At 37.8% G+C, this 70,775-nt stretch overlaps 5 protein-coding genes across 15 annotated transcripts in view; 3 read left to right on the top strand and 2 right to left on the bottom strand.

Annotated features, from left to right (window-relative positions):
* Positions 1-7,046, bottom strand: part of LOC119782322 (kinesin-like protein KIF23) — a 17,701-nt gene extending 10,655 nt beyond the window's left edge. For 3 of the 5 annotated variants that reach the window (XM_038283248.1, XM_038283250.1, XM_038283252.1), the window contains exons 1-13: positions 6,951-7,046; positions 6,393-6,453; positions 4,306-4,434; positions 3,839-3,944; positions 3,384-3,520; positions 3,196-3,308; positions 2,947-3,117; positions 2,794-2,835; positions 2,265-2,377; positions 2,028-2,149; positions 928-1,030; positions 765-844; positions 532-651 (exon numbers count right to left, since the gene is read on the bottom strand). In XM_038283248.1, coding sequence (XP_038139176.1) covers positions 532-651; positions 765-844; positions 928-1,030; positions 2,028-2,149; positions 2,265-2,377; positions 2,794-2,835; positions 2,947-3,117; positions 3,196-3,308; positions 3,384-3,520; positions 3,839-3,944; positions 4,306-4,434; positions 6,393-6,453; positions 6,951-6,964 — 1,311 coding nt within the window. In that variant the 5' untranslated portion in view covers positions 6,965-7,046. The remainder of the gene's footprint in view (positions 1-531; positions 652-764; positions 845-927; positions 1,031-2,027; positions 2,150-2,264; positions 2,378-2,793; positions 2,836-2,946; positions 3,118-3,195; positions 3,309-3,383; positions 3,521-3,838; positions 3,945-4,305; positions 4,435-6,392; positions 6,454-6,950) is intronic. The other 2 variants (XM_038283249.1, XM_038283251.1) reach the window with 1 other exon arrangement.
* Positions 7,047-14,909: 7,863 nt separating this feature from the next.
* Positions 14,910-22,734, top strand: LOC119782290 (transmembrane 6 superfamily member 1-like). Its single transcript, XM_038283188.1, has 11 exons — positions 14,910-15,301; positions 15,393-15,629; positions 15,736-15,836; positions 15,937-16,034; positions 16,120-16,223; positions 16,306-16,388; positions 16,499-16,617; positions 17,779-17,883; positions 17,958-18,050; positions 18,131-18,250; positions 21,839-22,734. Exons 2-11 carry the CDS (start codon positions 15,538-15,540, stop codon positions 22,028-22,030), a joined length of 1,107 nt encoding a protein of 368 aa, XP_038139116.1. The 5' UTR covers positions 14,910-15,301; positions 15,393-15,537; the 3' UTR covers positions 22,031-22,734.
* Positions 22,735-22,912: 178 nt separating this feature from the next.
* zrsr2 (zinc finger (CCCH type), RNA-binding motif and serine/arginine rich 2) lies at positions 22,913-28,397 on the top strand. Its single transcript, XM_038283238.1, is given in 12 exon segments — positions 22,913-23,205; positions 23,404-23,483; positions 23,568-23,634; positions 23,713-23,821; positions 23,942-24,028; positions 24,473-24,511; positions 24,697-24,818; positions 24,954-25,167; positions 25,271-25,326; positions 26,457-26,566; positions 26,651-27,337; positions 27,340-28,397. Coding segments are annotated over 12 exon segments (1,668 nt in total). The 5' UTR covers positions 22,913-23,164; the 3' UTR covers positions 27,396-28,397.
* Positions 27,596-32,823, bottom strand: ap1s2 (adaptor related protein complex 1 subunit sigma 2). Its single transcript, XM_038283237.1, has 5 exons — positions 32,664-32,823; positions 32,069-32,247; positions 29,704-29,812; positions 29,485-29,622; positions 27,596-28,893 (listed from the first exon to the last, which is right to left on the bottom strand). The coding sequence occupies exons 1-5, from the start codon at positions 32,664-32,666 to the stop codon at positions 28,846-28,848; spliced, it is 477 nt and encodes a 158-aa protein (XP_038139165.1). The 5' UTR covers positions 32,667-32,823; the 3' UTR covers positions 27,596-28,845.
* An 11,612-nt stretch (positions 32,824-44,435) lies between these two features.
* phka2 (phosphorylase kinase, alpha 2 (liver)) lies at positions 44,436-69,721 on the top strand. Of its 7 annotated transcripts, none has more exons than XM_038283226.1 (32): positions 44,436-44,896; positions 51,009-51,167; positions 51,471-51,518; positions 53,655-53,823; positions 53,935-54,017; positions 54,093-54,173; positions 54,294-54,392; positions 54,473-54,619; positions 54,697-54,750; positions 54,841-54,963; positions 55,457-55,552; positions 55,669-55,776; positions 55,895-55,973; positions 57,882-58,016; positions 58,118-58,227; positions 58,355-58,499; positions 59,187-59,265; positions 59,347-59,495; positions 59,582-59,752; positions 60,039-60,157; positions 60,238-60,374; positions 60,475-60,637; positions 61,756-61,835; positions 61,930-62,008; positions 62,087-62,216; positions 62,299-62,400; positions 64,547-64,665; positions 64,867-64,890; positions 65,341-65,394; positions 67,982-68,365; positions 68,456-68,656; positions 68,750-69,721. In XM_038283226.1, the coding sequence occupies exons 1-32, from the start codon at positions 44,819-44,821 to the stop codon at positions 68,921-68,923; spliced, it is 3,879 nt and encodes a 1,292-aa protein (XP_038139154.1). In that variant the 5' UTR covers positions 44,436-44,818; the 3' UTR covers positions 68,924-69,721. The 7 variants fall into 7 exon arrangements, with proteins under 7 accessions (XP_038139154.1, XP_038139158.1, XP_038139159.1 ...); XM_038283230.1 differs by having other exon boundaries at positions 44,819-44,896; positions 68,132-68,365; XM_038283231.1 differs by lacking the exon at positions 64,867-64,890 and having other exon boundaries at positions 44,819-44,896; positions 68,132-68,365.
* The last annotated feature ends 1,054 nt before the right edge of the window (positions 69,722-70,775 follow it).

The raw sequence follows: 70,775 nt of genomic DNA, 5'->3' as shown, positions 1-70,775 counted from the left end.
AGCTAGGGCCTACTAACCTGACAAACAGCCAGATGCATGTCTCGCTCCGCCTAGCTCCTAGCTAGGCGGAGCGAGACATGCATCTGGCTGTTGTTGAGCTCGCTGTCAGAATGACGGCGCGCACTGATACGAACAGAGAGAAAATAGGACCAAGTGATAACGACGTGTGACTTTTTCCACTACAATGTTTTTGGGATGCAAAAATATCGCTCTTTTGAACACATAATGTTTTGGGAAGAGAAACGTTTTATTTCGCTGGATCTAGCAAACCTGCCGGACTACTTTCGGCTTGACCAAAGCTGGACGAGAACTCTGCTCACAGGATGCTGCCAGGGGTAAGTCAGTGTGATTGCATGACACTGGTGATGGGGATGCCATACAGATTCATGTCAAAAATCCCGAACTATCCCTTTAAATCCAATTTATTCATTTGTAAGTTAATACTAAAAGTACAAAATAGTAGTGAGTTTTTCCCCCAATAGACTCAAAGCCATTTATAGGGTTGTGTTGTATACAAATGAAAAAACCTACCAAAGTTTCTTCATAATCTTCAGCCTTGGGGTTAACACACACAATCATCCTGACCTTTCCTTCGCCGTCAAAGTAGTTTTTAAACAGGTGTGTGACTTTAGAGTCCCGGTATGGCACCATCTGAGGACATCAAAGAGCGAATATAAAAGAAAGTAACTTGTAAGAATGAGGGTTGCACTGCAAGGCAGTAAACCAGAGACAGGGGTAGTATGGTTCAATGAGAAGATGCAAACCCTATTTGTTCCGAACATCTGGTTTTCACGCAGAACTTCCATACATGTCCGCAGAGTCATCAAGGACTGGTTAATATTACCTGAAATTCAAATATTTTAAAGAATTGTCATTTTGTTTGCCGGGAGCTGCCATTTCATTGAAGGGAACAAGCGAAAAACTGACCCGCTTCTCGAAGGCGACTCCCCTCTGCTCTGGTTCTGTTGGTGCGCTCACTGCCCGCCAGGTCAACTAGACACAGCTGGCTCACATTCACCTGACTTTTGTCCTGTTTGAACAACATAAAGTTTCAGCTTTCTATAACCGTTAAAGCCCAAAAAGATCTGTCCAACACAGGTCATAATATCCCATTAGGATATATTAGGGCTTCCAAAAAACGTTAAAAACAATCCACTGGACCTTGTTTCCAAGCCTGAAGATCATTTGCTTCCCAACCAGGAAGCTTTTTCAATTTATAATGTCAGAAATAGCATTGAGTTTGAAGCTATATACAGTAGCCAAACAAGCCCTTGTTTTTGTTTAGAAATTAGTTTGTTTTTTTTACAAAATTAAGGGCTTGCTGGGCTAGTGTATAAAACCTCGAACTCAGCACCATTTCTGACATTTTGAATTGGAAAAGCTTTCTGGTTGGGAAGTGAAATGTCTCCGGGCTTGGAAACAAGCTCCAGTGGATTGTTTAACTTTTTTGGAATGACTTTGACCTCGATGACTGAGAATCTTCACTAGCAGATATGCTAGGGCTTATATTTTTTGGTACCGTCTTGTAAACTATTAAAACTGACACTAAAAACACTCTTAATTTATTGAATTTGCCAATTGCTCAACGCAAAAATGAAAGAATCTAATTTAAATCTATTGATTGACGATAAATCAAAATTGTTCCAACTAGAAATTTAACACAATAATTATATAAATGACGACTCCTAATCCTGATAAATATTGATAAATAATTGCTCTGTTTTCGGGTGGTTATGTTTACTAAGAAACTCATGGACGGATTTTGCTGAAATCTTCAGAGAAGGTGCGTATTGTTACTAGCAAATGATTACATTTTGGCGATGATCCAGATCATCATCTTGATCCAAACATTTATTGATTCTGGGATTCTGTGAATACAGTCATTAACTTGAGATGGAAGTCATAATATGTGGGAGGAGATGAGCTACATTTATATAATATGTATAGTATATATAATCTAGATTATAATACATAAAATGTATGTTTTGATATATTGTTAAAATAAAAAAAGACTTTAAGCCAGTCACCTGCAGTATATAGTCGCCATCAGCATCAAGAGGTGCTTGGGCCAGCTTTACCGTGAAGACACTGTGAGAGCGACTGGACTCACGGTTGAGCTGCGTATTTGCGATCCGCCGCTTCTTTTGTCCTGAACAATTATAAAACAGCTAAGATTATTGAAATGATTGTAAAAGGACACCGGAGTGTAAAAAATGAGTAAAAACACACAATCCAATGCAGCGATACAGTAAAACATCAGTGACCTTTCCAGAATACTTCAAAAGCTTCTTCTTTGGACTTGACTTCAAGTTCCGTGCAGCCAGCCACATACATGTTATGATTCTGATCTTCCCGGAGAATCTTTGACTGAGGGGGTCTGAAAGATGGTGGTAAAACAAACAACATGAGTTACACAAACTTAGTGAAATAATACAGCGCTATATAAATAAAATTCACTGCTTCAATAAGCCAAGCTGCGTAAGCTGAACAGCCAACAGTAGAAGCAACGTTAGAGCAACTTCTATCCAGAAATTTTTTCAACCAAAGATGCACAGCAACATTCAAGCCATTCAGCAAAATCTCATCAATAATAGGGGGGAGCGAAGATGAAAGGAGACAACAGCCAGAGACATGTCATTGGGCTAGTTGGGCGACATCCAAGTTAAAGACCAGACATTGGGTTCAAGGGATGGGAGTAATGAAATCTGTAAAATATTTGCTACAACAAAGGATACATCTAAGAAGAAATAGTAAGTGGTTTCTAATGCTAATCTGTACGATTGTGTCACGTACATGAAATCTTTGTTCCGAACAGGTGTGTTTCCATCAAGCCACCTATCGAAATCATGGATTTGTAGTTTTTGTCAAATGGCCCTCACATATGCAACTGATCAAAGAAACAACTCATTTTTCATACTTGCACTAATGTGTACAACTGTGTCTTACTTTGGTCTGATTGGATCAAATGGAGCATCTTCAAGGAGGTCATAGACATAGTTGTTGTAGATCTCTATGTAGGAAACGAATACACTGTAGCAGCAGTCTTCATCCACGCTTTCAGATTTACATGCTTCATCTGGGTTGATCATATCTGCAAACTCTGGATCAGCCTTTTGTCTTAAACAAATAAAACAGACGAACTTTATAACTGATTCTTTAAAATGAGGTGAGCACAGTATATCTGCCCATTTATACCTTGATGATGGGGTTTTGGGCACCGATGCCTGGCTGTCTCGCTTCTGCCTCTCCAGCAGAGCATCAACCTGGTTCTGAATCTCTATTCCATTTTTGTCGTCTGGTTTAAACACCTGAATTGATAAATACATTAAAACAAATCTGTCCCAAACTTTGTCAGCAAATCTAGAAAACACAACTCATCTTACATATCTTTTGGCCTGAAAAGGCCCAATGCTATTGAAGAGCATGTCTAGAGAGCGAGGAAGGAGTCCCCCTTCTCCAGGTGAGCCAGTCATGGTGTACGTTTTACCACTTCCTGTTACGCCGTATGTGAAAAGCAGACCTGGGAACAGTCACACATTTCACAGGAAAGGAGAAGGTGGTTATAATGGCCTCTGAAATTGGAAAACTCATCAAAACAGATAACATTTGCTGTCATCTAATGGTATTTAATGTTCGCACAACTCAAAACTATAGATTACTTTTACTAGATTAGGTAAAAATATTAATAATAAAAATTTTTTGTTTTTTGTTTTTTCTTAAAAGAAAATATCTCTATGACTCGACTTATGCAAACATTTTACAATTGGGAAAAAAAAAAAAAAAAAAACAAGACTAGTGCTTAATTAGCAGATTTATTTTGAAATCCAAGTTAACATACCATTTTTACAGTGAATGAGGTCCTCTATGAGCGGCTTGGCAACATCCTCAAAAAGCTCCGTTTGAGTAGTCTTGATACCAAACACCTTTTTAAAGGAGTACTGCATCTACAAAAGAGAGGTGGAAAAATAATTATTCACCAAAAAAAAAAACCTAAACACAAAAGTATTGCTGCTAATTTTGCTCAGAAACTACATGAAAATGTGCTGTTGCAAAGATAACCGTCATGACAGCAGGTAATCACCATTTGGTCACAATGCATTTTTCAATCATCATCATTTTGGATACGCAAAAGGATGAATGTTGGAACTTGAGGATCCAGGCAGCCATTTCCATGTAATACATCACAACTCAACACAGTAACACAACTGCGATATGATATACAGTCCAGACCCGATTTAGCAGATTTACTGATAATGAGTGTAACAGACAATAACAGATAATATGCCGCATATGCAACCTGCTTACCTCTTTATATTCACCATTGCGGTTGGCTTTCAGCCCATCAGGAGCATGCAGCTGAATGGTGGAGCTGCTAATCATCTCAACGCAGCATTCCTCATCTTCTCCACTTAGTGGACGTATGCGGCAGTAAACCTAGAAAAACAGACATTTAACAAAAACATACATGTTTCTATAAAATTATTCCTAAACGGATAATTCAATAGCAACCATAAGGTGACAATTCTTTTTGCTTTTTTTATTTATTTACCATTTTTACCCCTCTTCATTTTAAAGCAATCTTGTTATCTTACAGCTAAGGTATATGCCTTACAAGACCATAAAATATTATCCAATAGCACACTTAACAGAAAAAAAAAAACTTAGGGCAGATGATGTCATTAGAAAATCAAATGACGGTGATAATATCAGTAAATACTTCAGTGAAAATATCAGTTGAGATCTTAGACAAGCCTCAAGTGCAATTCTGCTATGAGCATCTTCTTTCACTGGACAATGCCCAATGATATAAACATTACAATAGCAGCCATGGGAACTGTGGTTGCAGCTAAACTAACAAATCTAAGCATTTTTTCAGATCCAGATCCTTCCGATATACATTACATAGCCCATACATTTCCTTTTTTTTTTTTTACTTATTGTATATAAAACAGAAGAGTTCTCAGATTACATTTTGATTATGTACCTTATGGGTGCACAATTTTGTTCTTGTAAATATATACCGACTCTATGATATATTCTTTTTATTTTTTTTTCCTTTCCATTACTGGCAAAACATGAATTGAAATTTGGATTTCTGAATACAGTACAAGATACAGTAAATTTGATGTATTTAAAATTACACGTTCACTATAAAAAAGACAAGATAACGATTTTCAGGCTTTATAATTTGATAAAGAGGAAAGTGAATCAAAAATGATAAAGTAGGTGCTAAATTACCTGCCTGTTTAAACTTGGTACGTGTAAACCTCTAGAGCAGGGGTCTTCAACGTTTTCCAAGCCAAGGACCCCAACTGATGGCAAGGTATAGTGCGGATCCCCTAATTATATGTATATATATTGTATGAAATTGTGTTCTATCAAACTGGTCCTATAGTCACTCTCTTACATATGGAGTAATGTAAGCAAAGTAATTTCACCCTGGGATTATTAAAGTATTTCTGATTCTGATTCCTGGTTGATGGGACAGGTGTTGTGAATGAAACGGTGCCCAGATTGAAAGAGCTCCTGTGTGTCGCTGAATGTGAGCATTGATGACTGAAAGACATCTTCTGCCTCCATTTATCTGTTTACTACTGTGTGTTGAATTCAAGTTAATGTGGATTTGAAGACATTTCAATTAGTGGAAAAAAATGCAGGGGAATATAAAAAAAAAAAGGTTTAATCAACCAAAACTTCCACGACCCCCATGTAGTACATCCGTGGAACAGAGGTGTCAAGTAACGAAGTACAAATACTTCCTTACTGTACTTAAGTACACTTTTAAGGCATCTATACTTTACTCTATTACTTATTTTTCTTCCTACTTCTGACATCTGCTCATTACATTTTCACAAAAGTATCTGTACTTTCTCCACTGCAGATCACTGGCTCCATCCACATCTAGTGAAAACTAGTGTAATTTGATGAGTCATATAACACAAACACTCATTGGTTAGCTAAAAGAAATCATCAGAAGCAAGCAGGTGTTCTTCAAACTGCAAACGTGAATTGTCTATGCCATGCTACAATGTAGGATTCAGAAAAAGATCGGACACAGGCGAGAGCGTAACGGGAGATGGAGACCAACAAGACCTCCCTCATCCTTGGCCCTATCTCAAGGAATTTTTTGAAAAAGTCCAAAAATTGAGCTTTCAATTCATATAGTGGCATCTGGCTGTTTTTTTAAAGGTTACTTTATACTTTTATACTGTAGTTTTTAGAGCACATACTTTTTCACTTTTACTTGAGTAAACAGGTCAAGTTGGGTGCTTTTAAACTGCAGTATCTATACTTCTACTTTAGTAAAAAATGTGTGTAGTTTTGACACCCCTGCTCCATGGACCCCCTGCTGAAAACCTCCACTCTAGAGGTTTATAGTAAATGTGACATACCCCAACAGGATCTTTCTCTATGTTGGATGGCTTTTTTGGCCTCCGAGGAGTCTTCCCTTTTCTGCAACAGAGCAACGCAGTTATTATCAAACAATTGATCTGATAATAAGCTACATGATCATTAGGATGTTGATCATCAAAGGCCTAGTAAGAAAATACAGCGGAATTTATGAGTTTTACCGCAGTAAACAAGTAAATGAATGAATGACCGCAAACGGTTTTCTCATTTAGTTAGCTTAGGCGGATCTTATCATCGATAGAGAAAAATCTGTAGATAGATCAACGTGAACAGCTAGCCATAGCTTCTGGTTAAACATTTTTTCAAACATCAAGCCTTAAAGACGAGCCCAGAGATTACAGAGGAGAGTTGACAGATTACCAACCGTAACTGTGGCTAACGTCTTGTAGCTAATTTCTGCTTTACATGAAAACCCTAAAACAGTGTCTGGAAAACAGGCATTTCTTTAACTTATAATGAGCTCCTAAAGTCAATCTAACCGCGGTTACAATTTATTGAGCAAATATTTAATTAAAAAAACAAAATAAGAAGATACTGACCCAGCTCGCTGCATTGTTTGTATAGTCAAACTCCTCTCAGCTGCTCAGAAGCGCCTCTTCTTCGCGATTTGAAATATTCCCTCTTGCAAAACGTATTTCCGGTATTCATGAACCTCGGCCAATCAAACGCAGAGATAGACGAGTTCAATACGGAAGTTCCGCCCCCCTGAAAAAAAAACAACGGTTGACCTGTGTAGTGCGAAAATTTGTATCCCCTCGTCGGGAGCGCGCGTGGAGTAAGGAGAGCTGACCGAGTTCACTCCGCCTATATACCAATGTACTGAACGTGAAATTTGAAAGGTTTAATGTTTATGAAAGATGAGCTTTTCTGCTTTATTCTTTCCTTTCACATGTTATAGGAGAATATCGCCAGTGATACTGATAAAGGGAAAAAAAAACACGAGCGTTTGCTTGAAAGCAGGTCGGTGACAGCAGTGTCTGCTCCTTTCTCTGAAAGCCAAAAACTTGTTCGTTTCTACACGTTCCTTAGAAAAAAACTCTTTTCACTGAGTCTAAATGTTCGCATCCCGTTGAAAACTGTTGTAATAAAAATGAAATAGAAAATGGAGTGTACGTGTAATTATTAAAGACCATATCCAGAAGGAAAATAAAATTTTCCTATGTGAAATTTAGTACTTAAATCTACATTGGAGTTTTATATTAACTTACAATTTCTCTATGTTGTACTATACTTAATAAACTACGGAGGAGGATTGGGGCAACTGAAAAACAAAAGAAAAGTTAACTGATTTTTACATTTTATTTCAGTTTAATATGGGAAAAAGTCAGAATTCTGACTTTTTTCTAAGAATTCTGACTTTTTCTCAGATTTTTTTCCCATATTAAAATGAAATTAAATTCAAAATCAGTCAACTTTTTTATTTTTCAGTGGCCCTAATCCTCATCCACGATAAACAGTCTTTGTTCTAACATCAGGCGTTTTTTTTTTTCATCTCATATTGCCAGAATTGGTATCCCCATCAACTCCACATCCAGCATAGGAATATACCTACACATTCTTAAGATTATGATTTGACACTAAGGACGCGGTCTGGATCCTTTCGAAGTCCGTGAAAATAAGGAGACCGGAAGTGTTTTGGCTGTGATTTCGAACAGGTCTACCCTTCGGCGGGTTACCATTTAATATAAATCACATACTATCATACAAAAATGATATTGCAAAAGATTTATCGGACATGATCAATATTGTCATGAGTATGGGAAAATATCATATACATGTATGTAAATGGAAAAATCAAGAACCTTCAGTTATATGTTTTAAAAATGAACTCAAATTCTTCTATTCATCTTTATCCTTGTTAGCTGACAAATATGGACATATACAAAAGCTAACGACATGTCACGATTTCTTGTGTTTTAACTCAAGTTAACATGATTTGTCTCACTGCCTAAATAAGTATGTCTCTGTTAATTGTTGATTTTGAATTCTACATATGTCATGTATATATCCTTTTGGAGATTGGTTTACTATGATTTATTATAAATGCCTGTTATTTTATTATTTTTTTCTGTTGATTTAATTGTACCCTCTTCCTTTGCCTTGCAAAAGTTAAGTGGAATTTCTCGTCGTTCTTTTCATGTAAAAACGCTAAATGGAGATTCCTACTGAAACATGTAATTAATGTTATAAACAATAAAGTTGAGAAAAAAAAAACCCTTCGGCGGGTTTTACCGCCGTATGCTCTGTTGCTTAGCAACCGTGAAAGTTGACACACAAAGCAGGAAAAGAATGAATACCGAAGTTTTTAAAAGTGTTTGTTTATTTAATTATTTTTATGATAAAGTGAACAAAGACTACATTAACAATAATCTAGAGTGGAATAAAGGTTTCAAGCAGGAACAAATAAAAGCAAATGTAATGATGGAAACCTTAGTCAGTTAAATAACCTGCTGCTGTCATTTTGCACATCTCTGATGTTGCTGCTATTTTCAAATATCCATTACTGTAAAAATGTCCATAGCTGGATATTGGTTATTTATTCTCCAGTTTTATATTGTTAAAACACTTTACAGAATTTTATTGTTTATATTTTAACTCTTCCCTATTATGTTATTCTTATACATTTTTCTAAGGTCCACATTTGTGTGACCATTTTCAATAATCTTTCTGCTGCTGTAAATTTTCCCATTGTGGGACAATAAAGGAATTTTCTATTCTGTAAAAGGGGTAGAAATATATAAGTAAATCTAAACAATGTATGTATAAAAATATATCTGCAAAATCTCTAATATTCAACAACAAAAAATACTTAGTTAAGCATATTGTGCAAAACAGCAATAAAAAATTTTTAACTCCTATCAGATTTATAGTTCCCACTCTGCAGATCTATTAGAATCTGTCCTTAAATTACAGCCAAACCCATTTACACAGTAACAGATAAAAACCTTTGGATAAACCAAACATTACCGCCACATATCTGACTCTATAACCATTAAAACAACTATTTTCATTCATTTCAGATGGAACTATTCACAGACTTGTATAATATTAAACTGAACTTCCAATTTTCGCCACTGTTCGGAGCCAATTAACCTTACCTCTCATCACGGAGCAGCCGGCTTGCTTGGTCTCGCAATGAATCCTGGGTAAGACTTAGACTTAGACTTAGACTTCTTTATTTGTCATTTTGTATGCACAGGGTGCATACAGAACGAAATTGCGTTACATACAGCTTATGAACGTTGCATTGATATTTCAAATGGCACGAGTTATAGAAAAATACAAAAAGTGCAGCAGTGGTCAAAGTGTGAACAGTGCAGAGGATAAGAGACAGTGTGCAAGTTGCAGTGGTTCAGTGCAGAATGGCATTTGTGCAAAAAATGCGTTATTGAAAAATACAATGAGATGAACAATTTAAAGGGCTAAAAGTTAAAAGTTCAGCAGCATTTGATGCCCGATAATGTGCAATAGGTGCAGAGTTCGGATTGTGGATCAAAGGTTCAACAGTCTGATGGCAGTGGGGAAGAAGCTGTTGCACAACCTGGTGGATCTGCAGCGGATGCTGCGGAACCTCTTTCCAGAGGGCAGCAGGGAGAACAGTCCATGGTGGGGGTGTGAGGGGTCTTTGATGTAAACCAAGGATACCGAGGATACATCGGACCCGTCCTTCAAATCGGGCAAAAAGAAGGACGCATTTTAAGGTCGCATAACGAGGACTCTTGGAATCCGACCAGACCTCGGCGCCGCGCTATGACGTAATCGTCCTTCGAATCTGGCCTTCTAAGGACGCGTCCTAGGTTTTCGAACAGAGCACCTGTGTTCAGTCAAGATGTGGGTCTTTGAAGGAGAGATGCTGTCAGCTGGATAAAGTTTGGATAGATTCTAAGAATAGATTGGTTGGAAAAACAACCAAACTAGTTGCTCAAAGCTAATTTGGTTAGAATAAACAATGTAATGATCAAAATTTGAGCAAACCACCGCACAAAGCCAGTGTTAATACGTCACTATTAATGACTATTTTCTCCCAGCTATGCCTACCTGCATACACAGGCTCTCACTTTAGAGGTTTTGATGGTTCAAGACTTCCCTTTGGCTTTTGAAAGTTGTGATTAAACTTAATTATTTTGGCTGATGAGACTAATTTGCATTGTTTTGCCCGAATAAAAATGTAGATTGGATAAATTAGGTTGGTTTAGCTAAAAGATTAGTTGAACACAACTTCCAAGCTGATTAAAACCAAAAAAACGTGGAAAAACTATCATGTTTGAATAAAAATGACTAACACCTTTCATTTTGCTCATCATTGCCCAATCTGCACAAACACTTTCACTGTCTGCTTGAGTTTATTTCACTAAAATGGCAGAAAAACTGTGCACCTTAAATGATTGTTCTAAGAAATTTTACACTTAAAAAAACTTACAAAAGATTTTATAATACACACCAACCATTAACAATTTCAAGGGAATTTAAAAGGGGAAAAAAAGTTGCAAAAAAATCACAGATTTTATTACAAACTGTAGTTCTACTCTCCACCAGTAGGTGGTGACATGTTCACACAAAACATCAGTGTTTGGCTGACAGTTAGGAAGTTCGAAAGTTAAAAAAAGAAAAAAGGAAGTTCAAAAGTTGTGGGCGTTCCACTGTCCGTATATTTTATGGCAGGCCGTATTGACATTTATTAGCTTGACTAAATATGTAATTCAGATGCCTCAAATGCATTTCTGCCTAGTCAAAAGTAACATTCTACGCAGCCCACTGGGTGTCAGGGTAACAAAAAAAAAACACACACACAAAAAAAACGGTGGAAATCCGTGGGCACGGATTGAGAAACTGTTCTCTCTGTGTATTGTTCCTCAATTAATTGTTTTATAGACATAGTTCAGTGCGATGCTTTAATGAGCATGCTTTAGAGCTTGAACTTGCATCGAACTCTGAAGGTTCCGGAGCAACTGCGCAGGCAATGCAAGCAGGACACACAATTTATTGATCCTGTGCACTCAGTATATCAATCCATGCCCAAGGTTTTCCACCGGCTTTCTTTTTTTTTTTTTTTTTACCCTGACACCCGTACGTTTCAGATATCTAAAATAACTTTCCTCCTATCTAAAATATACATTTCAGATAGCTGAAATGTATTTCATACTGCTATTCATAATTACTATTTCAGATATCAAAAATGAATTTAACATTCCAGATATCCAGAAATCCAATTCTTTACATCTAAAATAGATTTCTGCTTGTAGAAATATAACTATAGATATCAGCTATTTATTTTATGACTAGTTAAACTAGCATTCCAGATATCTCATTTTTTATAGTGCCTATATAAAATGTTATTTTAGATACGTTTAAAAGAATAATGAGGCGCCGTTTTAAAATAAATAGTCACATTTCTATTATAGATAGCCCTAAAGGATTCTACCTAGTCAGAATTACAAAACTGCTAGTCAGAATTGTCTTTTACATATCACTAATTACATTTCTACCAATAGAAATAAAATATGAATTACTCCGGAATCAAATTTGTAATAGTAAGAACTACATTTCAGCTATTTCCAAACCATTACTTATTTTAGGTGGCTTTTTTTTTTTTTTACATATATTTGTTTGTATTTCAGATATCTTTAATAGGATTCCTTCTATCTAAAATGAACATTTCAGATATCTGAAATCTAATTCTTCCTAGTATTTCACTTTTCCCTAATTATGTGTATTGGGCCATCACTTTCAGATATCTGAAATGCAATTACTCCTATCCCACTCGGTCAGATAATCAAAAAACACAAGGTATCTTTTCATTGTTATGCAGATGACACCCAGTTGTACATAAAAATGGACTCCACTTCTCCCACAGTTCTGCCATCTGCTTTTCACTGTTGCCTGGAGGAGATAAAGACATGAATGGCTGAAAACTTTCTACAGCTCAACAGCAGCAAAACAGAAGCCATTTTCATTGGCACCCCACACCAAACCAAGTCCTTCTCCCTAAACAGTATCCCTATCTTCGGTCAAAACATCCCTCTGTCCTCATCTGTTACAAACCTTGGTGTCAAATTGGATCCACATCTCACGTTTGACTCCCACATACGTCACCTCTGCAAGGTCTCTTTCCTCCACCTCAGAAACATCGCCAAACTCCGCCCCTCCCTTTCCCAACCCGACGCAGAAAAGTTAATCCATGCCTTTTACCCCGTTTACACTACCCTTAAAAAACTGAGCAGAGACCGGTCCGAGCTCAGTAACTGAGATAACTTGTCGTGTGTGAACGGAAACAACCTGAACTGAACCGAGATAGACATAACCGGACCGCGCTAACTGCAGACCAGTTCCCGAGGTGGGTTCGGCTCGGTTTTTTCCTCGACATGTCGACTTTAAAGTCGCCCTGTCGACTTTAAACTCGCCATTTCGAGAATAAAGTTGAAATGACTGACATGTTCTCAAATTCAGAACTGCGAGCCTGGGTAAGCATAGGGAAAGATGTTACATTATTATTGGTAGGCCACCGCTTCCTGTGATGATTATACAGTTGCAGCACGTCAAAGACTACCTTCACTCTTAAAACGCAGACTGCAGCTTTGGAGCGCGGTTGCTCTTTTCTCCAAACTTTGGAATGTCGAGATTAAAGTCGCCACGATATATCAACTTTATTCTCGAAATGGCGAGTTTAAAGTTGAAATTAGTTCAAGAGAGCCAACCGCTGCACAGGATACATGCACAGAATCCAGAATCAGACATGCCTTGTGTAGATGATTTGGTCAAATTGTACCTTCTGTGATGATTATACAGTTGCAGTACGTCAAAGACTACCTTCACTCTTAAAACGCAGACTGCAGCTGTGGAGCGCGGTTGCTCTTTTCTCCAAACTTTGGAATGTCGAGATTAAAGTCGCCACGATATATCAACTTTATTCTCGAAATGGCGAGTTTAAAGTCGACATGTCGAGTTTAATCTCGTCATGGCAAAAATATTTTTTCTCTTCATGTGTGGCCCTAATACTCCGTCGTAGACTACTGTAATGCCCTCCTCGTCGGGGTCCCTGGCAAAAGTCTACAAAAGCTGCAGCACATCCAGAACTGTGCTGCCCGGGTCCTGACGAGGAGGCGCAAACACGAACACATCACTCCAGTCCTCAGGTCCCTTCATTGGCTGCCCATCCAACACAGAATACATTACAAACTTTGCCTCCTCACTCACCAGTGCATACATGGAACTTTACCTCAAGGAACTCCTCACACCTCACACCGTTTCCAGAACCCTCCGCTCCACCACCTCCACCCACCGACTGCACCAGCCAAGAGTCAAGCTCTGCACAATGGGAGATAGGGCCTTCCAGGCAGTTGCCCCACAACTCTGGAATGGCCTCCCAGAGTCCCTTAGGGTCCCACAGAGTGTGGAGGCGTTCAAGAAAGGCCTCAAGACATTTTTATTTAAAAAAGCCTTTGAACATTAGTTAGTATTTTATCTGTGTGGTTTTATGGTTATTTTACTTTTTTGTTTTTACTATGTATGTTATTTTATTGTAATGTCTCATTTTAACTATGTATACTGTTTTTATTGTACGGTTTTGTTTTAACTATGAATTTTGTAGCACTTTGAGATTTTTTTTTTAAATGTAAAGTGCAATACAAATAAAATGTATTATTATTATTATTTTTATTATTATCTAAAATAAGCATTCTGGATGTCTAAAAATGAATTTCAGAACTCCCTAATCCTCCTATTGTTAATAGTCATAATTTTTATTTCAGATATCAAGAATGAAGAAAACATTGCAGATATCTAAAATGTAATTTCTGACATCTAAGATATATTTTTTCTAGTACAAATATCTTTACAGATATCTACGACTACATTTGTACCAGGGACAATTTAGTTGTGGATATCCATAAATCCCATTCTTCCTATCTAAATTAGAATTGAGTGCTTTTATGTAGCTGATTATTGATGCAACGTAATAGTCATTTATACTAGCAGTAACTCTATTATGGAGAACTGAAATTAGAATTCATCTGAACACATTTTTAGATGGGAAGAATGTTTAACTTAGAAAGGAAGAATTTTATTTTAGATATCTGGAAGTAAAAGCCCAATACACCTGAATGGGGAATGTGACGTCATTTGTACTAGTATTAAATTTCAGCCATCTGAAATGAATATTTTAGATAGAAAAACGTTATTTTAGATATCTGAAATGTTAATTTTGACTAGAAAGAAATGCAATCGAGACATCTGAAATATATATTCAGTGAAGTTAATAAACGACAAAAGGACCACTTAAATTATTAAAGATTTCTAGATATTTAAAAGTTTATCCTTACTAGTACAATTCTATGTTTGGTAGACTGAAATGTAATGTTTATTTTTTTTAGGATATCTTTATGCACATTTCTGGCTAGTAGGAATGCAGTTTTGACTAGGAAGAATCTTATTTTGAAGATCAACAAATGGAACAATAGAGAGGACTGCGCTTCTAATAAATGTCGTATCGGCCTGCCATAGCCGTTCCTGCTGCGCCTCTTACCACAGGTCATGTAGAAACACGGACATTACTTCATTTGCCTGTTATGTTTTACTTTTATTTCCATTATTTGTTTTTTCAAGCAAACAAAGCATGAATTCCAAAATCTTCGAGAGCTAGAGAAAAACTGGAAAAGAACACAATCATAACGGATTACAGAAGGGTGACCACCGGTTTAAGGCGCATATTTGTTCTTCTTTTTGGGGTGTCCCAGGGAATGTTTTTTTTTCCCAACTTTTCTGCACTGCTTCCAGTAGAATGTCTTTTATTCTTGTTTTAGTAGGGATTGCATGAAATTAATACCCTGCGCACAAGCAGAGCTGTCAAACCTGCGTATCGGCTTGCTTTGTTGTAAAGTCGCAGTTAAATGGCGTGAGTTGTTTTTTTTTTTAGCTTGATTTGTGAGCGTACATTCGCATATTCGGGCTGTTTCTCCATTAGAACCCTTTATTTATCCCGACAGGGCAGGATAATCCTGTCTATCGCTGTGCAGCAAGTCCTCGCGCGGCCACTTCTTCCTGAAAGCGCGCGCCTTACAGACTAAGCATGGAATCTTCTGCTGATTTCTGTTAAATTCTTCAATCCAACAAGACCCCAAACACACAACAATGAGCGCTACTGCAGGGACTGGAGTCTTTATGCTCTCCCTTATATCTATCCCCTTCTGCTATTTATTAAATTCTCTCATATACAACAACAGGTAAGTGAAGGCAGCTATAGCTCTCTTTAAGTAGATATTAATTGGTTTATGTTTTTATTTTAAATGTTTTGTTTCAAACTTTAAAGATAAAACTTTTTACATTCAGTACAGAGGCGTTCTTCTTCGCTTTGTGGACAGCAGCCCTCATTCTGACCATTGCAATTCGTTTTATGCTCAAGAAGGCTCCTGTTGATCCACTCTTCTATGGTATAATTTGTTAATTTTTTTTTATTTTAGACTTTTTTTTTTTTTATATATTCACCAGTTTGTTATTCTTGACTGACAAAAAAAAAAAAAATCATTGCAGTGTATGCAGTGTTTGCTTTCCTGAGTGTGGTGAATCTGATCATTGGGCTGGAGCAGGACAACATCATTGATGGATTTGTGACATTCTACCTAAAAGAGGTAAAACAAATAAATGCAATTGTGTTTACAAGGTGTGTCTCAAATGTTTCCCGGCACAGATTTTACTGACAAATCTCTGTTTCAGGCAGAACCACACGTTAATACAGCACACGGGCACATGATTTCCTACTGGGATGGCTGTGTGCATTACCTCATGTATCTGCTTATGGTTGCTGCCATTACATGGGGGTAGGACCTGTCCATCTAACGGTGTATCTGTGTATGTCTGGGTTGTGGCGCTGACAATAGCTGTCTCCCACTATGTGCACAGGGACAGTTACCGGGCAATTGGACTATACTGGGTGGGCTCTTTCCTCATGCGCACCATTGTCTACAATCTTGGGAATGCTGTGGGTAAGAACACCAAAAATAATAGGGGATATATTTGGATTTCTTGTGCTGGCTACTAGCTATTAATTGTCTAACAAATCTGTGTGAAATGTTATCCTCTGTCTTTTTTCCAGGAAAATATGGGACCCAAGTGACTCCTTTCTTCATCCTCCACATGCTTTATATCTCAGTGTCTGTGTGGGCATGCTTCAGGGTCTTCAGTCAGCCTTCGACACATGATGCTCAGTTACCAGTAAGTAACTAATTCTGCTTGGTGTGTTGCTTTTGTCAAACTGGAAACCTTTATGTCATCATTTATTTCATATCACAGTTTCTGCTCAATATTTTCTGCATACCTAATAATGTCAAAATCAAGATAAAGAGGAAGCAACAAGTGGTTTAACCAGATCAATCCAACCACAGTAAATCCAGCATATAATTAGCTAATTTAATTCAGTTTATTTATATAGCACCAATTAACAACACATGTCATCTCAAGGCACTTTACAATTCACCAGATCATACAGTCAAATTGATTCAAAGTTTTCTATCTAAGGAAAACTAGTTGATTGCATTGACTCAGTGACTTGAAGACTATTCCTCACACTAAGAACGCTTGTAGCGACAGTGGAGAGGAAAAACTCCCTTTTAACAAGAATAAACCTCCAGCAGAACCAGACTCGGTGTGAGCGGCCATCTGCTGAGGCTGACTGGGGTTCAAGGAGATAGAAGCAGACATAGAAAAGAAAGCAGAGATACAAAAAGCAGCTGTAAAAGGCGCCCCTGCCCAGAGGAAATGCACAGCCAGACAGACGAGCTCTGAGCCAGCTCTCATGTCAGAGGATGAGGAGAGCACATCCAGCCAATCACAGTCAGACAAACAGGACAACAATGAAAAACAGGCCAAGCTTGAACATCTATAAACAAAGGTGTTGATGGCAGCAGCACAGATGATATTTCTCTCCTGGATGGTGTTACAGACAAACAGGAACAGATCAGATGAAGCTACTATGATGGGAAAAAGCAGAGAGAGCAGAACGTTAGAGATTGAAATAAGTCAGTCGGAAATATATTTCCTAGTTTTAAGGGTTAGAAAGTTTTTATGCATTTATCTTTAAAGGCAAAAACTTACAGCAACACAAAAAACCCACCAGGAACATGGAGCAATATCAGATTTTAACTATTTATTTTGATTAAAGATTATATTATTTCCCAATAATCAAATTTATTTCCAATCTTTAATTCAGTCTTTAATTATTTGAGAAACTTTAAGGAAAATAGAACCAGTAGGAGAAGCCTGTGGCTCGTCTTCTAAATTCAAAAAGCATAGATGAAAACAGTACAGCTTAAGCTCCAGAAGGTCATATCAGGGCACAGGCAGATGAAAAGTAAAACTGATGCTGTTAAATTTCAGAGCAGTCAAGAGGCCCAGCGGGCGAACTTGCTCCAAAGACCTATGGATCTACTATTCATTGTCTACCTCATTCCAGCTTTCGCCTTCTGTGTCTTCAGGGGCTTGGTAAATAACTGCAAAACGATCAATTAACATGGGTTTATGCAAATTGCTATTAATGGCTGGTATTTGTTTTGGAGGTTGTTCTGGACTGTTCTGGCAAATTGTGTGAGGACTACACCCAGCGGTTTGAGCCTTACCTCAAAGATCCCTCTGCCTACCCTAAAGTTCAGGTAGCTTACTTACATGGTTCCTGGAAACGCAGTCACCTGACTGATCTGTCATTTCTTGAACTTTTTTCCCCCTTTTCCAGATGCTAGTGAGCTTGCTGTATTCAGGACCATACTACATTTTGACTTTGTATGGGCTGTTGGTCCCAGGATGTCAGTGGATGCCAGATCTAACTCTTGTGCACTCAGGTGCTCTGGCTCAGGTAGGTAATACTGATCATTAGACAAACTTTATTGAGTTTCAATGCATACAGCTTTTTAACAGTGAATTAGCAGCTTAGCAGGGAAATTAACATTTCCATGTATAAAGTGCAGCAGTGACAAAAATGTAAAAAGTGTAGGAGAAAAGGAAAAGCAGTTTGAAGACATGGTGCAAAAGAAATTGATATGGTAGATTCAGGGCAGTGCGAAACAAATAAGTATGGTGCAAAATGCAGTAGAGCACTGAGTTGAGTTCTGTTTAAAGGGATTTAAAAATTCACCATGTAGTGCAAATATGTTTACAAGTCTGATACAGTCTTGATATGTGACTTGATCCGAGTTTCAACAGTCTTATGGCAGCGATGAAAAAGCTGTTGCAGAACCTTCTGGTCCTGCATCAAATGCTGCGACGCCTCTTCCCAGAGGGTGGCATGGAGAACAGTCCATGGTGGAGGTAGAATGGTGGTAGAATAGTCGCATTCTTAGCACCTAGGCTTTCAAATATTATTTAACAATTCAAATACTTAGTTAACAATTAGCTGTACTCTCCACAACGATGACCTTTAAGGAAGAGTGATTGGAAAGAGCTTTGGACGAAAGGAGAACATGCAAAACCACTTTTAAAGTTGGCCCCGAGTAAAATAGAAAACACAGCAAATATTAGGAATGGAATTTAGCTAGATAAGGTCAGAATGGAACTTTTTGGACAATAAGCAAAGACTATATGTAGTGGAAATCTATCCGTGCACTTTGCCCTGATTACAGCATCCCTATTTCAGAAACATGTGGGCGATTAATCAACAGGAAAGCTGGGCCGCTCCTATCCCTGTCAACCTCATGACATGCACTCAGGCTAATCTTATTTAACATTAGATGTCTAATTCAGCGTCTTAATTTGTATAATGTTTCCTGTAAAGCCATACTAATCAGTCAAAAGACACATTTTAGTTCGTTAGAATAGCGCCTGGAAACAAATTTATTGGATAGTTTGTGTGGAAATTGAGATGTGAAGTCTCTGTTCTGTTTTATAGCTTTTTTAGGGAGGTTGTGTTACATTTATTTTTGTTGAACTGATAGGAAATCCTGTCAAATAGCTGAAAAAGGTGTCTTATTTTATCTACCAGTCTGAAAGCGGTACAACTGTCCAACTATCATGGAACAAACTGTCCCTGTCTTCACTTAGCACCTTCAGGTTTTAGCTTTTAAAATGAACTTTTTGCTGCTATCAGAGTATCAGTCTTATTTTAATTACACAGAGGCCTTTATGTTAAAGAGTTCTGTGAGAAAGCAAAATATTTTGACAAAGTGTCAGATAAAGGATGAACATACAGTAAAGTATTGGTTATTCTTTTATTTTCTCTAAAGTTTCAATTATTTGCTGTTTAGCGATCCCACCAGCTGCACTGTTGAAGTATGTTTATTGGGGGAATGAGCACAATAGAGACATGTTTTCTGATCTAAAATTGGAAAACTATGAAGATTGGCGGGAGCAGCTAGTACACCACTCTCCTCTCTACCATACAAAGCAGCTATTGTGATTAAGCTCCAAGCTGGCATGTCTGTCATCAGTAGGACTAGGGCAGAAAGTGACTTCAGACCAAGAGGAATGGTGGTATTGCTAGTCCTCATTTAAATGTCAGCTGTTTAACTGGACTATAAATAGGATGGCTGGTCCAGAAGGCTCGCTTGCCAGGAAACGCACCCATTTTCAGTAACTTAATTAAAACTTGATTAGGGGGGAGTTACTCTTGTTTCAACTTTTTTAAGGTATCTTAATGACTTAAATATATCCAGATGCAATGGCTTTTTAACATAAATTCAGTCAACTACATCATCAGTTTTCCAGTCCTGTTTGCATCGTCAACATGCCAATTAGAAGGCAGATCTTGTAAATGATCTTTTCAGAATGTCTGCTTTTGTTGCATCAGTTCTCAGTGCTGTTTTGCATGTTACGATAAAGAATACCAGACACACTTCGAAATAATATCTACAAGGTGGTCCCCTTTGATCAGATGGTATCTCATTATATTTATATGTATGATAACACATTACTTAATGTTTATGTATTATACATGCATTTTGAACTGGTGTCTCAGAAAACATCCCTTTGGGAGATCATGACACTTGATGCTTAATTTTGGTTCACAGACATGGATTTTAAAGGTTTGCACACTTTACTAAAAGGTCAGGTGTTTGTTATGTAAAATTTGTTATATCCTGTGTTATATCCTGTCTAGTTCAACAGGAAAAAAAAAAAACGTATGCATTAAAAGGTTAAGTTAAGAGAGCACCCTCATTTAACTCATATTTTATAGAAGCACCTTTTGATTTGGTTTCCATATTAAGTTTTCCAGCAGATATTTAAATATTTTTAACTAAGCCAGACAGGTGTTGTGAACTATTCACAACTTAATCCATCTTGCACGAAACCTCATTTGCATCAGTAGAAAATGTATCCCAGATCATGATGCTGCCACCAATATCTTTTGGTTCCCTTTGACTATAGTATATAGTGCTATGAATGAATGGATTTGATGGAGCTGCATTGAAGCACCTCAGAGCTCTTTGTCAACTATGACCCATCAGACTGGGTCATAGTTATTTAGGCATTGTTCCCAGGCGTAGAACTGAACATTGGGTGCAGCTTTACTTCAGTGTGCATCACCTCTTTAATAAAATCTGAGAAAACCTGAGATGTACACCAAGTGATGACATCTTTGCCAACTGTGCAGTTTTGAAAAAGGCAAAACCATTTAGTTATCAGTTTATCTTCATTTTCTTTTTTACGTCTTTCTTGCATGTGTAAATTTAGTGTGATTCTTTTGAAAATGTTTGCCTGTATTGTAATAATCTTTTCTGACTATTGTTATGTAAAAAGAAAGTTTGCCTCAGAAATACATTTATGATAAAATGTAAATATGAATGTGATAAGATTTTGAAGTACATCTTGTCATTCATCTCGGAAAGGGCATTCTGAATGAGAATTTGTTAAATAGCTGTCCGAACGTAAAAAAAATATATATATATATATATATTTTTTTTTTTGCAACAATCTATAAACCACAAAGAAAAAGATTGTGCCTTTCCATGTATAAGTGAGATAGATGTAAAACTCAAAACATCTTAAAATAATTATAGATAAAGTGTCAATATTTCTTAATTTGAGTAGGTAAATAAGATGATCTGGCAATGGAATGAGTATTTTAAAATGACATAATTAGCTTTTATACACTTGAATTAAAACAATGCAATTTGTTTTCTTATTTTAAATTGTCTTATTCCATTGGTAAATTGTCTCCCTTACCTGCTTCCCGGGTCCAACACACCTGAATTAAATGGCTCAATTACCACCTCAGTTGAAGTCAAGCTCTCAAGAGTCCAGCAAATGATTTAATTATTTTATTTAGATTAGTTTTAGCAGAAACACATCTAAAATGTGCAGGACACCAGTCCTGGAGGATCAGAATCCAAAATAAGTATCATAATATATTAAATCCATATGATTCGGTGCTGTCAGATGAACATGTCCTCTTTAAACCTTAACTTACTGTGAATATTTCTCACATTTCTTCCTTTTCTGCTTTTTACAGGCCCAGTTCTCTCATATTGGTGCGTCCCTTCATACACGGACACCGTTCTCTTACAGAGTGCCAGCTGACAGCCAGCCCATCTTTTTGCTTGTTAATGTTCTGTATGTTCTTGTGCCTCATGCTCTTTGCTATCGCTGCTGCACACAACCAGACTTCTTCCTCAAACCAAAGGGAGACAAAAAATCCCAATGACTTGGCACCTCTGGGATGCTTACACATACCACAGATGACAAGGATGCCTTAAAAAAAAGCTTTGTTTTTTGGATTGTCTCTGTTTTTTTAACGCTTGCGTCCGGGAACTGGAATAGAGCCATGTCTTGTTGTTTAGGCAAGAAATGTGAATAAAAATGTGAACAAGATGAAGAAACTTATTCTGGTTTGTTAGTTAAAAACAACAGCTTTATGTTTACCGGTACTATTATCTTCTCAAAGTTTTTGTCAACAAAACCATTTAATTTTCGAGTCAGAAATTTGAATTATCATTGAAATAATTTGCGGTTATTGTAACTTGTAAGATGAGGTAAAAAAAAACAAAAAAACATTCATGTACAATTCTGAAAATATTTTATTCACAGCTCCTGTACTTGCAGATGGGTTCTTGGCAAATGTGTTCTAAACACCTAAAGTTCCAAAATGTTATATTTTTTTAGGAGTCCATGTATTTTTTTTCTAAATCAAACGTACAAACTGATATTGAAAGCATTTGTCCTACAACTCCACAGGGACCTACTATACCCTTCATGTTTAAATTTAAGGTTATTTCATAAAATGGATAGAAAATATATATTTTCAAAAAATTATCTTGTTGTTTCTACATTCAAAGCATCACTATTCAGAGTATGTTGCTATAATGAATGTACCCCCTTTCTTGAAATTATTAGACAGATTTTTTTTTTTTTATGTGGACAAAAAAAAATTAATAAACACGTTTTGACGACAGTGTTTAATTTTGCCATGTGGTTCACACTCCTTACCAGCTGGTGGCGGTAATGCTCACCTAACGTTTTTGCCAACCGCCACAAACATTTCCACAAGAAGAAATTGATATTTTTTTTTCTTTTTTTTACCGGAACCCGGAAGTACTTTAGCCTCTTCCTTCCATTTACTAGCATACAAGTACCCCTTTAGCTAGCACAGATTTCTAATTTTCGAGATTTCTGTTGATTGCACTAATTGAAATACAGCAGAAATGTTTATATTAGTAATATCTCCACAAAGACTCTTAGCGAAATCCTGGAGGGTATAAAATAAAGAGCTATAAGCTTTATTTAGTTATTCATTTAACTTGTTTGCTACCGTTAGCTGAGCTAACCGCAGCTAGCTTCAATGGCAGCTCCCAATATTATTGCCTCGACTCCTGCATTAAGGTTTGAAATCATCTTTTCATCATTTTAAAACAACTAGATGACGAAGTAAAAAAAACAAAAACATGAAGCAATGTTTTTTAAATAAAACTGGTATTAAGATGCTAAGAAGCTTGCACAGTCTCTATCAATTGATTAGCTAAATTCTAAAGTAAACGATGAGTGTTTTCAACCAGATGTTATTGTTTTTTTACACTTAAGTCAAAAGCAGCGTAGATTGGCTCAGAGGAAGGAGAGAAGAAGACGGAAACGACAAGCTGTTGCTCAAGCCAGAAAATGTGGTACAAACTTTAATCATTTTTCCTGAGCAGTTTTCATTTCCGTGTTGCATTGATATTTAACTAAGGGATGGTGCTTTATGATAGAATTGGAAACTAATATTGGAGAAGAAGAGGAAGAGAATGATGAAGACGAGGCTGTTGACGAGGAAAGGTAGGCATCCATCCCATTCTTTCAGCTACTGAAAACCCTAAATCACTCCATAACTTATTTATATTTTTTGTAATTCAGTCAGCGGCTACATGAAGAGTGGTTGGGAAGAGAGAGACTGGCTCAGGAAGAATTCAGGCAGAGGAGAGAGCGGGAGGAAGCTGCGAAGAAGAAGAAAGAGGAGGAGGAGGTAATCCCCTATAAATAAAAAACTAAAGATTTTCATTGATAAAGAACTGTCATGATGCAGCCTTGTCAGTTTCCAACAGTTAAAACACAGATGCTAAAGTTTTGCTGTTGTTGTTTACAGCAAATGATAAAGGAGGAATGGGAAGCCCAGCAGAGGAGAGAAGAGGAGGAAAAGGAGCAGAGGCTGCAGGAAAAGCGAGACAGAGAGGTGAAACGGACTCCAGGAGGATAGAAACTAAAAGAAATATATCCTCTGCTGCTAATTATAGAAAACATTCAAGTTACATAAAAGGTTAAACAGATTTTATTACCTAATGATAATCAGATAAACCGTGATTTTGCTTCATGAGTAATGATTACATTTCCTTGACTTTGTTGGCACAAGCAACCATCCTATTCCTCAACTAAGATACACTCAATGAAAAAAAAAAACCTTACATCTTCAGCTTCCCATCAAGAATGTATCTTTTACCTTGTGTGGTACCTTTATATAAACGTGATCTATAAGTCTGTCAATATTTCATTTTTCTGTTTATATTTTGGGTGATTTGTTTGCCCATCAGGCCTTGGGAATTAACTCTTAACCCCCAATAACAGATATGGTGCAGCATGTTCTTATTTTTCACAAATGGTGTGTTTAAAACATTCGTAGGAGGCCGTCCAGATGAGGTTGGATGAAGCTGAGAATCAGGTAAAAAACCAAAACAAAAGGTCACCCTAATATAGCAGAGCATCTGTAGGAGACTTACAAATGTATTATTTAAGCCATAACCAGCTTTTTATGCTAAAGACTCAAAGCTGAAATGTGTGCTTTGACTTTTTGATGGTAGAACAAGTGGAGTGTTGATACAGACACGTGTTTGTTGTTCTCTGTAGCTGGATAATGGAGGACCGTGGATGAATCCCGAGGCTCCTGTAGCACCGAGCTCAGGAACAGAGCGCAACATAGCCAACTGTCCTTTCTTCATTAAGACCGGAGCGTGCCGATTTGGAGACAGGTGCAGTTTGGGTTTCCTTCCTGCATTACAATGTGCAGTTTAAATTTAGAATATTGTCATTTCAGAGATGCATTTAAAATTCAACTAAAGGAACCTCTTCATGATCTTTGTTTTGTTTTTTATCTGTAAGTGCAGATGTTCCCGGAAACACGACTATCCGACCTCCAGCCCGACTCTGCTGATCCGAGGGATGTTTAAGACTTTCGGAATGGATGAATCCCGGCGGGATGATTATGACATGGATGCTTGTTTGGAGCACAGCGAGGAGGAGCTGCTGGAGTTGTTCACTGAATTTTATCACGACGTTCTGCCTGAGTTCAAGAATATCGGCAAAGTTGTGCAATTCAAGGTGAAAGGAGAGAAAGCTGTTTACTGAAATTTAATTTCATGATCTATCTCTTTAATATTTGAGTTCCTCTGTGTTTGTAACATCCTGCCCATTCTGCTCCTAGGTCTGCTGCAATCATGAACCACATCTGAGAGGGAATGTTTACGTACAGTTTGACACGTAAGTGACTAATTTCCTGACTTTTTACATAACAGGTTTATTTATTATTTCTTTTTAGTCTTTTTCTGATTTGGTCACATAATAACCAAAAACGTAAATGTACCTTAGAGGTATTTTAATGAAGTGCACCGAGTCAGTACCTCGTTCAACCACTTCTCAATGCAGTTAAAGTAACCAGGCCTCTAGAATATTTCTCTCAAGGCTGTAGGTATCTATACACGGAAATACACTCACCGGCCACTTTATTAGGCACACCTAATAAAGTGTTACCGAACATGGGTCGACCCGCTAACAAGCAGCATTTGGTTCCCTTCCCATTATGCATGGGTTTTGCCCTCCCACTGCTTCGTGTCTGAGGATGCCATCAGGCTCGGTTAGTGTTGATCATGTCGTCAGTGCGACAGAAATGTAAACAATGGAGAGCAACATGGAAGGGAGCCAGGTTGTATTAAGTTTGCTTTATTGTTTGGCTCTTTTATCCGTCCGAATCCCTCTTGCCAGGGCTGCGCAATGTTTATCAAATGTAAACAGAGTTATATTGGTTTGTTAGATCAGATGCGACTGGCACAGTGTTTTATAAGAAAAAATTGTTCTGCATCTAAAATCTTTGATATTAGCATGCTGATAGAAACACTGCTTCTGTTTGAACTTCATTAGACCCATTGGGGTTCTATCTATCTTTTAATCAACCAGGACTTTCTTCATGCTACTTCAGGTTTGTGAAGCCTTTTAACCTGAGCAGTGGATCTCTGTAGCTTTTGGCAGCTTCACTCATTAATACTCTGATTATTCTTGGTCTTTATAAAAAAATATTCTTTAAAAAAGCCTCCGAGGACCTGATAAGCAGATTATATACAGAGATTAACACACAAGTGGATCTTGTTTGAATATAGATAAACTGCAAAGGTAGTTTAGTGGATTTTATTCAGAGGTATCAATTTAAACATTGTTCAGCTTTTTTTTTTTTTTGTTAAAAAACTTTTCCATTCACCCCCCGCCCTCCATTCTCTATATGAATGCCATTGAGTCAGTTTAAGAGAACTGAATTCTAGATTGTAGATACAAAGCTCACGCGGTGTGAATACATCTGGAACGGACTCCAACCGTTTTGACCTTTGTCCACCTGTCAGTGAGGAGCTGTGCAGCGAGGCCTTCATGAAGTTCAATGGGAGGTGGTATGCAGGTCGCCAGCTTCAGTGCGAGATGTGTCCTGTTACACGCTGGAAGAGTGCCATATGTGGTGAGTTTGCTCTTTAGGGAAAGACCAGCAACACACCTTTTAGAGGATTTTACTATTCAATTGTTTGTTTGTTTTTCTCATTAGGGCTCTTTGACAGGCAGAAGTGCCCTAAAGGCAAAAACTGCAACTTTTTGCATGTATTTCGAAACCCGGGCAATGAATTCTGGGAAGCTGATAGAGACCTTCAGATCTCCCCTGACCGAAGTGCCAGGGGAAGCCGCAGAGACGAGTGGCATTCAGAGCGCTACGGAGAGCGATCGTGGAGGCAGCGTCGCAGCCCAGTGAGATCAGAGAGATCTCACAGGAGGTGGGAGGACGACAGAGAGAGGAGGACCTCTCACCAGCGTGGAGAAGGCACGTCTAAATCCCGACAAAGCGACAGGAGGACAGACAGACATCGGAGCAGGAGTAGAGAAAGGGAGAATAAATACAGAGATACAGGTTCTAGAAGAGACACGAGAGAGAGATCAAGAAGCACAAGTAGAGAAAAGAAAAGACGGAAACAAAGCAGAGAAAGAAGTCCTAAGGTAGAAGCCAAAAGTCTCTCTGATGGTACAAAAACCAACAGTCACAAACGCTCTAAAAAAAGCAAGAAGAGCAAAAAGAAACACAAAAAGAAAAGGCACCACTCTGACAAAACCCACTCCTCCACAGAGTCAGAAACCGAGAAAGAGTCAGAGGATAAGACTTGGGATAATTCTTCAATAGCCAGTCCCAGTGGAAACCTAAAAGAAGAGGAAACTGCTGAAGGGAATCATTTAAGCTCAGAGGTGAAACTGAGGCCACTCCTGAAATCCAGAGTGAGCTGACGGCAAACGGGGACATTTGATCCTAATTCGTTATTTTCTTCTGTTTGCTTCAGAATATTGAGCATAATACACTCTGAATGTTTAGATTAATTACAAATGTTTACGTCTATTTTATATCAAAGTACTTCAGGTGCAGCCTTTCAACATTTAAACACAACTTGTACACATTTCAAAATAAATACTGTTTACGGATTCAATACCATTTAAGGTTCTTCAGTTGGAAACCAAAGGTTGTTTTTGAATACATTTATTGTTTAAGAAAAACCATTGGCAGTGTTGAATATTGAACAAGTTATTCAGCACAAATCAGAGATGGTTTTGTTCAATAATGGTCTTGATTGCAGAAAAAAAAAACTGTATTGTCCAAGATCATCCATCTTGTTCATCTGCTTTTAAACTGAGTTATCAGGCTTATAGATACCTCTCATGCATCTGATTCTTTCACTTATCTAAAAAGCTCAGAAAATAAAATAGTCTATGGAATTCCCTTTTTCTGTTATTCTGGCCTTTAGACACCATTAACAAGATTAAACACAGTGTTCTTTGGTCATAAGTTAGTCTGTCTAACAATGAACCAAACCTTTCATCAGTGGTTATATAACAGTGTTTCTAAGTCACTATTTTTGTCCTGAAGACTAGAGAAAGGAACAAATAGAGACTTATCACAAAAAATGTAACATTTCACTTGAAGACTTTCAGAGGAGAGCTAATTGCTACTCATGACGATGTAGACAACAGAAGGAGGCTTGGCAAGATGCAGCAAACTCATAAACCACCAGGTTCAACAAATGTAAACTGTTTTGTTCTGCAAGAGTAATCAACACAAAAAGCAATACTGGCGCTCTAATCTAGCAATGTATAAAACATCCTGTAACAATAAGATCCTGTGAATTTTAACCTAAGTTCTCATGGTACAGAAATGCATCACTGTGCGCATTATAACCCTAAAAAAAAGTTGGCACAAAATAGAAAATATTGAAAGCAATCACCACTTCCTCACTGACAAAACATTTAAATCCAGTAAATGCAATTTCCAACGATATTTGTTCCCAAGAATCCGCGCATACAGTTGAAGTTTTCACCATTTGTCCAAGTTTGCTCTACTTAAATACTCATTTAGATATTGTGAAAGCTAAAAATACTGTGACTTCTTATCAGTGTACAATTGTTCACTGATTGTTCACTAACAGATTCTGCAAACATTGATAGCTGGAGTATCTAAAAAAAAAATGTTCTGGAGTGGTGACATATGGTGCTACATTGGTTTAGTTTGGAGGTTTGAAGAAATTGATGCTAAATATTACAGGATATTGTAGAGACGCACCAAAACCACATATGGCACCACATTAAATGGACCTTACAGTACAATACAATGATGCTGATTATATACATATAACACTGACACTACAGACAGGAAAAGACAAAAAGGATGTGATCATCTCAATGTGAAACCAAAGGCAGTTTGATGTTCTATGTGAGCCCAATTTCTTCCAAGACGCTCCGTGGTGCTTCGGCTTCCTGCAGGAGAGAAAACGTTTCATGCATTGGCTTTAGGTGGAATTAATAGCATTAAAGACGGCGGTCTGCACGGTCAGCTATGTAAACAATGGCCTGGCATGCTTTGCTATAAATACATCACTGAGTTGGGAATCTGTCAACTCCAAGTGGCTATACCTAGAGACCAGCACAAGCAGGCAGAGTGTGGAGTAGGAGGAGGTTTAATTTAATCGTTGCTGGCTTAGAATGAACAGGTGGCAGCAGATGGATTCACATTGGAAAATGTAATGCATCACCATGCGAGAGCGGCCCTTCTGTTTGGTTCAATGCCAGGTTTAATTATTTCGTTACAAACAAAAGTGAGTTCGCATATAAGATTTAAATACTATTGTGAGAAATATGAAGGTACTGATTAGAGGTTTGTGTATGTAAAGATCTAAAATCATAGTTAACATTTGATTTGTGGAGCATTTCATTAAAACACCAAAGTCTAGTTAAATATTGGTTTGCAGAACTAATCGGCCGAATCATCTCTTGCAGTGAATATCTGCTTTACTCCAAACAAGTTCTGCTCCATCACAAAAAATATAATATAAATAAAAATGGTCGCACCTCCTGCAGCAGGTCAGCCTGCTCAATGGCCTTCAGCACGTTCTTTTTGGAGGTTTCCTGAGCTTCTCCACCCAGCAGGAACTCATCCAGAATAAAGTAGGCCTTCTCAAAGTTGAATATGATATCCAGCTCACAAACCTGTGTGAGAATATCACCATTAATCACAAAAGTGATCCGTTTTTGTCACCGGCTTGTTTGTGTGACATTTCAGAGACTCACGCTGCCAAAATATTTGTCCAGTAGCTCCACATATCTGTGAATGATCTCCAGAGTGATCAACTCATTATCTTGATCCTCGACGGCACAACAGAAATACAGGCTGGCATATCTAAATAAAACAAAAACATAGTTCAAAGAAGGGTTAAATAAACCATTATTTGTTTCCTCTGTGTTGAGATACAGTAAAGGTGTGAATGTTAGTTAAAAGCGTAATTTCTTATTCTATAAAAAAAAAGCAGGGTTGTGTTTAAATGTTTATGTTTTTAACCACAAATCTCTGTTTTTAGTATTGTTTATGGCTAAGTAGTTCTGGGGCGAAAATAATAATTCAAAACAAATGAAAAACCAACATGATTGGGTTCTGTAAGTAGATGGTAGAGATGAACGCAATATTTTTACATAACATTTTTAACACTCACTTTTACTTAACTAATGGGCTGCAGAGTGGTAAAGCTGTTAGCGCCGTCTCCTTGCAAGCAGGAGCTCTAAGGGCTATATAAAGCCCTTCCAACAATCCAAATGCAGGATTTATAAACCAGCACATACGTTTGTGCTGGATTATAGCTAATTCATGTTAGTTTACTGGACCTTTATGCAATTCTCACAAATCCAGCTAAACTATTAATCTCATTTTGAGGCTAATGACTGAAACTCTACAATTTAATATTCTGACACAATACAATAAAAATTTGACACTTGACTTTATGCCTCAGACCAGAATTTCCATGATTGTTTAAAGGTTTTAAGCTCTATTTACTTATATACTTTGCTCTGTTATTTAGGAGAGAGGTCTTCAACGTTTTTTGAGGCTAGGGACCCCAAACTGCTGGTGAGATGGAGCAATGACCCCCTAATTTTATATATATCGATCAAATTGTTATATTGAACTGATCCTATAGTCACTTTATTACAGATGAAGTAATGTAACAAAAGTCATTTCTCCCTGGGATTATTAAAGTATATCTGATTCTCATTCCTGGTTAATGGGACAGGTGTTGTGAATGAAACGGTGCCCAGCTTGAAAGAGCTCCTGTGTGTCGCAGAATGTGTGCATTGATGACTGAAAGACATCTTCTGCCTTCCATTTATCTGTTGAATTCATGTTAATGTGGATTTAAAGACATTTCAATTAATGGAAAGAATTTGAGGGGGGAATATAAAAAAAAAAGTATAATCAAGCAAAACTTTCGTGACCCCCATGCAGTACCTCTGTGGACCCCCTGTTAAAGACCTCCGATTTAGGATAATAAATCAGTTACTAAGTCTGAAGATTCAATTTTCTTCTCACTGTTAAAACTGAGAAAAAGTAAAACATCCCAGAATCTGGTTACTGGTGGTTACTTAGAGGCAGCCTAGTGGTTATGGCATAGAGCTTGGAATCCTGAGTTTTAACCCCATGACCAAAGACTGCCACTCTGGATCTCTGAGCAAGACCCTTCACCCACAATTGCGCCCCGCAATGGCAGCCCACTAGCCAGATATACCAGACTAAATGTGAGATTAAATGTGTAATTTAGTCTGGCCCCGATGAATGAGACATCGGAAGATTGTTGATGAGAAAAACCCGGTGTTTTTCAAACCGCTGTCTGTGCCTATTGGCCAGCGCTCTGACCAATGAGCGCAACTGACTGTGACGTAGGAAGCGCGACAGAAAGCTTATGGGGGAGTGTAAACAAACAGCCTGTCAGTAAAACGGCGAATACGTCCTTAAAAATGAATGAGCGTAAATCCTCTTCCTGCACACGTTTCAACGAAAACCCCAAATCGAATCCTTCCAAAACTGATTCCAAAGCTGAGTCAAAAATCGCCATCAGAGCCAGCGGTCCTTCAGACATGACTCTGCCGAGAGAGGGCCGCTGCAGACGAGTGCTGTTAGCCTCGGAGGTCCGCTGGTTGCCGTGGTCCTCTAAACTTCTGAAATAGTTTTTTTAATTACACATTAAATCGGTAAATGAGCATATAGTGATGCTTTAAAGTATAATATTCTCACCTCAAATGATCTTAAAACAACAGCAACAGAAAAGAGAAATTTTAACTTTCAATGGTGTGCTCTAATGAAAGCTGCTGCTGCCACAGTGCATGCTACTGTTGTGCTTTCTCCAGCGTCACACAGCTTTGTCGTCATGCCCTCAAAACCCAGCCCACTTTGCATCCAGAAATTCAAAACTTCTCTGCGTTGTGATTGGCCTGCCAGTTCTAGGGCCTAGGGCATTGATCGAGGCAAGACCAAACTTGCGGGTGGGGCTGAGGTTAATTTCTCCAATGTGAGATCAATACAGTTAAATGATATTTTACCCCACACTATAAGTCTATTTGGGCAAAATGATGCACAGCAAAATTATTTTTTTTTTGCTCCATCATCTACCTTTTGTACACAATCTTGAGGTCCCTCCACTCCAGGAAACTGCACATCTTAGGCTTCCTGGCCAGTATGGTCTGGACCAGATCTCTGGAGATCTTCTTCCTCTCCTTGTCAGACAGAGGAACATACCATTTCTGAAGCCGTAGCTTCCCCTGCCGGCTGAACAGCAGCATGAACTGCATCTGGAAGATCCATGGGTGAGAGACATGGAGAGAAATGAAACCAAAAGGAGGATGTGGAAGTATTTAAGGAGGCTTAGGCATGGAAGTGAAGCAGATTAGAAATCAGTAAATTATATTTACTCTACAGAAACAAATAATAATAAAAGAAGATTTCATGCATTTAGTAAAAACTTAACAAGAAATGAAAGATGTAAACAATGCTAACACATTATAGTTTCATCAAATTTGGATCGTATCTTGTAAATCGCTCGCCTTAGGGGCGTTGGTGTTGAGTTTCATTAACTTACATCAGCTAATGTCGATTAAATGTCTGATTTTAACATCAACGCCACGTTACGTGACATTTGCGCCCCCTCCTGCGACGTTTATCTTGTTACAGTTAAAAAACAAGACAGATAGAAAACAACATTCATTACCATTTGATCGGGTTACTGACTTGACCGACTGGAACTTCAGCAACTTAAAAGCTCAACACATAATCAAAACAAGGCGAGAGGGGCTGCTACGTGTCTATAGCTTAGCTTCCCGTCAGCCTGATGCTAAACTGCTTAGCGGATGCTGTTGACACAGCAGCTGCTCTGTGATTGGCTGAAAACACTCCCGGCTACGGAATCTGATTGGTTCTGAGGTTCCGTTATCCATGACGTTGATATGGGCCTGAATAACAGCCACTCCTTCTTGTTGTATATGTTTGTAATTATTAATGTTCTATATTGTTCATGTATGATAATTTTTTTTTTTTTCAATAAAAAAAAAAAGAAAAAAAAAATTCTTCTTGGGGAGCTTTTTTGTATCTGCATTGTGAATATGTATCAATGAAAATAAAAAACAAAAAAATATATTCTTTAGGTTGGAAATGCTCATTCATTCACTGACTTCTTGGAGAAATGTTGTTATATTCAGGCTCACATCCTTGGTAACTTTACCCTTGCGTGCACGAATGTGCTATTTGGCTTCTGCAATGTCTGTGCTTCTGAAGGAAAAAATATATAATCAATCTTTTATCAATCCAAGCAAAATGTCATATCAATAAATGCACAATTTCTGCAAGGGAAAATTCTTTTAAACTCGTTTTGAATGAACATAAATGTCTTAACTATATTACCCATTAACTGTTCTCCTGTAATTTTTGTATTCCTGTTTATCATTTCCTGTATTTGTGTCTGCTTCTCTTCTTTTCTGTTCACTGTTGTATGTTTTTGCTTTTGCAATATGAACATGATGTAAGATAAAAATAAAAAAAAACTCCTTCCTTCCTTGAACCCCAGTCGGCCTCAGCAGATGGCCGCTCACGCTGAGCCTGGTTCTGCTGGAGGTTTCTTCCTGTTAAAAGGGAGTTTTTCCTCTCAACTGTCGCTACAAGCATGCTTAGTGTAAGGGAATGAGTCGATGCAATCAACTGGTTTTCATTAGATAGAAAACTTTGAATCAATTTGACTGTATGATCTGGTTAACTGTAAAGTGCCTTGAGATGGCGTGTGTTGTGACATGGTGATATATAAATAAACTGAATTGAATTGAATTGATTTTGCTTTTCTTTGATCAGCTACAGGGAAATGTATCCAAATGGAAAGGTAATTATGCAGTACCATAAATGTACTTTACACTAACTTTTAGAAATAGACTAGTGAATACAAAACTCTATAATAATTTCTATAGCGCCAATTTACGACACGTCATCTCAAGACGCTTTACAGTTCACCAGATTATACAGTCAAATTGATTAAACGTTTTCTATCTTAAACCAGTTGATTGCATCGACTTATCATCTCAAAGGCAATCCCTCACACTAAGCATGCTTGTAGCGACAGTGGAGAGGAAAAATTTCCAATGTGCAATTCCAACAAGTAATCTAGATTCAGAAATATTCTAAATTAGTTCAGTAACTGTTATTAGGGCACCAGTGTAAACAATTTAAAGTAATATTTTAAAATAAAGGATGCTAGAGGAACTTCACATTTCTTCTGGCCTGGAAAGGCACTGGGTAACATCTTTCTAGCTGGAGCTGCTATGGCATATTATTTGGTTTTAATATCAACACAAAACTTTCTAATTGGAGCTGAGTGAAAAAGACAAAACTCTCGATTTACCATTTGGTCTATGTTCCTACCCTCACCCAAGGGCGTAGGAATATGTTTACTATTGGGGGGGACACATGTCGGAAATCTGAGATTCGTATTCAACAGAAACATATCTTAAGTACGCTACTTAAAAAAAAGGCTATTTGATCTTTTACTTTATTCCTTTATAAATGTGTCTTGCAAAAATAATGCATTTAAAATGAACATAATGCATTTGTTCATAAGATGTGAGCATATCACCAAACAAAATGACTGGAGTCTTTTATAAAGCAAAGGGAGATGTCTTTCAAGGGCTTCAGCCCTTGGCATATTTAGTGTCCGCATACGCACTACAAAATCAAATATTTCAGTTGGATCAAAAACAATTCAGTAGGCCACACAAGTGCAAAGTTTGATATGTTTTATTTTGTCAAACTTGCAATAATGGTCAAAAATTAATTTATATAGGTTGACTGACAGAGGGAGCTGACAGTGTGTTGAAGAATTATGGACAGGGCGCTTTGAAGCATCTGGTTCAAAAACACATTATCAACCTTTGGTAGAAATCCATCTATCCTTCCATTTTCTGTACACCCTGTCCCTTAGTGGGGTCGGGAGGTGCTGGTGCGGGGTACACCCTAGACAGGTGGCCAGTCTGTCCAGACCTTTGGTAGAAATGGCGCCTTTAATTCCAGTTTGCAGTACAGAACAGAGAAAACTACAGATTTGTCAATGTTGTGTTAATCTGTTTATAGTGTAAAAAGAGGAGCCAGCAGTTTATTTGAGGAAATAAAGATGCAGAAGTTAATTAGTTGGTTAATTAGTGGTTGTGCAGCCATGGGCGTAGGTTTGCATAGGGACCATAGGGACATGTCCCTACCAGAATTTTGGACGGACCTATTTGTCCCTACCAATAATTGGATGTAAACAACATGTTTATAATTTACTATACAGCAGCTCCTTCTTTTCCTCTCGCAGCTTCTCTGCCTGGTAGCTGCAGCTGCCTGCTCTTTTCTGTCCCTTTCACATAGCAGCGCATCAACTGTGCTGCGCGGTTTAACTCTCTGATTATTCTGCCTTAAGTTCCACCTTCTCTCTTTCTGATTGCGTGTTTTCTAGTCTGTATGTGTGCGCGCGCGGGTGCTTGGAGCGCAAAAAAAAGACGCTAAAATAAATTAATATTGGGCCAAGAAACTAGTCCAAATGAAAAAACTTATTATCTACGCTAAAACAGGCGAAAGCTTCTGATTGGAGTTCTGTAAAGAAGCAGGAGAGAGTTTTTTGATTTGTGGAACTTGAGAAATGTAAGTTAACAACGTTAGGATTTCTTTTATTTTATCTTTTATGAAAAGATCTTTTATGAAATGAAACCAGGTGAAACAGAAACGTTTAAACGTTTCCTTTGGAGGAGTTCTGGATGGAGAATATTGACAGACAAAAAATATTTTTTTTTACATCTTAAATGCAAAATGTTTACATATTTTTTACAATCTTGGTATAATTCCTGCTCTAAGTGGGTCGCTCTGTCGGCTAAAGGCACATTTTAGTGGCCCTATATTCCAGTTAACGATTGATCAATTACATAGTTCACGATTATTTAAATAATTTGTTAATATGATTGTTTCATCCATAGATAAAATACATGAAATTAGCTACACAGAGTAACTACAGCCCAGATGTACAACTTCTAATATTAATATTTTAAATGCTCAGTGTCAGTTCCTCTTATAGTTCCAGTGCACATGTAAATACAATACATTTATTTGCCGTCCCTTGAATGTATTATTTTGCATAATCCAGAGAGAGCATATTAGATAAAAAAAAAAAAAATAAGAGTGGGTTTTACCTCTGCACAATTCTATATCTTCAGAAGAAAACACAGGATAAATCCACATATTATAAACTATATTTGGTGAAATAGACACTGTCTTAGTCGCAGGTAAATTTAAATGCAATCCTTTTCAAAGTGGAAAAAGTCCTAATTCCACATTCATCAGAGCCAGTTATGCTTTAAATATTGATAAACAGCATCTAGTGCATGTAGTGCTTATAAGATTTGTATTAATGTAGCAAGAAATGCTGCTGTTCTCTTTAAACAAAATGAGCCCTGAAGCTCACATTAAGCATAAAAAAGAGCATGCATATTTTTCCAAAGGACCAATGAAACTGAAGAATAGTGTCCCTACCAAAGTTGAAATCAAACCTACGCCCTTGTGTGCAGCAGTCCGCTGCACAACCAATGCGGCCGCCGCTGCTAAGAATTAAAATTAATTCTCCCTGTGGTTTTAACTAACGATCAGGAGCGCGGCAGGTATAACATCTGTCCATTTCGGCGAATCAAAACCACGCAAAAAATAAAAAAATCCTCGTTAAATGCACGCCCAGACCGGGCTAATTTCAACACAAGTTGTGTTAGGTGACTGTTACTCACACTGATGTTTCTCTTTTTAAATAAATCTGAGTAAGTCCTACTGCTGTTTCAGCCTTTTAGTTGGTGGTGGCATTGTACTGAAATGAGATATATAAAAAAACAAAAAAACATTTTGGCTAGCGTGGCAAACGTCTAGAGAAAGTTAGCAGTTAAATATTGGATGAGTGATCAGCCCAAGACTACGGAAGAGGATTAGGGCCACTGAAAAAAAAAAAAAGTTAAGTGATTTTTACATTTTATTTCAGTTTAATACGGGAAAAAGGTCAGAATTCTGACTTTTTTTCTCAGAATTTGGGATCTTAATGTAGATGGTCACCATGAAGGCAGAGATGTGGAGCACTCAGCTTCACTGACAAAGAAGTGAGTTGTTTGAGAGGACCAGTGACACATTGGTGGGAAATGACAGAATTAGGCACATTTTTACGTGCCCGAGGGGTCCCCTCATTAATGGAGGAGCAGAGGGTCATTAAAACAAGAAATTTAGGCTCTAAAACAGACATGGCTATGGCTTGATGCTAACATGTTTGTTGTTAAACATACTTTTGTTATATTATATTTGTGTTGTGTTTTCCAAATAGTGTAGAAAATTAATGGTGGGTTTATAATGTTTATCTTTTATGAGCAGGACAGGAAGCAGAGAAGTGTAGCATTACCTCCAAGTAGTTAAACTCATAATTATGAAGTTATTCAACAAATTCCTCAAGTAAAAAAGTGCAACTTTTATTTTTTATTTCTTTTTTTTTTTTACCAGATTTGTTGATTAATTTAAATTATGTATTCCTTCCAAATTTCCAAATCTGAAGAATTTTTTAAACCAATATCTACATTATTTAACACTTAGTTTATGTTTTAGCAGTACTTCCTGTTATATTTCTTTATACATATATTTTACATTTTCTTGCACAGCAAGCTAAGCAGATTTGAAATTGTGTGCTTGTGTAAACACTAGTCAATCTTTACTCTAAACATATATTCTGGTTATTTTTTAGTTAGACCTTCTTGTTTTTATATATCTGTATAAAAACACTGTAAATTGATTAGAAATATTAATCATCTGTCAGATTTCTGAGAAAAAAGTCAGAATTCTGAGATTAAAGTCAGAATTTTGAGAAAAAAAGTCAGAATTCTGAGATTAAAGTCAAAAGAAAAAAGTCAGAATTCTGAGAAAAGTCAGAATTTACTGTTGAACCATACTGGAACCTGAAATATCCTCCTTATTTTTCTTTTAAAACAGCAAATTTAAATCCATGTCAATAGCAGGTAAAAGAGATGGATGAGGCAATGATCTAATAACTGTTTTACTGAAGTTTATTTGAGATAATTCAAGATATTTTATAGTACTATCTTAGGAATGTTGACAAAATAACTGTAAGAGTAGTTTGATTTTCCTGATTGTGTTTTTATTTATTTATTTATTTTTTTTTCATCTAACCGGATGTAGTATTTGGAACGAATGCTTACATATTAATGAACTGTAAAACATATGAACCTGAAAGGGAAAAATTGAGAAGAGTAGTTGAAATGACAGGCCAAGAATGGAGTCTTAAAGGATTATTGGGAAATAAAGGAAATATAAAGGATGTTTATAGATTAAGGAAAGCATTATTTAGTTATCTTCAGAATGCAAAATTAAAAAATAGAATTTAATAGATGTAAAACAATGTTGCTACACACTCATGAACAGTAGGTGGCGGTATGCACCTTGAAGTTGCTTGCGAACCGCCATGATAGAAAAGAAGAAGAAGGAAGGAATGCTTTCATTGGATGAAAAGAAGCTGGGTGTGATTGGCTGATGGTATGGTTCATTTACATACATTGCTGAAGTTGCGAGCGCAGAGAGTCGAGCGAGCGGAGAAACAGCCGAGCGCACAGCTGGTGTTGAGCGCAGAGAGAGAGCAGGTCGAGCGAGCGCGAGCAGAGACGGATTCGAGCACGCGCAGAGATGAAACTGAGCGCGAGAACAGTGTGTTGAGAGGGTTTTTCAGAGTTGAGCGCGCGCCAGACCGGTTTTGCGCGCGCGCGTGTTGTCTCACTGCGCGCTCGGATTGGTTCCTGCGCGCTCAAACCGATGGCACAAATATCTCTCCATATTTCCCTCCCGTCTGAGTGCTCAAACACTCAGCAGTTCAGAGAGGGGAGGGGGAGTACAGTGACGTAACGCTACGCTGCGCCTTCAAAATAAAAGCACGCTAGTTAAAAAAATGTCAAAATCTAATATTTTGCGGTACAATTTTTGGGGGAGACATATCCACCTGGCTTTTATATTGGGGGGGACATGTCCCCCCCGTCCCCCCCCGCTTCCTACGCCGCTGCGGGCCTCACCTATGGTCATTAAAGCTAGATCATGGCTGAAACAACAAGTATGTTGAAGCGGCTGAAATGAGCTTTCTCTGCAGAGTCGCTGGGCCCTTAGACATAGGGTGAGGAGCTCGGTCATTCGGGAGAGGTGCTATTAGATCAGTTTCCACATGAAGAGGAGTCAGTTTTGGTGCCTCAGGTATCTTTTTCTGACGCCCCCATGACGTCTCCCTCTGGAGGTTTTCCAGGGATGTCCCAGTGGACGACCCAGGACTCGATGGAGGAATAATGTCTCTCGGCTGGCCTGGGAGCGGCTCGGCTTCCCCCTGCACAGCTAAAGGGAGTGTCTGTGGAGATGGAAGTCTGGGGGTCTTTGTTGAGACAGCTTCCCCTGCGACCCCATCCTTGATAAAGCAGGAGACCACGAGTACGAGTATCAATTAAGTATTGATAAAGTAATATCATAAAGTAAAGTCTATCATAATTTTGTTTATATTTTATTCTATTGCTATTCCTTTTAATGTTTTTTTTTCAGACTCGAGATTAGTGGTGAAAAATAATACATAAGAGATCTACCCTTTTGGTAAGAGTGAGTGGTGGCCTAGTGGTCAGGGCATTTGCTTTGGTCCCAGAGGTTCTGAGTTCAAGCCCCACTCCCACAGACTGCCACTCTGGGTTCCTGAGCAAAGACCCTTAACCCCACACTGCTCCCCGGTGCCCCACAATGGCAGCCCACTGCTCCCCAAGGGGATGGGTTAATTACAGAGAGTTTGTTTCTTTGTACTTGTGGCAGTGTAATGACAAGAAAGAAAAAAAGTTGAGTAAATAAAAACAAAACAGGAAACGCCAATCTCACTAGAATTCGGTACACATACACACCAGCTATGGCTATTTATATCAATAGATTAGCAAAGGTCGGATCCATCCAATAGCCTTTAATATATAGTACCTGCAAAGGGAAAGATCTGTTTACATCTTCAAGCATCCTCTAGATGATTCTTTCCCGAGAAGAGATCACTCAGAAAAAAAACATTTTTGACCTAAAGAGTTGACATATATGAGTTATTTTAAATGATTCCTCTGGCCAATCTGCAGCACTTGTAACAATCAATGCTACGATATGGGCTCCCCTCTTGAAATACCACCTATGTACGTTGGGAGAAGATGACCTTCATTGGCCAGGTCAAGGGATCCGGAAGAATGTATCACTTTATGGCCACAGGAAGATCCACAGGCCATGAGCCTGTGGAGAGCCTGTTCTACTATTTTTCCACCTCCTTGACTCCTGGTCATGGCCCAGGCAGGGAAAAAGTTTAAACCTTCTGAGGAGGCTAAAAAGAGAAAACGTGAAAGGGATCGTGCACCAAGGAAAAATAAGAGCTGATCTTGGAAAGGAATTTTTTCGTTGGCACAGGCTGAAAGAAGAAGCTGCCTTTGTCATTAGACTCGTAAGTTAACACTCTGCTCCTAGTATATAGTCATATGTCTTTGTTATTATTTTCAATGTTTAGTAGAAGCAAAATACAGGCAGTCACAGGTCTAGCGCACCTAGTGGCCAAAAGTTACACGTTGTTCCTTTAAATAACACTTTCTGAAGTATATGCATTAAATGACTATAAGACATGATGGCAGACCAGAGAAATGGCTCCGGTTACAATGGCAGCAGTTGCATCCGGCTCACCTCGATAGGAAGGCAGCCCAGAATAATAGTTAAATAAGCATTTAAACTGAATTTGGTACACATATACACTTTAACTATCTACTTTTAAAGCCAGGGGGACTCCAAAGTACTTTTACGTTACATATAATCATTCATACGTTCACCCACCCTGGCAGTTGCAAGCTGCATTTGGGGCTCACTGGCAGAAGGCTGATGTACGCCGCCGGGCCCTCTGACCACAATCAGTTGGCAATGTGGGTGAAGCGTGGTGAACATCAATGGATACTCTTAGTTACTTTACATGGGTGTAAATATATTTTTGCAATGCTTCTGTGTTCTATAAGAAATACTTATATGAATAAACATGTGCGTAGGTAAGATATTAAGAGATCTAAAAGTGAATGAGAGAACTTATCCTAAAAAGTAAGGGCAGCCAATGAAAAGAAGAAAGAATTGGGGGTAATGTGATCAGACTTTTGTGTTCTAGTTAAAAGTATGCTGCAGTATTTTGCACAGCTTGCAGGCATACAAAGGATACTTCATTAATCCCAAAATTAGAGTGAGTCAGAAGAAAAAATCTCAATTTTAAAAGTGTCCTGATCTGGAGTTCAAGGTTGAGATCTGCATCTGTATTAAATCCCATAAGTAAGTAAGGAATCTGGAAGACTGTTGGTGTAAAGAACTATTGAAGAAAGAAGAAGTATGATTGAACAAATTTGGCTGCTTCATACCACTAATTACAGATGCAATGTCATCATAGCCTTAAGTATACCTTATGTTTTATATGTATTAAAATAAACTGATTCATAATTAATTATAGAATAGAATATAATAGAAGATCCCTTTATTGTTCCACAATGGGGAAATTCTGGTGTTTACAGCAGTAAAAAGATTATAGAAAAAATTAGTCACACAAATGTGGACCTTAGAAAAATATGTAAGAATAACATAATAGTGAATGGTTAAAATAAAATAAAATAAACAAATAAAATACTATAATGTAAAGTGTTTTAACAATATAAACACTGTGCACATGGAGAATAAATAACCAATATGTAGCTATGGACATTTGTACAATAATGGATATTTGAAAATGGCTGCAACATCAGAGATGTGTAGAATGACAGCAGCATGTTATTCAACTGACTAAGGTAGAAACTGTTCAAAATCAGCATGAATGTAACAACTTGTTGAGGTTGTTGGGAACAGTGGTGGTTAAAGAGTCTTTCAGCTGCTGGGAGGAAGGATCTGTGATATCGCTCCCTGGTGCATTTAGGGTGCAACAGTCTGTCACTGAAGGAGCTCTCCAGTTCTGCAACAGCATCATGTATGCGGTGGGAAACATTATCCAACAGGGATGTTAATTTAGTTAGGATCCTTTTGTTTTCCACCTTCTGCACTGAGTCCAGAGGGACTCAGTGATTACCTATTCTATCATGTATTTTTTGTTATTTACTTATTCATTTGACTCTTCTGTTCTAATCTCTGACGTTGTTTGTTTTAGTCAGTAGTAGTTTTGGACAGGGACAAGGGATCTCATCGGTCCCATAATAAATGAAGTAATAATTTATATTTTACTTTTGTATTTATGGATTTTATCTTTGATATATACAGTAGAATAGATTCCATATGACTACCATGGTCCAGAAGTGCCACAACTCAATTAATAGGTCCAAAAAAAGCCGTACATGGAATAATTCAAATAAATAATTTCAGAAAAAGATCAATCAATAAATGTATTATAAATAGTTCTGATTAAAATCATTTAAAAGTTTTATACATATACTAAATAATTATTATTTTAATATTAAATTATATGCTACATCGTCCTGTTTGATTAACCAATCAAATTTTGGAGCCTAATTCATGATCCATTAAAAGTATTCCTGTGACTGTATGACATAAAAGTATAAAATGATTAAATTCATACTTAAATACCAATAAAGGGTTTTGTAAAGTAATAATGTAAACTTAAAATTGATATAGCCTATATGTGATTACATCTTTTTTAAGCATTATTATATGACGTTTACCTAAACTGCTAACTTTTCATTCATCTAATATACATTGATGGCAGTTTTATTTAAATTTTCAAATATAGATAAATTTATTTTTTTGTATGTTTGTGCAGGGGCAACACTAGATGGGGGGCCAGGGGTGGCCATGGCCACCCTTAGCCAATCATTGGACACCCCTGTGGTCACCCCTACCCTTCATTTCCGTCTAATACAGATGGTGGCAGCAGTAATACTCTCAAGTGGAATATTCAAAACATTTTAATTTTACATATATTAACATTTACTTGACAACAAAAACACTGTAGTTAATTATGCACATCAATATATTGACATTAAAGATGATGAGTACAGAATTAATGCTCTTTTCAGAATTAGATTTTGTCTTTTATGGGGTGAAGAGAAAATTGTCTCTGCAAGTTACCTATGAGTCTTTAGTGAAATCATTGATAAATAACTTTTTTAATAAAAATGTAATAAATTATCAATTTTATGCAAAATGATTATCTATAAAAGTAGGTAAGTAATGACAATGTAAAAAAAAGTTCCCCCAAACCTGAAAGAATATTATCCACTATACCAAGGTTCAGCAACCCAAACTGCTCAAAGAGCCATATTGGGTAAAAACAAAACAAAAAATAAATCTGTCTGGAGCCGCAACAATGTATAAGTCTTAAGCCTCGTATGGCAACACGGGCTCTAAGTGTATGAGACCACTATAGAAAAGGACTTTGTGAGCTTAAATATATAAAAAGCATTCATGATTAAATGTTTATCCTGGAGCAAATGTCACATAGCAGCATGAGGTGAGGGAGGAGCAGTGAACGCTGCCATCAGTGCGTGGTTTAAGTTTTGTTGCGTTGTTGAAATTAAAGAAACACAATAAAGGAATCTTTTTATGGTGGATGTGTTTCTGTTTCTGTTGAGGAGTAGATTGAGTCATGAGGAACCAAGCAGGAACTGACATCCATCAGAGCAGCTCTCTTTAACCCTGAAATCCCATCATTACAAAGCAAAAAATGCAGGCAATCATTCCACACAGATAATGAAAGCAAATGATTCGCTCCATTCTTTTAATCCTCTTTCCTTATCAGCTATCTTCCTTTTTTCCCTTTGGAATCCATGGCCTGCAGCTTTGCTTGCCTGGCACCATGCCACGCTGGTTGCAAGTTATGACCACTGATCTCTATGGCTATGACGCATTGTTTACATTTGTTTATTATACAAATGTTTACACCATTGAAAAACAATACATTTTTGTCCGACCTCCAGCACACCACATTAAAACAAACAACTACAACAAAAAATGTGATTTTTTTTAATACATTTTCAAAAAAGCTCCAGCAGGGAGCCGCAAGGGGGACGCTAAAGAGCCGTGTGCGCCTCCGGAGCCACTATGCCTTTTATCTAGAAAGCACGGATGTTTAAATATATTTGTCTATTTGTAGCAAAGGTTGTGGGAAAGTATAGTTTTTCTTTATTTAGAAAATATGGATGTTTTGCTCATTAATTTCCCTGTTGGAACAGAGTAGATTGACCCTGAGGTTCTGGTGCCTATATGTTTTCGGCCACCCCTCAGTCTACATTGGTTAGTGCCTGGCCCCCCGCATAAAAATGTTCTGGATACGCCTCTGTTGTTGGGTCTGAGGCTCTTTTGGCCTCCAGTGAATCCAAGGTTCATTGTAATGCAGCTCACACACAGCAGAATCTGGCGCCCTCTGGCGGCCGACTGTATCAGCTCAAGAACATAATGTACAGAATGGATGTACAGGCGCTCACATACGTCGCCTGACACACTGAGTCATCAACAAGCTCTGACACTCCGAACCATCAACTTTCCCCAGACCAGCTGATCGCCTGGATTGAACACGGACAGTAAATCTGGAGTTAAAAGCTGTTTAAGCCTGGATGCTACACTGCTAGCGAGCTTTTTAGCCTCTGCGGAGGTCAGACAGACTCAGCAGGACAGGAAAGATGGGTGGCTGCGCAGAAGCTTAGCCGAGTCACGATCAGACAGATTTAACTGCTACTTTGATCGCATTTAACGGAGAGAGAAGAAAATGCTGAAGTTTTAGGCGGTGCATGAAATAAACTCTGTCTGCGCAGGATGAGGAGCCGCAGTAACTCAGGAGTGAGGCTGGACGGGTATGCCAGGCTGGTCCAGCAGACCATCCTGTGTCATCAGGTGGGTCCAGACACACAGAGCTGCATAGCAGCCACATCCCCTCTGCAGGCCTGGGAAATCTGAATAATGCAAAACATGTTAACTGCATGTTTTCCTTTAATCTATGAATTTCTATACTGTTTTTGTCAAGCCACATAATCTATTTAGTTACTCCTAGAGTGCTTTACCTTATAAATATTTGTAATATTAATTGTACTTATTGATAGTTAATATTACATTTAAGAATAAAGTCCTGCAAATAAAGTATGTTATTGTTTTCCATTCAGGTACAACCCTATGAGGTGCCCCCAGGGACATAAATCAGAATTAACTTGCATATACACATATTAAATTACACTCTTCCATATAATATACTGAAAATCTCACACAAACACTAGTAAAAAGCTCTCACATAAACTAGTGAAAACATTTACCTCTTATATAATCTACTCAAAAGCTCTCATACAAAGTAGTGAGAACTGTTCATATAAACTGGTGAAAAGCTTTACCTTTCATACACACTACTAGAAAGCTTTCATATACACTATTAAAAAGCTCTCATATACACTACTAGAACGCTCTCATATACACTACTAGAACGCTCTCATATACACTACTAGAACGCTCTCATATACACTATTAGAAAGCTCTCATATACACTATTAGAAAGCTCTCATATACACTATTAGAAAGCTCTCATATACACTACTAGAAAGCTCTCATATACACTATTAGAACGCTCTCATATACACTATTAGAACGCTCTCATATATACTATTAGAACGCTCTCATATACACTATTAGAACGCTCTCATATACACTATTAGAAAGCTCTCATATACACTACTAGAAAGCTCTCATATACACTATTAGAACGCTCTCATACATGCTACTAGAAAGCTCTCATACATGCTACTAGAAAGCTCTCATATACACTATTAGAAGGCTCTCATACACGCTACTAGAAAGCTCTCATACACACTACTGAAAAGCTATTAGCGGATTTCAGTTGAAACGGAAGGTGTTTCAGTGAAACAGGAAGGACCGTCATTACACCGGACGTTGTTTTAAACGGAGGTCATTCTGGCTAGCTCCGTACATTTTGTGCTATCTCCGGCCGAAATTGTATCAAATAAAATTATTGATTCATGCTCAGCTATCCGCTAAACAACTCACAGAAGCATGGGCATTACTCGACTTTATTTTTTATGTTTTTGCTTCAACAGAGATCCTTTTCCGGTGTTGTGCGAAATTCTGTTCCCATGTGAAAATCTGTTCCACCTGTGTCGGGAGCGCGCCGCGCATTGCAGCCACATAAGCGGATCTGATCATTTCCCAGGCCTTTCGGATAATTTCTTGGTTAAATAAAAAGTCGTAAAATTATACAAGGTTGAGACATTTAGTTTAATCAGCCGCTGTTGTTTACAAAATTGTAAAATAAAAAAAATAAATGCGGTTTCTTATGCTGTTTTGTGTTGTTATTTTAAACGCCAAGAGAATCAGTCTCTTTCCAAGTTTTTTCACTTCAGCCTGACAGAAATAAAAGTCAAGTCACCAAATACCAAATTTGTATTTATAATTTTTTATTACTGATATAAGATGATGGGAAGTGCCTGATAGCAGTTCCATAATATGGAAACAAATTAATTTAGCTGCAAATCTTAAACTGTGTTTATTCCTCTCTTCATCAACAACAAACCATCTGGATTCGGTGATATTTGAGCAATGTTTGCCTAAATTAAAGGAGGGGGACCATATATTTTAGCTTTCTAATAGTGTGTATGAAAGCTTTCCAGTAGTGTGTTTGAGAGCTTTCTAGTAGCGTGTATGAGAGCGTTCTAATAGTGTATATGAGAGCGTTCTAGTAGTGTATATGAGAGCGTTCTAATAGTGTATATGAGAGCATTCTAGTAGTGTATATGAGAGCTTTCTAATAGTGTATATGAGAGCGTTCTAATAGTGTATATGAGAGCGTTCTAATAGTGTATATGAGAGCATTCTAATAGTGTATATGAGAGCGTTCTAATAGTGTATATGAGAGCGTTCTAATAGTGTATATGAGAGCGTTCTAATAGTGTATATGAGAGCGTTCTAATAGTGTATATGAGAGCGTTCTAATAGTGTATATGAGAGCTTTCTAGTAGTGTATATGAGAGCTTTCTAATAGTGTATATGAGAGCTTTCTAATAGTGTATATGAGAGCGTTCTAGTAGTGTATATGAGAGCGTTCTAGTAGTGTATATGAGAGCTTTTTAATAGTGTATATGAAAGCTTTCCAGTAGTGCGTATGAAAGGTAAAGCTTTTCACCAGTTTATATGAACAGTTCTCACTACTTTGTATGAGAGCTTTTGAGTAGATTATATAAGAGGTAAATGTTTTCACTAGTTTATGTGAGAGCTTTTTACTAGTGTTTGTGTGAGGTTTTCAGTATATTATATGGAAGAGTGTAATTTAGTATGTGTATATGCAAGTTAATTCTGATTTATGTCCCTGGGGGCACCTCATACAATCCTGTCCTGTTTCCACATCACCTGTTTTTACTTTTATGTAGGTGGATTTTATTTCTGTTTCTATATATAAATTGAAACAAACAAACAAAAAAATGATAATATGCTAGATACCCCCTGTTAAAAAGGAAGCTGCCAAATGTCCATTGATATATATATTAAAGGACTTATAATAAGAACCATAGTAAATAAAAAAAACTCTATAGTCAACATCACATGCACTGAATTTGGGGAATTCGGCACAAATCGGTTTGATTAAAAGCTTCAACCTATCCTTTTTTTTCTTGTTTGTAATAATAAAATAAAAAAAAATGGTCAGGAAGTTCAAATTCAAGTCCTGCTAATAAGTATCGCCCCAGGAAATATTTGATTGGTACATTTTCTGCAATGCAGTCTATTGTTTTACAGAATAAGACCTGTGCTAATCTTATAATCTGCCATTAGAATCCAAATGAGATTAAATAAAGACATTCATAAGGCATTCTATTGAATCTCTATATAAAAGATGTGCATCTCTAAAAAGTTGTAAAATAAAACAATAAATATGAGCTTCACAAATGAAATCCCTGAACAGGGTAAGCACATATGACTCCTGCTAATGTTTGCAGATGTTGACGATGTTTGTAAGCATAGACGTTTTAAGCAGTGCTTCAATTTAAAACCTCTGTAATCAAATATCCCCTCTGCTCCCTGCAGGAATATCATAGATATTTAGGTGTTTTGAAGCCCATGAAGGCTAAAGTTCAACTACAGCAGCTGCACAGTGAAATAAACAACGTCGGAGCAAAGTTCAGTTCTGAGAATCAGCTGAGGCCTGGGAAGCGATGCACATTTTATCTAACAGCTCTTGAGTTCACTCTGACGCAGTCAGAAACTGGCTGAGTGAAACTGTAACCCTGAGGGGCCACAGCTGAGAGAAAACAGACTTAGCTTTCCATACAGATGTCTCACCTGAACAAGGTTTTACAAACTGGAACCAGGATGTGTAAACTAGTTTGTTGCTGCACTGTTACCAAGGTTAAAGCCGCCTTCGCTCTCTCTGATCGACTCCTGAACAAGTTTATCTGAAAGGAAAACCTCATTTGTCTACTATTGACATTCAGATATGCTATCTGTTAATCACAAAAAACCTATAAAATCAGAGGTAAATCATTGAGTTCAGTCACTGTTCTTGATGCACAGAAAGTGGCCCATAAGAAGTTGATTACTCTGCAGGTAATTAATAATCATTCACATTTAATCAATTTTTAAATGGATCTAATCAGGTTTGATGTTTTCTGTGTTCTGTTGCAAATCAATCGCTCGATTTAGTTTGGTTCAAAGGGTTTCTGCCTTAATCCCTAACTCCTAGACCAAAGTCAAGATTGTGGGAACTTTGACAGCTTTACAGCCCACGACTGATTAAATCAGTCGTGGGCTGCCAGTGTTTAGAGTTAAAGTTGACTTTGAGGAGTGATAAATTCTTTATTGTTTTAGTCGGCATTGAGCTAATCCATACATGGAAATACGTAGAAGACCAATGTATATATATTTTTTTAAAGTTTGTGCAAAGTATGAAACAAATTAATTACAGAATGGAAAATAGTTGCATCTCGTTGTGTAGAACAGTGGTTCCCAACAGGGGGTGTGCATACCCCTAGTGGTCCGCGAGTGCATTGCAAGGGGTACATGAAAATATTTAACTTCTTAGTAGTAAAATAAACTAGGGCTGGGATCAGTTTTTTTTTTTTTTTTTTTTTTTTTTGTGAGGATCCGATTGAAAAATTAAAAAAGCTTATATTAACCTATGTTTTTCTTATATGTTTGAGTTCACCTTCAACTGTGATGCACATCCAAACCAAGCAGAGGAACATGCTGGATGTAGAGAACAGCCTGGAATCAGTGATTATTCACACTGAGCTATCAGAACTCATCAAAGCAGCTCAGGGGTCTTGATTAAAAAAAAAGTGAAACTAATTAAGTTAGTCTAACTATAATTTCTGTTCTGTATTTAGCTTCCAATTCATCAAGTTTAAATGTCATTAGGGCAGCTAATGATTATTTTTTAAAAGGTTTAATCTGTTGATAATTTTTTTGATTAATTAATAATCAAATAGACAAAGGTTCCTTAAAGAAGATTTTTTATTAAATTAAACCAGTTGAAACTAAACCTTTTTTCATTTAAAGATGAAGTCTGTAAGTTTTTAAAAATCCCTTTTTTGTCATATTGGCTAAAACTGTCCCTATGCCCAGACAGCAGTACATGTGATATGTAACCTGTGAAAAAAACTGCTTCAATTGGTCCCGCCTACTGCCTGTATTTCAATCTGGAAAGAATAATTCGGGACGAGTCAAAACAACCAATCACAGCCAGAGGAGCGTCTGATGGAGTGTCAATCACAGCTCACACACGCTGAATCCCGCCCCCCCCCCTTCTGGTCGCATGCGGTAGCCGCGCAGATGCTGTGAGAGGGGTGGAGCTTGGAGGTAGGGCATGAGTGAAGCAGAGAGGGTGGGGGAGTGGAGTGAAACCTGTTTTTCTTCAAATTTTCAGTCGAAGTCTGCTCTCTCCTCAATGTTACAGACTGCAGCTTTAAGGAGTTCTAATTAGACCATATTGACCAATGAAAATGTTGTTTTTTTTATCTTAGATGCAACTTTTTTACTCGTACTCGTACTCGTCGTCTCCCGCTTTATCCGGAACCGGGTCGCGGGTGCAGCAGACTAAGCAGAGACTCCCAGACTTCCCTCTCCGCAGACACCTCCTCCAGCTCTGTTGGGGGAAGCCCTAGACGCTCCCAGGCCAGCCGAGAGACATAGTCTCTCCAGCGTGTCCTGGGCCGTCCCCTGGGCCTCCTCCCGGTGGGACATGCCTGGAACACCTCCCGAGGGAGGCGTCCAGGGGTCATCCGAAGAAGATGTCCGACTTTTTTACATATTTTTACAATTTTGGTATAATTGCTGCACAAGGTTGGTCGCTCTGTCAGCTAAAGGCATATTTTAGAGTCTCTGCACTTCAATTAACTATTAATCAATTACCAAATTAGTTCACAATTATTCCAAAAATCGGATTAATCACGATTAATTGTTTTAGCCCTAAATGTGATACGGGAGTTACTCAGAGGAGCTCCAATTTTATAAATACAGGTTTATGATATGATTTTATTTTGTATTTATTTGAACTAACTTCCAGGCAACATATTTATGTTTTTTTTTTGTTTTGTTTTTATTGAAAGCCTACAATGCCTATAAAAGATTAAGTAAAATAGTTTTTATTTCATAATCAGTTATTTTATGTTCTGCTTTTGGACAATCAGCCATAGCTTTGACTGAGTGGGGTACGCATGGTAAGACTAAATAACCAAAGGAGAAAAGAAAGAAATCAGAAAAGGTTGGTAAACACTGATGAGAAGATCCATCTGTCCATCCTTTAGCATTTAGTATTTAGAACTTCTCTTTGTAAGTAAACTTTTTGATGGAAATTTACTGAACGGGACAGAGAAGGTTGAGAATGACAGAGTATACAGTTTTATAACAAAGATGTGTGGAAAAGGAAACAGCTGTAGAGTAATGGGGTATTATTCTAGAAAAGCTCATAATTAGAAAAGGTAAATAATTACTCTAAACTGGACTCCTCCTTCCTCAGAACCCAGTTACAGGACTTCTTCCCGCCAGTATACAGAAGAAGGATGCCTGGGTGAGGGACAATGTGTACAGCATCCTGGCTGTGTGGGGCCTGGGCATGGCTTATCGCAAGAATGCGGACCGTGACGAAGACAAGGCCAAGGCCTATGAACTGGAGCAGGTACATGAAGAGGAGAGTTCAAATGTGCAGCGGGCCCTTTTTGTCCTGCTTTTTATGTAGAGTGATTCAGTCTAAAAAGAAAAAAGAAAACACCTGAGCCTTATATTTTCATCTGGAACAAATTGGTTTGCAAGAATGAAAGAAATAATACCTTAACATTATTAAGGTAATCTTTACAATTACACTTCTTGCTGCACCATTTTATATGAATGCTAATCTTTTTCTTGCCCAACTCTTCAAAAATTAAAATGGATTATATATTTCCAGCACTGTATGTCAGGTGTTTTGTATTCTATTTGGCAGAGTGTGGTGAAACTGATGCAGGGTCTTCTGCGGTGCATGATGAGACAGGTAAGACGCTGCATCCTTCTATACTAACATCACATAGAAGGGGGAGAAAAGATCCAGTAGTCTGTGTTTGGGTGACATTTTAAATGGCTTTGAGCAGACATGCCATCAGCTGATGAAAGCAGTGTGTCTTAAAATACACCAGTAAATGATTATTATTTTTTTATAACATAAGGAGTACGTAAGGCTTTTTGTGATATAAAAACACACAAACACCATTTCTTTTTACTGGAGAAGCATTTAAAGATAGAGCTGGAGGTGATGCTTCATCCCGCTCACTCACAGAACGAAGGAGTTTTGGTTCAGATTTGTCTTATCCTGGAGGCTGTGTTGAGTGACACATGATTATGTTTGCTTTCACAATAAATAGGATGTTTCAGTTAAATATAATTTAAGCACAGGCTTTTCATACAGCAATATTTCCTAAATATGCTCTGAAATAAATCAAGTGAAAAAGAGAAAATTTAGTCATTTTGCAGGCTAAGAATAATGCAAACATCAGTTGAACATTTCTTTTTTTCCACTTTACTCATTAAGCTAAAGATCATAAATAACCTGTCCCTATGAAGTACATTTTCTTTTTGTAAGAACAACCCCCCCCCCCCCACACACACACACACACACAAACAAAAAACAAACAAAATGACATTCAAAAATGAATAAAAACCTACACATCAAAAAGCTAATTTTAAATACAAGACATATTCAAATAGCTTATTAACTTTAATGGACATAGCCACAGTCAACTTTGGCATATAATACATGCTCAGTATGTCCATTTTAAGTGTTGGGGTCTGGAATAAGCGAGATATCAGACTTGTTAACATACGCAAGGATGATCCTTATAGATTGTTAAACATTCTAGTCCTGCCCGTCATTGACTGTCTGATTTTTTCGAGTTTGAGAAAATATAGCATGTTGCCTCTGTTTTCAACTATCCATTACTGTAAAAATGTCTATAGCTGTATATATGTTATTTATTCTCCAGTTGCATAGTTTTATATGGTTAAAACACTTTACAGTATAGTATTTTATTGATTGTCTTATAACTCTTCACTATTATCTTATTCATATACATTTTTCTAAGTCCATGTTTCTGTGACCATTTTTTTCTACAATCTTTTTGCTGCTATAAACAACGGGTGTGTGAAGATGGTACAGATGATTTCCATTTCAAAACAATCAATTGTTTCGCCAAAAGGGTGGCAAAAGCAAGAGAATCTTTTTTAGATTTTGCAAAAGAAGTCAAAGAATATGTATCACCAAGGAAGGCGAGGGATGCCAAATAGTGCATTGAGTGCATTGTGTTCTACTCTTTCACTTTTACTTCAGAAAAAGTGGTAAAAATCTTTGTCTAATAACTACATAACGATGGGCAGTTCAAAAACATGTACAAGGTACAAGGTACAAGGTAGACTGTTGACATCTATCACAAGTTGCAGTTATTTCATCATTCAGTTTGGCCAATTTTCTCTTGGATAATGTCTCCCACCCCATGCATGAAGCTGTTGCAGAACTGGAGAGCTCCTTCAGTGACAGACCGCTGCACCCTAAATGCACCAGGGATCGTTATCACAGATCCTTCCTCCCAGCAGCTGAAAGACTCTATAACCAGTTCTTTTTATCGAGAAGAAGGCTCAGGACTAAGAAGAGTGATATGATCATAAATATAAGATATGGTAGGTAGGGTTGGAAACCCAGGAAACAGCATGAACAAAACTATGGACCAAATATCTAAAAAAGGGATTTGAACATTTTTTTAAGTGTTTATTACAGAGGCACAATAGAGAAAGAGAGACAAGCATGCCCATCAAACCAAAGAGTAAGAGTCCCAAATTAAAATAGCATTCATCCTAAAAGCGAATGAGTTCAAAGAACCAAACATCTGTTTGTTCAGGCAGGGGGAGGATGTGTGAGGCCGCTTTCTAGGTCCACGACATGTTATGGCTGACCCCCTTCTTAAGCATCATCAAAACCTAAAGAAATACACCCGTCTGAATAAATCATCTAGTTAACTTTGTCCAGTAAACTTGTATTTTGAAACTGGGAATTCAATTTTCCCTTCTCTCTGTTTCCCACGGTTGCCATATTCCTTTAGGTTTCTCTTACTCCAACTAAAGCTCTCCTTTGTGTGTCCAGGTCGATAAGGTGGAGAAGTTCAAACACACCCAGAGTACCAAGGACTGCTTGCACGCCAAATACAACACAGCCACCTGCGGCCTGGTGGTCAAAGACGACCAGTGGGGTCATCTCCAGGTGGATGCAACCTCCATTTACCTGCTGATGCTGGCGCAGATGACAGCCTCAGGTTCTTAAATACATTTGAATACATCTTTCAAATCGATTTTCTGTTAGGGTTAATGAAGCCACACAATTGCTTTTTGTTATTTAATAGTTTCTTTCGTGTTTTGTTGCGCAGGTCTCCGAATAATCTCTAATCTGGATGAAGTAGCTTTTATCCAGAACTTGGTTTTCTACATTGAAGCAGCCTACAAAGTGGCAGTAAGCATCAGATTCATGTTAGATTGTAGATTAAAGTTAATATGAAAAACGTGAATGAGTATCTGACTCCTGCAGGATTATGGGATGTGGGAGCGAGGAGACAAGACCAATCAGGGGATCCCTGAGCTCAACGGCAGCTCTGTAGGAATGGCGAAGGTACAGCAGCCTTTTCTTCTTCTAATCTCAGCATTTATAACCACGCTTCTGCTGCATTAAAAGTATCAAATGTCTTTGAACAGTTTAGTTAAATTGATGAGAGCATGGTTAATGTTGCAGGCAGCTCTGGAGGCCATCGATGAGCTGGATTTGTTTGGGGCTCATGGAGGGCCAAAGTCGGTCATCCACGTTCTTCCCGACGAGGTGGAACATTGTCAGGTACCTCTGAGTTAACCTCTGGCTGTATAAGCACCAGCCCGTACCTTCAGCGCTCCTCATGTCTGCGTGTTTTCTCTCAGGCCATCCTTTGCTCCATGCTGCCAAGAGCCTCGACTTCCAAGGAGATAGATGCCGGTCTGCTGTCCGTTATCTCCTTCCCTGCTTTCGCCGTGGAGGATGCTGACTTGGTGGCCATCACAAAGTCAGAAATTATAAGCAAACTGCAGGTACACACCCAAGCTAGGGAAAAAAGGAAAGGCTTCACACAGCGGGTCAATGAATATCCCCTTTGCTTTCATTTCAGGGTCGCTATGGCTGCTGTCGCTTCATCAGGGATGGATATCACTGTCCTAAAGAGGTTTTACATTCTCTCTATAAAAATTCTTAATGCTGATGGTTTACCTATGGTGTGTGCTTGAATGTGGGTGTCGGGTTGCTTTTTCACCAGGATCCGTCTCGACTGCACTATGATCCTGCAGAGCTCAAGCTGTTTGAAAACATTGAATGCGAGTGGCCCGTTTTCTGGACATATCTCATCCTCGACGGCATCTTTACAGGAGATCATGTGCAGGTAAAAAAAAAAAAAAATCACAAGCGTGCATGTAGATCTTTTACAGTTACTTTAACAGTGTGTGGTTGCATTTGTTGCTTCCTCTGGAGATATGGGCAGATTTAAACAAGAACCTGTTCACTTTAAGCATTTTTTGGAATGAAAAAAGACCCTTGTCTGCCTTGTTTGGCTGCTAAACAAAATATTTTAAAGAGATTTCTTAATTTAAGGATTTTATCTCCAATGAAGGAGTGAATAAATATACATGCTGCCTACTGTGTTCAATGTTATATTGAAATGCTTTATATTAAGTGGATTAAGGTTGTTGTTGTTACAAAATAAGGGCATATAATCAGCCACTGTGTAAAATTGATAACTATTGGAAACTAAAATAATAAATATTATATTTCCTCAGAACTTGTTTTTTTTTCAAACATATTTTGTTTGACCTGTGCATTTATAATAAATGATAATAAATGCTGCGTCACTAAGTAACGTCATCCTTTGCACACAGGTGCAGGAGTACCGAGAGGCGCTGGAGAGTGTTCTAATCAGAGGAAAGAACGGCATCAAGCTGGTGCCTGAACTTTACGCCGTGCCACTCGACAAGGTGTCCCACTGATGACATCGTGCAGTTTATTCACATTTAAAAACACATTTTAGTTTTATTTCCAAAGGAAATCGTTCACAAATATTCTTTTATTCTGTTGGGATCATGTCGTACAGGTGGAGGAGGAGTACAGTAACCCTCACAGCGTGGACAGACAGGCCATGGGACAGCTTCCACACATGTGGGGACAATCCCTCTACATCGTGGGCTCTCTTCTAGCCGAGGTAACAACACAGAAGATGTTATAAACCAGTTAACACCCACAAAATCCCCACATAACAAATCTCTTTTATAAATCTAAACATATGAAATGTATCTGGTTTTCCCTCTGATTGTCTTTAGGGCTTTCTTGCACCAGGAGAGATCGATCCTCTCAACAGGAGGTTCTCTACACATTTCAAACCTGATGTGGTGGTACAAGGTTGGTAATTAATTAACTGAACGGGTTAGTATCAGGCATGGGAGGGTTTTAAATGCAACCTATTCTTTACACTGCAAAAAACTGAAATCTAAGAAAGTTGACTGTTCTTAAAATAGGTGCAGTTTTTTAACTTGGCAGATAACTGAAACACATTGCCAATTTACACTTAAAGTAAGAAAAAAATTATTGTAGTCTCTTATTTCAAGTGCATAATATCTACCGTATTATTCAGACTAGAGTGCACCGCAATATAAGCCGCACCCAGAATTTTTTTTTTTTTTTAAACTGGAAACGTAAGCTGCTGATATCTACTGAACTCTCTACTACCAGACCTGTAGGGGGAGCTCTACATATAGCCATTGAAGTAGGGAGGAAGAAGAATGCTAGCTAACTGGCTTGCAGCATTAAGAGCTTCTCTTCTTCAGCTCTTTATTTCAGCTCTGCAGGAGTTGAGCCTAGTCTCTTCTTTGGTTCGGCAGCTTAAATGTGGAAAATAAATTTCAAAATGTGTGAATTCGGAACATTTGTTCACTGTCATGCCTGCTGCTAGCATGTTCTTGTGCTAAAAGAATATTAGGCAAAGGCAAGGCAAATTTATTTGTATAGCACAATTCAGTACAAAGACAATGCAAAGTGCTTTACATGATTAAAATATAGGAAAATAAAACAGAATTAAAGCAAGTAGGGAAAAATAAATAAATTAAAAATGAAGAAACAAAAAAGAACATTAAAACAGTTTGACTAAAGAAAATAAAAAAGTTGAACTAATGTTTCAGTTGAACTGTTTAACTAGAACAGTCGAAGACAATCCTAAAAAATTTGTTTTTAGTCTTGATTTAAAGGAACTCAGGCTTTCCGCACTTTTACAGTTTTCTGGAAGTTTGTTCCAGATAAGTGGAGCATAGGAACTAAATGCTGCTTCTCCATGTTTAGTTCTGGTTCTAGGTATGCAGAGCAGGCTGGAGCCAGAAGACCTGAGTGGCCTGCAGGGTTGATACACTGATAGCAAGTCTGTGATGTATTTAGGTGCTAAGCCATTAAGAGATTTATAGACTAACAGAAGTATTTTAAAGTCTATTATCTGAGATACAGGGAGCCAATGTAAGGACTTTAGAACTGGGGTGATGTGCTCTACTTTCTTAGTCTTAGTGAGGACACGGGCAGCAGCGTTCTGGATCAGCTGCAGCTGTCCGATCCACTTTTTAGGCAGACCTGTGAAAACACCGTTGCAGTAATCAACTCGACTAAAAATAAACGCATGGATTAGTTTTTCCAGCATGATCTTAGCCCCTTATTCTTTCATTTCCAACTTTAACTTCCCCCGTCTGGCAGTAAGGAAAAATCAACAGAAAAGCCACACCTTCTGGTTCAAAGTGTGGGGGGAAAGTAGCAGCTAATAGTCCAGAAAAAATAGTAATTATATTATTTTAAGGATAAAATTCCATTGGCAGATCATCTAAGGGTAAATACACTTCTTTTAAGAAATAATTAATCATCTGTAGATACATTTTGAACCAGGTTAGTCATGTTCTTTTGAGTAGTAAAAAAAAAATGCACATAGATAACCCTGTACCTGCTCCGGAGAGGGAACCCTTATTAAACGCGTGTGAGAATGTGCACAAGCCAATTTCTCCTAGTGCACGCTCTGTTTAAAAGTTACCGTTTGCATTACTCCTACAAGCTTACTTTCCAAAAGAAGATTTGCAATTTTTCCACTATGTCAGACTTACCACCGCTAAGTGAAAATGGGGAGGAGCACGTAGGACGGCCTTATGTAAATATATCACTAGAGTGATTGACAGTAGCACCACTTATTTTCATGATCAACGTGGAAAAAGATCATCCTCCACTATACCTTTAAAAGGGAAATTAACCCCATAAATGTGTTTTCCTTTTGTTTTGTTTTAGTCTGTGTTCTAGCAGAGTCAGAGGAGATCAAGGAGTTGTTAAAAGATGCCGGGGTTACGGTTCAGACGATATCAGAGGTGCTGCCTATAAGAGTCATGCCTGCTCGCATCCTGAGCCACATCTATGTCAGACTGGGTAACTGCAAGCTTTGTTTATTTTTCATTTTTTTTAACCAGGAGTTGTTGTGTTGGTGCATTTATCTAGAACCAGAGTAACAACCGTTTCCTCGGTCACAGGAAACTGCAGTAAGCTGAATCTGAGCGGGAGGCCGTATAGACACATTGGAGTTCTGGGAACGTCCAAATTCTACGAGATCAGGAATCGCTCCTACATCTTCACCCCCCAGGTAAAGCAGCACGGGGCTGGCCTAACGTCATCATTGTGACTACGACAAAAATCCAATGAAGAGCAATAGAAACAGCAGTTAATGTCTGTGTTTTTCTCCTCTCTTCTTTTCTGTCGTCGCTGGTCAGTTTTTGGATCAGCATCATTTCTACCTTGCTCTGGACAACCAGATGATTGTGGAGATGCTACGAACCGAGCTGGCCTACCTTTCGTCTTGCTGGAGGATGACGGGACGGCCCACGCTCACCTTCCCCATCACACACAGCATGCTGGGTACCAATGCTCCACATCCAGAACTCAAACAAACATTATTCTGCCTCTACCTTACAGCAAGAAGTCACAGTCCTTTTTCTATCGCAGAGAGTGAATATTAAACTCAGAGTACTGTGTGAAACCTTTTGCACACTAAAATCAAAGCTCATCTATAACTGATCTAAACAGAGGTAGGGTTTGTGTCATTTTAATTTAACATATGGACAACTAATGTAGTTACCAACCTCTGGCTGCTGTTGGTAACTATATTAGTTATTCCCTGATAAAAGTATAGGTTTAAATTTACTTGTGTGAGTTTTGTTGTTTCGCTTGAGTGGTTTTCATTTAAACAGAAGCAGAAAAGATGTTTTCACACATTTCTTTTTTCTTGTTTTTATGCCACATTTGAATGTTTTAGATCATCAAACAAATTTGAATATCAAAGACAACCACAGTAAAAACTGGAAGCTGATTTCTAATATTTATGTAAAAATGATTAATTCACATTTAAACCAGCATTTCTAGAGCAACATAACAGTATATGGTAGCATGGCGGTCTTGTGCCCTTTTTACGTCTTGATTGATCCAAAGAATTCTGCTGTATCTGTGAAATGATCTAAACATTTTAAGGGACAACCAGGCAAAGCTCACAGAAACTGTTTGTTCAAGGTCTGTAAAGTAATAACAGACTTTCCTTTTCCCACCCAGTTGAAGACGGTGATGCCATAGATCCGTGTATCCTATCCACGCTCAGGAAGCTGGAGGATGGTTATTTTGCCGGAGCGAGGTATTTTCTCTTCAAAAGACCTCAAAAACTCCACATCTGTTTCTTCTTCTTCTGAGAGGCGTCATGTGTGTGACACCATAGGGTGCAGATGTCAGACCTGGCCAGTGTCCAGACCACGTCGTTCCACACCTGCCTCACCTTCCTGGATGATGAGTGCGACGACAGTTTATTAGAGGACCTAGATGACGATGATAGTGAGGAATACAGAGCAGAATATCACACGCCCGACTGTAGGTTTGCATCAACGCATCTTCCACCTTCACAGTTTAAAGTGAGACATTAAACATGAACCGAGTGTTTTTTTTTTTTTAAACAGTGGGCTCTAAGGACCCCTTTGACCAGTACCTCACGCAGCTCCTTCACAGCAGTACAACCAAGTCCCATTTACCTCCCATCCAGAGGGACCAACACCACGTCTTCAGCCCCGAGCACACAACAAAGGACATCCTGTCTTTTATGGCTCAGGTCCAAGGCTTGAAAATACCCAGTAAGTTTTTTAACATTAAACAAGATTATTGATCAAGCAAAAACAGCAAAGGTTTAAAAACCCACAGTCACATGCAGGAGGTTCAGTTAAACTCCTGTTTTGCAAAAAGAAAAACAAGAATACTGAGGTTTGTGCTTATTCTGATAAGTTATATTGTTTCAGTTGCAGAAGGTTTAATTTTGTTTTACAAATATAACTTTTGTAGTGTGGAAAAATACACCACCCTATGAAGGTACTAGCATGTTCCAACCTATATCCTTTGATTCAGTTTGTATTTATATTTCAGAGTCGTCCTTGTATCTTCCTGTGACTCCGATCACAAAAAAGCATCGAAGATCCCTGAACCTCCTTGAGGTCCCTGACCTACAGCCGAGCCCACAGGTGAAGCAGGTGGAGCAGCCTAAGGTATGCGTCTGTGCAGCAGCTCGTGTTATGTCTTCTTCATTGCTGCAATAGTGCAAGATTAACGCATGTCTTCTCTAAAGCTCTGCAGTATCTCGGAGCTGCACCTGCCACGAGACTCTCAGGGCAACTATGATTTTGCAGCACTGGTGAATCAGATAAAAGAGTGTCCCACTCTGCAGGACCAGGCTGACATCCTCTCAATCCTCTATTTTATGAAGTGCGCAGAGATAGGAACCTAGATGCTTCCTAAAACTTAAAAACTTACATTCTATATACATCCTGTTCTATAATTATTTTCTTTTTGTTCTCTGACACAGAGGAGGGGATTGGGTGGTGGAGTTTTCGGGCCCCGGGCAGGGTGGGGTCAGTGTGCACTCGCTGCTGGAGGAACTGTACGTGCAAGCCGGAGCCTGCAAAGAGTGGGGGCTCATTAGATACATCTCTGGAATACTACACAAACGAGTGGAGGTCCTTGCAGAGGTCAGTTAGAAGTCTGTGTGATTTTATGGCAATTTTCAGCTGAATGGTTGATTAGATGAAGCCTTAAAACTTTAGCTTTCCTACTGCAAAGGAAAGCTTTCTCTTCCTGGTCCTTTTCTCAGGGCAAACTCTTTAAATAACACTTTTTTATGTATACGTATTAAATAGCTATGAGGCATGACACCAGATTTAGACATAAATTGTTATATTACTCAGACCAGAGAATTTGCTTAGGGTTACAGAAGGCAGCGCTTACCAACTTGGGATCTTTTTTTTTGAAGACGGCCCTAAATCACAGTAAAAGAAGCATTTAACACAACTCCAGCATGCAACACATCATCTCATCATTACATAATACACATTTATAAATGAGGAGACCTCCCTTGCTACAGCCATATCAAACTATTACAGAATATACCAGATAAAAACACAGAAAACTCGCTGTTAAGAATGATCCATCCTCTCTGTGCACCCATTCCATTCTCAAAACTCTGTTATGTACATAATTAACATGATAACTGTATATCCTGACAGAAGAACTGTCCTAATTAGAGAATCTACTTGGAAAAACGAATCTACTTGGAAAAACGTTTTTGACACGGGTTCAACCAACTCACACATCATCAATAAAAATAATCCTAACACTATAGTCTAAAATTAGGGGAAAAGTAGTTCTAACACTCAGTTGTGAAAATAAAACAGTTGAATCAGAAGAGGAAGCATAAACAGGAGGAAATATATTTATTTAACTAATTTTGATCCCTAAATCATCCTGTAATTTTGTTTGTTTAGAGCTTGCATAATAGATTAAACTCAGAGCATCCCATTCATCCTGATGAAGAGGATGCATCCTCTTCATCCTGATGAAGTGGATGCTCTCAGTTTAAATAGTTTAACCAAAGGGATTTCTAAAGAAGAAATAACACTTCCACATACATACAATAAAAAGATTTATTTCCTCTAATGTCATGATAACTTTTATATTTATGCAGATTTGTACAAATATGTTTTGTAGTTGAATTGTAATCAAGATTTTGCTTGTTTTGTTAAAGTATCAAATAACATCTGTATAATCTGTTGCGTTTTAATGGTTTTATTCCTGCTTTTTGTCTTCTCAGGCCTGCACAGATCTGATTTCTCATCACAAGCAGCTGACTGTCGGTCTTCCTCCTGAGCCCAGAGAAAGAGTGATAGCCATGTACGGTGTTCAGGAGAATGCTGATCTTTTTCCTCATCACAAAAATGCTTTACTAACACACAGATGTCCTGCTTTACCTTCCTGTTTCTCCCAGTCCGCTTCCTCCTGAGGAGCTAAAGGCTCTGATATATGAAGCCAGTGGTCAGGACATCAGCATAGCTGTTCTCACTCAGGTAAAACCTGTTTTATTTCAAACCACTTTTTCATTCTTAATGGATGCCAGCTGAGACCTATTTGTGTTTCTGTTCCAGGAAATCATGGTCTATCTAGCCATGTACGCGCGCTCCCAGCCGGCTCTCTTCGGAGACATGCTCCGCCTACGGATCGGACTCATCATGCAGGTGATGGCCACTGAGCTGGCTCGCAGCCTGCACTGCTCTGGTGGGGGAAAATAAAACACACATACATGCCGACAAAAAGACTGGTAACAAAAAAAAAATAAAGCTCTGTGGTTCTTTTGTAGGAGAGGAAGCGTCTGAGAGTTTAATGAGTCTGAGTCCGTTCGACATGAAGAACCTGCTGCATCACATCCTCAGTGGCAAAGAGTTTGGGGTCGAAAGAAGCAGTGAGTTTTTGCCACTGGTTGTTATTTTGAATCAAATTCTTTCACTTTCTGACAGCCTTTACTAAAAGGCATGTGATGTTTTAACAATAGGTAAGAAATTATGTTTTTGTTTTATTTCAACACAAAAATGTGCCAAAATCACTTAGTGTGCAGATAAGTTGCAGTCAAACTTAACACACACAATTGTAAGAAAACGCGATTAAGAAGAAGATAAAGAAAATGAGAAAGCAAAGATGAGCAATCAAGTGCAAAAACACCATCAAAAGATCAGCTGCAGAAAATACAGATTCATCACTGCCACAGATATCAGCACTGAGAAAATAAAAAAGTTATTGTTTCATACTGATAGAAATTGATATCTGTCTACAACACAGTGACAGGATATGAGATTTGTTTGTTTCTGGTTTGTTTAATATGAGCGACATGTGGATCATTTTTGAAGACCTACTGAAATTCTTTTTAGATTACACATAAATACATAAATTAATTCCGCAGGGGGAAAAGGATTACTTTATGGTTATGATTAGGATTCATTTAGTGATAACCTACTGAGCCTACTGACACAATCTGAAGCCATTCTATGGGACTGATAACTGCTAATAATGACCATTTATTGGGATGATAACATCCGAAGCAGTTGCAAATGGACACTTAGTATTTACCGTGTAAAAAAAGACTGATTAAAACTGGGGAGGAACCTATGAGATGATGCGTTGGTCCTACATGTAAAAACATTTTTAGACTTTATCTTCACCTGTTGCCAGATGACTTTGTCTAAATGGATACATTGATCCACTACCAATCAATAAATAAACCTGTAATTTTTTCGTGGTCACAACGGCAAGCTGTTTTGAAATTTATTAGTTATTCTGAATATGTATTTCACCTACCTAAAAAAAAAACATTATTTCCTTGCCAAAATGACAATTTAAAACAAGATGACATTCTTTACGTCTAGAATAAATATTATGGATGTCTAGAAAAAAAGTTCAGATCTCCATATTCCTACACTGGAAAAACAAACTAGAAATAAATCAAAATTTCTTAAATTAAGTGTATTTACCCTTAATTTGAGGAGGCAAATGAGACGGAATGGATGCCAATGGAATGGGTATTTTTACTCCTAAAATAAGATAATTAGATAATATGCACTTGATATTATTTTAAGTTTAAATTGTCTTCTTCCATTGGCAAGATGTCTCTTTTACCTCCTCAATCCAGGAACAAATGCACTTATTTTATGAAAAAATTACTTATCTAGATTTTGATTTTTTTCCAGTGTATTGTTACAGGTCAGCAATTGTATTATTTTGACTATGAAAAAATGTATTTCAGATATCATGAATACATTTCTAGATATATATAAAACTTAACATAAAAATTAGTTTCTTGATTTCTGAAATTCAGTTTCTGCTACAAAAATGTAATTTAGAAAATCTATTGTAACAGTTCCAACTAGGACTGGGATTTTGACCTGAAAGAATTGTATTTTAGTAATCTACAAACGGAACAACAAAGAGGAGTGTGCTTTTAATAAATGTTAAAACAAACTGCCATTCAAGCAGCAATCTTCTCCTATAGAATCTAAACATATTACATCTACATTTCTTTCATTTCTGCATTAAAATCTCTAGTTCCAGTGGGGTGAACTAGGCACTTCCTGTCGTCATTGTGACTCGTCGAATCTGGGCTCCACAGATAATGGCTTTTTTGTATCTGTTACGCATGTATTCAACCTACTTAGAGTTGATTGAACTAATTTAGAGTGTCCAATCTCAGGCTAGATAACTCAGATTGAGGATTTGGGTCTGAGTTTGTTAAACCTGATTTGTGAAACTTGAGTAAAAACCAAGATTTCCTGGGTTGGCCCCTCCTGGGCGCCTTCGCTCTTGGGATCTCTTTGGGCATCTGGGGTTTTGGGTCCCCCGGGCTGGGGGGTCTTTTGCTCTTCACAACCACTATTGAACATTTTTCTTTGAAGGTGAAGGTTAACATTCAAAATAATAGCTACATGTATTGTCACAGTGGTTCTGGTCCAGTTTACATAATTCTGTGGCTGCAATTCAGGTTTTATAGTACATTTATAAACCAAAACTATATATATATATATATTTTTTTTTTTTTTTTTTTTTTTTCTGTTTCTTAGTGCGACCCATCCAGTCTACTGCCACCAGTCCTGCAATCTCTATTCATGAACTGGGCCACACAGGGGCCACAAAGACTGAACGCACAGGGATTCATAAGCTAAAGAGTGAGATAAAACATGTGAGTGAAAAAAGGACGTCTGTCTGTCTGTATGTCTGTCTGTCTGTGTCAATCTGTCCATCTGTCTGTCCGCCTTTCTGTCTGTCTGTGTCAATCTGTCTGTCCGCCTGTCTGTGTGTGTCAGTCTGTCTGTCTGTCCTTGTGCCTGCTTGTGTTTGTTTCTGTCTGTCTATCTAATATTGTTCTTGCCTCTTATTGCAGCTGGATGGCTCCCGTCCTCTCAGTGTGGGTTATCTTTGATAAATTCTAGCATGTTTTTTTTTCTAACCTCGATCTGAAATAAAAATCAAGCCGCCGGTTAAATCCTACCCACCAGTCGCTCGCTGCCTGTTAACATTTTTGTGTATCACAGTGGCCTCCGTGGCTGGAGGGGACTCTCCTCACGACGAATCAGCAGGAAAACATGCTTTTAAACTCTTCCACACGTGTTAAATCCGTCTGTTTTTGTTGTTGTTTTCATTAAACACCATTTAACATGAAGCCAACATGTCTTCAACCCCATGAGCTCTTTAACCAACCATAGCCTGAAATACTCTGCTTCGCTGTAGTCTGTCCTTGTATTTCTATTTGTTTTTGCTGTTGTCTTGTCTTGTTTTGTTCTATCATGTCAAAGTCTGCCTTATGAAAACCATGGAAACCATCTCAGACTGTCCTCTATCCATGTCCCATGTGTAGATCTTCAGTGGCGGTCTTTCCTTGAATAGCAATGTAACCTCCCCTCGCTCCACGGTAAACCATTTCATTTCAACTGCTTCACACTGGCATGCGTCATCCATTTCAGGGCCACAATGTACTTAAACTACACATACTTGATGATTTCATGCTTAACTTGGACATCTGGGGGATTTGTCCACATTAAAGGATGAGAATGGCATTATTACTTCACATCATTGTGGGCTGTTAAAATATGTTTGTTAAGAATAACAACTAAGCCTCTTATTTGTACTGTGTTGGTTCAGCAGTTCAAAATGCATCTGCAAATAGATTTTTAAATTAAGCAAAGAAATCATATTTTAATAATATGCAGTAAATACATTGGTATAAAATTTGAAAGGAAAAATGTAAGCAGTCCTTTCTCTTTTTTTTTTTTTTTATAAATAAACTTACCTAAAATGTTTTAACCTCAGAGGAAAACCTGACAGGTTTAGTGAAAAAGGACACAGTATGTATCTGTGAGGGAGGGAAACCAAAAAGACAAAGTTGGTAAAGCTCCTCAGAAACATGCTCCTCCTAAATATTTGGACAACCTTAATTCAGTTCATTTTAAAGATACTTTATTCAGCCTAAATGTAAAATAAGTGAAATCAAAGAATATTTGTTAGTATTGCAGCGGAAATCAATGCATGTATAGATATTTATTCACCAAAGTAAATATCCAAAGACAGTTTAAAAAGATTTATATGTGACAGCAACAGAAGACATTAAACACAGTGCATTTTAATTTGCTTTTAAATATGTTAAAATAAAACAGAAATAAAATAAAAATATACGAACAAGTATCAAAAAAACAAAAAGATGCAAAGCATTTAAGATGTAACATTTATGCCCAAACAACCATTTCTAGGTTTACCTGTACTGTGCTTTTTGAAATTTGCTTTTTGCTATTGTTTTTTCTGTAAAGCAACACAAAGCAAATTAAAAGTGAACAATCTACAGTGTTTAGCTTTTAACATAGCATAGCTTAAAAAAACACCTAACTTTTGACAGGATTAAATTTCCTACATGATTAAAAAATCCTTCTTTATTGCCCAGATTCTCTGATATTCTCTATTTAAATAGTAATAAAAAGTTGCACAATAGTAACCAGTGAAGCAAAACTAAAAACAGTGGTTGTCTTACTGAGATTAACTCATTAATAAATCATGTCTAAATTTACAGTAGGCCGTTATGGAAACCCACATTTAAACATGGATAATTTGTGGCTTAATCTTCCTTCTTGTCCTGATCTAATATTTAAAGAGATAAAGACCAGATTTAAATAACATCTTTCAGTGAATTCAATCAAACTCTCTTGGTTGCTTCTTGGCTGCTTATGCTTAATATAATCAGGGGAAAAAAACAAAATTGATACCCTTCCACTGATACCCTTCCTGAAAAGTGGTTTTGCATTGATTACTTTAAAAAGACAAGCTGCCATTTTAGATGAGAATTCAACACAAAGTGGAATATTATTGTAAGATGGAAGGAAAATAATAAACAGAGGTGTTAGAGATGATTTATTCAGAGAGGCAGCCAGGAAGCTCTGGAGAGGCTGCAGAAAACCAGATCTTATGCTGACTTTCTTTTGACAGGAGAAATAGCAGATGTGTGCGTCACAATTTTTTACTTTCTGGCATATATGCAAAATGATCTGCACTTCACACCATCAGCACTCTGTGGGGATGATTTAGTACAGGGCAGACCTTGTAAGACCTGATTTAAGATATTGATAAAAGATGTATAAGACCTGAGGCCAGTGTGGAGGTTAACTCCTCAGTAACATCCCAAACTCCCCCCCAGAGCTGCAGTAAAATAGTTTGTTCAAAGCATAGGCATGTGACTGTATAGGGAATTTGTGGGAAGACTTAAAAATGTGATGCTAGCACATGTTCTTAGTTCCATCTGATGGAACTAGATCTATTTAAAAAAAAAAACTTTCAGTCACCAAAAAAAAGGAATGCCCCAAAAGTTGCAGCTTAATGTGCATTGTATTGAGTCAAGGGACTGAAACAGAAAATAGACTCCGAACATTTTTTTTATTTTATTGGACAAGAATTTTAAAATGTATATTTTTTGTGCCATTTCACAAAACCTGAACTACTTTTCTTTGATATAGTCCAGCAAAACCCATTAAAATATACCAAAGTTTTTGGTTGTAGCTTTACAAAATGTGAAAAAACGTACTTTTAATAGTTTTGTTAAATGGTGTAAATTTAATGTTGTTTCAGTCTCATCTTAATTTGCTTATAGACTTTTATTCGGACTCAAAGAAATTTAACAGTTTAGTGAAAACATATGTCAAATTATGGCCAAATTAGAAATTATGGAATTAATAGCCACTAATTTGAAACGAACAGATATCTATTTTCTTATAATGATGTATTGAAACAATACCACATAATGATTGTACCTTAATGATGATTGGCTATTTTTCTGTACATTTTTCTGTAATTGTTTATAAAACTGCAGCACATCATAATGCCAGTCTCAATCTTTATTTTTCTTTTACTGTGACCCATTTAGCATGAACAACTGCATGGACTGAATCAAATCAACTATCTTGCTAAATAGAGAATACAAAAAACCTGTCTGTGCTACTAATCTCTTTATCACACAGAATCTGTCTCCGCCAATCTCAAATCGGTCGAGGAGCACTAACATTAGCCCAGTGTTGTGGGAAAAACTGCAGTTACTTCTGACTTGTTTAATGGGCTCAAATAAGCTTGAAAATAAGAACAGTGATCTGCTGGTCCTTCACTCATCACAGCGTTGCAGCAGCCCCTCCACTCCAAGTGGAATGCTGTCCCCAGTGGGACATGGCTCGGGAGATGGGCAGCTGCACTGGGAGGACAGGCAGGGCCAGTGGCTGAGGAGACGGCGGCTGGATGGAGCCATCAACAGAGTCCCAATGGGTTTCTACCAGAAAGTTTGGAAGATTCTGCAGAAGTGCCACGGCCTGTCCATTGATGGATACGTGCTGCCATCCTCCACCACAAGAGAGGTAGCACGCTCCTGCTAACGTTGGAATCTGGACCTAGGTGTGCATTGATGTCTTTATTTATCTGTATTTTATTGAATTTGTTTCGAGTAGATGACCGAAGGAGAGATAAAGTTTGCAGTGCAAGTAGAGTCTGTCCTGAACCACGTCCCTCAGCCGGAGTACAGGCAGCTGCTGGTGGAGACTGTGATGGTTCTGGGTCTGGTGGCTGATGTGGACGTGGCCAGCATCGGTGGAATTATCCACGTGGACCGCATTCTGCACCTGGCCAACGACCTTTTTCTAAATGACCAGGTACTAACTAATAAATAGCTACTGGCCCAGAAACACTAAATCCTGAAGTTTACCTTTTGCCTAAATGGATTTATCCTTTTTTTAAATCTCCAGAAATCCCTAAGCGCCAGCGATTATTTCCTCGAGAAGGACCCAGCCACTGGAATTTGCAACTTTTTCTATGACAGCGCCCCTAGCGGCAGCTACGGTACCATGACTTATCTCTCCAAGGCAGTGGTCACGTACGTCCAAGACTTCCTGCCAAGTTCTAGCTGCCTAATGCAGTGAAGAATCAGACTATTATCTGTTCCCCTGTTTGGTAACAGAAAGATTCATTCGATCTTTTCATTTGTACCTCCTGTGGTTTTCGTGACCTATCCAGTAAACAGTAGCTCTCATGTAAGAACGCAGCCCTGGCAGCTTGTACGAAGCTAATCATGCCTTTGGTTGTCTCCACTGTGATTGCCAGAGCTGCTCAAATATGTGTTGGCATTTTAAAGTCTTTAAAAAACAAATTTGTAACAATACAAGCACAGATCTGTGCTTTTAGGTCATTTATAAACTATTTAAATTATTTTAATTTAACTTCAAATGTTAGACTACTGATAAGTAATCCATACTTGTGCAATATACTCATCTCCACCAAATCAATTATTTATTTACTTCCTCAATCAGTTTTGTTTTATTTCTGCTTAGCACTTTTTTAATTTTATTGTTTTGGTAAGAGGAAGGGTGACTTATAACGGTGGAGATGAATACATTTAGTTATCATAGAACCTAGTTTTTTAAAGGGTTCTGATTGAAGACTGCTGGAGTTGAATGTTACCTCATCTTCCAACTTTATTTCATTTGAAGGATCATGTTTTATTCCTTACAAAATCCTCCAGAAGGTATTAATTCAAATGGAACATATAGTTTTGTTATTAACAGCAGATGGTAACAAGTTTAATCATATTTTATTGTCTTTTAAATTAACTATAAAGCAGGACATCTGTGTTGATTGCATGCACCTTTGACTGTGAATAAGCACCGACAGATCCAGACTCTGGTGCATTCTGTCTGAATTAAACACTTTAACCCCCTGGATTCTTCTTGTTGCCTACGCTTTGCATGTCCAATTCCCTACCTACTGCAACACGACTGGAAAGAAAAGGGTGAAAATAGAGCTTAGTCACATAAAAATTAGTAGATGAGCTGTTTGTCCTTAAGTGTGAAGTTTGAGCGGCTTCACTAAGTGTCTCACTTGGAGCAGTTTAGTTGCATCGTATTTTAGCACACTTTCATCAGATGTGCAATAAAGTTAAAAGGCATCAACAGGCCCCCCAGCTCCTTACAGCTTTTTGGCTTAGAACAGGAAGTGGATTTAACAAATTTTTTCAGTCATCCTGCTTGCTTTGCGCCGTTTACATTAGAGCCACATTCACCCTTCAATACAAAGAAAAGCAAGCAGCTCAAGTTTATCTTTGTCTTGTCTTTGTTTAAAACTCTTAATTCCATAAAATTAATAAATAAAGTTTTGAAGGTCTACAAATGGTTTTAACGGCTACATTTAAGATACTGGCTGTCATGCTTACTACTGGTCCAACACAGTCTTGAAAAGCAAATCAAAGCACCTTTGAAGAATGAATACGCTATGAAGAATTATCAAAATAGAAAAAAAATGTCGATCCAATCCCCCCGTATTTTATTCCCTATCCTAATATATGAAAGGTTTCAGACAAAGTAAAAAAAAAAAATAAAAAAAACAGGAACCAAGAATTGTAAGTTGTTCCAGTTGACAATAATAATAAAAAAAATGTCAAGGGAAAATTTGAAACATACAGCACCTCTTAAGCTTCAAATTGAAATTTACAAAATTGAAGTATCAGAAAAAAACTGAAACAGCTGAAATTACTCTCCCATCCTTGTTAGAAAGAATACAACATTGGCTAGTTAAACATATACATGGTGAAGGATAATAGCATCAAAAAACCATTAAAGACAGATTATTATTATTATTACATTACAAGATAAAGTTTCTGTTCTAATGAGGAAATAAAAAAACATCACTGAAGGGTAGTCTTTTAACCAAATCAAGATTTTTTTTTTCACTTAAACTAAAGAATAGTATTTTTCTGGCATAAAATAAAAATGCAGCTGC

This window comes from Cyprinodon tularosa, unplaced genomic scaffold (genome assembly GCF_016077235.1).
Source record: "Cyprinodon tularosa strain WSP-4 unplaced genomic scaffold, ASM1607723v1 ctg191, whole genome shotgun sequence".
NCBI classification, from domain to species: Eukaryota; Metazoa; Chordata; class Actinopteri; order Cyprinodontiformes; family Cyprinodontidae; genus Cyprinodon; species Cyprinodon tularosa.
This window is presented reverse-complemented; position numbering and strand designations above follow the sequence as displayed.

What these genes read in the sequence shown, in the direction of transcription:
- ap1s2 (XM_038283237.1), bottom strand. An exon ending in CTCAAGATTGTGTACAAAAG is followed by an intron (nt 29,813 to 32,068) that starts GTAGATGATGGA and finishes TGTTTTATTTAG; the next exon opens with ATATGCCAGCCTGTATTTCT. An exon ending in AGGCTGACCTGCTGCAGGAG is followed by an intron (nt 28,894 to 29,484) that starts GTGCGACCATTT and finishes TCTCTCCTGCAG; the next exon opens with GAAGCCGAAGCACCACGGAG.
- phka2 (XM_038283226.1), top strand. Translation starts at nt 44,819, where the DNA reads ATGAGGAGCCGCAGTAACTCAGGAGTGAGGCTGGACGGGTATGCCAGG. An exon ending in AAGCAGCCTACAAAGTGGCA is followed by an intron (nt 54,018 to 54,092) that starts GTAAGCATCAGA and finishes TGACTCCTGCAG; the next exon opens with GATTATGGGATGTGGGAGCG. An exon ending in CCTACATCTTCACCCCCCAG is followed by an intron (nt 58,228 to 58,354) that starts GTAAAGCAGCAC and finishes GTCGCTGGTCAG; the next exon opens with TTTTTGGATCAGCATCATTT.
- LOC119782290 (XM_038283188.1), top strand. Translation starts at nt 15,538, where the DNA reads ATGAGCGCTACTGCAGGGACTGGAGTCTTTATGCTCTCCCTTATATCT. An exon ending in TGTTGATCCACTCTTCTATG is followed by an intron (nt 15,837 to 15,936) that starts GTATAATTTGTT and finishes AAATCATTGCAG; the next exon opens with TGTATGCAGTGTTTGCTTTC. An exon ending in TCTGTGTCTTCAGGGGCTTG is followed by an intron (nt 17,884 to 17,957) that starts GTAAATAACTGC and finishes TTTGTTTTGGAG; the next exon opens with GTTGTTCTGGACTGTTCTGG.